At 38.1% G+C, this 72,089-nt stretch overlaps 2 protein-coding genes across 2 annotated transcripts; both read left to right on the top strand.

The window, feature by feature from the left end:
* The first annotated feature begins 13,204 nt into the window (after positions 1 to 13,204).
* On the top strand, positions 13,205 to 23,398 carry LOC123779412 (Golgi-associated RAB2 interactor protein 4-like). Its single transcript, XM_045777502.2, has 5 exons — positions 13,205 to 14,646; positions 16,752 to 16,954; positions 17,466 to 17,727; positions 18,485 to 19,071; positions 20,375 to 23,398. Exons 1-5 carry the CDS (start codon positions 14,491 to 14,493, stop codon positions 20,430 to 20,432), a joined length of 1,266 nt encoding a protein of 421 aa, XP_045633458.2. The 5' UTR covers positions 13,205 to 14,490; the 3' UTR covers positions 20,433 to 23,398.
* Positions 23,399 to 30,323: 6,925 nt separating this feature from the next.
* On the top strand, positions 30,324 to 33,427 carry LOC123779407 (olfactory receptor 6M1-like). Its single transcript, XM_087862420.1, is given in 2 exon segments — positions 30,324 to 31,946; positions 31,949 to 33,427. Coding segments are annotated over 2 exon segments (960 nt in total). The 5' UTR covers positions 30,324 to 31,387; the 3' UTR covers positions 32,350 to 33,427.
* The last annotated feature ends 38,662 nt before the right edge of the window (positions 33,428 to 72,089 follow it).

Below are 72,089 nucleotides of genomic sequence, written 5' to 3'. Positions count from 1 at the left end.
ATTTGGTTTAATGTTTAATTAATACAGGATGTAATTCATCACTTTAAAATGAAAGAAGAAAATAAAACCATTATCTCGAAAGAGGAAAAATCAATCAGTGTATTTCAATCACCATTTACTACAAAGTGTCTTTAAAATAATTTTTAAAAAGGACATTTACTAATTTGTACATTCGATAATTAAATGAGGAATACAAATATAAACCCACTATTGCCATTCATATCTCATTTTCTTCCTAACTTCCTGGCTTCTTTCTTCTGGCAGCTTGCTTGGGCTGCCTATGACAATGACAGAAATATAAAAGCAAGCAAACTCACTGGCACAAGTGCTTTTCAACACTGATTGTATCATGTTCACTGACTTCCAATTGGTCAAGTAAGCCTACCTGGCTTCCCGAAAAGGTGCTATTACAATACATGAAGAAAGGTAAGAGGATTAATAATTAATGCAATCTACCCCTGGTAAGTAAATCAATATTAGTCCCATCTGAATCGAAAGGAATCAACTTCCTGAGAATAGGAAAGATGACAAATAAAAAAGATAATTATGGTGACAGCAAAACTGCAGGGAGACAAGATACAGAAAAATCAAAATTGCCTTTTGCAATTCTTATTTACATTTTTTTCATTCAGATACTCAATGATAATCTTTCTTCCAGAGCGACTCAAACCAATAATTTATGGATTAAAATTATTCAGTACTCTTCAATTAGGTTGTTTTTAGCATAAATGATACATTCTAATCACAGTTAGGCCATTATGTTTTAGCTATTCAACAATCTGGAAATTGGTTAACACTCTCTTTATTCCAAATGCCATGTTCTTAATTATTCCAGTTATGACATATGGTGTATATTTCACTCTTTGAAAAGCATTAATGAAGCATTAAAAAATGTAAAACACAAATTACCAACACCAAACCTTTTTAAAAATGTGATATTACTAAAGATCCCACAGATATTAAAAAGATAATATGGACCATCATAAAGATATTTATGTCAATAAAACTATCAAGATGAAATGGATAATTCCCTTGAAAAATATAATTCATTAACAACTTTTTCAATAAAAATACTTAATTTATTTTATATCTTTAAAAGATTTCCAAGAGAAAAAGTCACATCTTTATGACTTCCCACATAAACTCTTATGAATATTTAGGAGAAATAATATTAAAATTACACAAGCTAGTTTCATAAGATAGAAAAAAGAACCTCTTCCAATTCATTTTATTTTTCCCACAGTTCAAATAATAATAATAATAAAAAGGACATTACAGATAAAAATCAAAAGCAAATATTATTCATGAAGATTTCATAAAAACAAAGTTAAAATTTGTCTTTGTAAAGACAAAATGTTATTAAAATATTAGCAAATGTTATCAACCTCTTTATTAAAAAGTTGATATATTATCCATTACTGGGTTTTATTACAGGAATGCAAGGTTGTTTACATCTTCAAAAATCAACAAATTAATGATGCAGGCATTATGGAAAACAGTAGAGATTCCTTAGAAAGTTAAAAATAGGACTAGCATGATCCAGCAATTCCACTTCTGGGTATTTATTTGAAGAAAACAAATAGGCTAATTCAAAAACATATGTTCACTCTAATGTTCATTGCAACATTATTTACAATACCAAAGATATGGAAACAACTTAAGTATCTATTGATGGATCAATGCATAAAGAAGATGTAATGTATATATACACATATGTGGTATGTATACACAATGATACATGTGATGTATGATATTGGCAGTTGCCAGAGGGGAGGAGGGTTGGGGTGGGCAAAATGTGTAAAGAGAATCAAGAGGAACAAACTTATCATTATAAAATAAATAAGTCAAGGATATGTAATGTACAACGTGTTGACTATAGTCAAAAATATTGTATTGTAAATTTGAAAGAAAATCTTAACTATTTCAGTCACAAGTAAAAAAATGTAACTGTATGGTGATAGTGACTAGGCTTAAGTGTGGTTACCACTTCACAATGTAAATGAATGTTGAATTATTATGCTGTACATTGAAAACAATATAGTGTTGTATGCCAGTATTTTCGATAATGAAAAACAATATGCATTAATCAATTAAATAAGTGCAGAAAAATATGTGGAAAAAATACCTGTTCATAATAAAAACCATAATAAAGAAGGAATAGAAATAATTTCTCTCAAACTTGTGAACATGTTAATGGCAAACTAAGCATTAACAGTATATAAAAGATTTCTGTTTCTGTTTTGATTGCACCTATTCATCAGATACTCATGTATCAAAATGAGCTGAAAACGGGCTGATGTGACAGGAAATGACCTCCAAAGCAACACTGGAGAGCTCAGACATCTCCTTACCTCACTAGTTACTCTTAATTGGATTTATGCTTGAAATTATACAGAAACATGATACTTGAGATCCCTGCTTTTTGCAAGAACAAATTGATAATTTAATACAGTTTTATATCATATTAAAGGTAAAATACTACAATTGAAGTTAAGAAAGGAGTACATGTAGGACTAAGATAGGAAAATATTAAGCTAGCTCTATAACTTAAATATTAAATAATGGCTAATTTTGGGGCATCTGGGTAGCTCAGTTGGTTAAGCGTCCAACTCATGGTTTCAGCTCAGGTTCTGATCTCAGGGTCCTGAGATTGAGCCTTGTGTTGGGCTCCCTGCTCAGTAGGGAGTCTTCTTGCCCTCTCTCTCTCTCTGGCCCTCCTCCCACTCATGCATACTCTCTCTCTAAAATAAACCTTTAAAAAAATGGCAAATTTGTATTTATGAAATGCTGCAGATATAATTCAACAACAGACCAAAACAATCCAATAAAATGTGATAAAAATAAGCAACACAAAAATTGAGGCAGGAAGTCTGAGGAAAGGTTAAATATGGATGATTATGAAAACAAAAATGATATGGATATATGAATATCATATAAGAAGAATAGAGTTTAGGAAAAACACATAAAATAGAGTTTAGGGAAAAATTAATGAAAATAATGAAGAGTGTGTTTCTAAATATTTCAATTCAATTAAAATGTATCAGTTTCTGAAGTTTATGCAGCATGCAACAGGAGTATATAATACATGATAGTATAATCATGATTGTATTTTTAAGATTATTTATTTGAAAGAGAGAGAGTAAGAGAGAGAATGAGTGGGGGGAGGGGCAAAGGGAAAGGGAGAAGCAGACACCCTGCTGAACAGGGAGCTTGATGCAGGGCTGGATCCCAGGACCGCAAATCACGACCTGAGGCCAAGGCAGACACTTAACAGACTGAGTCACCCAGGCACCCTGGATTCCATTTTTAAAATAAAAAAATTGGGCATAATCATAAATACAATACTAATAAATGTTTTTATGATGAAACTTGAACTAAGCAACTAATTTGGGAACTTACGGAGAAAACTTCAGGATAAATGATTTCAAAAAGAACTTTTATAAAAATAATAAATACTCAAACCTTCCATAATATTTATTTTCCTTTTTCTTCTCTAAATTGTTATTTAAATTCCAGTTAGTTTACATGTAGTGTAATGTTATTTTCAGGAGTAGAATTTAGTGGTTCATCACTTATGTACAACATTCATTGCTCATGACAAGTGCCGTCCTCAATACCCATCTACCTTTTAACCTATCCCCCTACCCACCTCCCCTCCAGTAACCCTCAATTTGTTCTCTACAGTTAAGAGCCTGTTTTCTGTTGCTTCTCTTTTTTTGTCTTTTCCCCCTATGTTCAACTGTTTTGCTTGTGAAATTCCACATATGAGTAAAACCATACGGCATTTGTCTTTCTCTGACTGACTTATTTCAGTTAGCGTAATACTCTCTAGCTCCATACACCTCATCGTAATTGGCAAGATTTCATTATTTTTTATGGCTGAGTAATATTCCACTGCATGTATACCACTTCTGTATCCAGTCATCAGTACATGGACAATTGGGTTCTTCCTGAAATTTGGCTGTTGTTGCTAATGCTGCTATAAACATCCAGGTGCATGTATCCCTTTGAATCAACATTTTTGGCACGCCTTTGATATATACTTATTAGTGTAATTGCTAGATCATAGCATGGTTCTACTGTCAATTTTAAGGAAATTCCATAGTGTTTCCCAGAATGGATGTGCCTGTTTGCATTCCTACCAACAATGTAAGAGGGTCCCCCTTTCTCTGCATCCTCACAAACACCTATTGTTTATTGTGTTGTTGATCGGGGAATAAGATTTACAACAGCCATGTTTTGGGTTTTGAAGGGGAAAACAAAACAAAACAAAACACTTTATTGATATTATAAAAAACAATTAATGACAAACATAAAGGAACTTATTAATAGTACAATAATAGTAGGGGTCTTGTTTTTTTTATACATTCTGAAACCCTATGTTTTTTTATTGAAACATTTAGTCCATTTACATTTAAGTATTATTGATAGATATGTATTTAGTGACACTTTATTATTTGTTTTGTCATTGTTTCTGGAGTTTTTCCCTTTTCCTTTCTAGTCTTTGTCACTTTTGGTCTTTCTTTCTAACTGAAAGGGACCCCTTTAATATTTCTTTTAGGTCTGGGTTGGTGATCATGAACTCCTTTAATTTTTGTTTGTCTGGGAAACCCCTTATCTCTCCTTCTATTCTGAATGATAACCTTGCTGGATTGAATATTCTTGGCTGCAGATTTTTCCCATTCAGCACACTGAATATATGGCATTCTCCACTGGCTTTCCAAGTTTCTGTGGAGAGATCTACAGCTAGCCTCAAGGATTTTCCCTTTTAAGTTAGGGACTTCTTTTGTGTTACTGCTTTTAGGATTCTTTTTTTTTTATATATATACATACATTTTACAAGTTTAAGTACATTGTGTCTTGGTGTTGGCCTTTTTTTTTTATGGGAGTTCTCTGCTCCTCCTGGATTTGAATGTCTCTTTCCTTCCCCAGATTATGGAATTCTCAGCCTTTATTTCCTTATTCCCTCAAATGAACCTTCTGCCCTCTTTGCTCTCTTTTCTTCTGGAATTTATATAATACAAATAGTATTATGTTTGATGGCGTCACTGAGTTCCTCAGTCTATTCTTGTGATCCATAGTTCTTTTTTTCTGTTGTTCAGCTTAATTATTTTTCATTAGTGTTCTATACCATTTATTCATTCATCTGCTTCTTCTAACATTCTGTTCATTACATCCAATCTGTTTAGTACAACAGTTGCATTTTAATTTCTGATTGATTTCCTTTTTAAAAATTTAATATTATATATATATGTATATATATATATATATATATATATATATATATATATATATATATATATATATATATATATATAATCTCTATTGTAAGGATCTCCGTGATGTCTTCCATGTTTTCTCTGAAGCCTGGTGAGTATCCTCATGACTGTCGCTTTAAATTCTCCATCAGGCATATTACTTATATCTCTTTCAATTAGAGATCTGGCCATGACCATTACTTGTTCATTCTTTCAGGGTGAATCCTTCCATCTTGACATTTTGTCTAAGTCTCTGCCTTCTTCTCTCTGTTAGAAAAGCCCTTTATGAAGAAAAAAGAAAAGAAAAGCCCTTTATGTTTCCTGCTTCAGAATGTAATGGCTATATGAAGAGGTCATATAGTGCCTAGGGCCTAGCATTACAGGGAGTGTCTCCAATGTGTGCTGTCAGCGCTCTGCTGCTGTGTTTCAGCTGCTCTATCCTTCAGGCCAGTCATCTGAAGGGACTCTCATTACCTGCAGTGGCCAGTGTTTGTTTGGACCTTGGCCAAAATGTGGTGAGTTTCAACTATGTTTGCTCTGGTCTGCTTGTTAAATAAGACCTGATGCCATTTCATTAGAAATGAAGCCTTTCACAACTCACTGATTGGGAGACATGGTATGTGCACAGCTTTCGCTGGTCTTCTGGGGGAGGGATGCACTGTTTGGGGACTTAGACCCACTTGACTGAGAAAAGCAGTAGCAACAAAAAGGAGAAGGGAGGGACTTGGTGTAAGCAAGTTAGGCAGCCAGTGTTAGCACTGTGCTGGTTTATGCTGATGGGTGGGGGGAGGAAATGACACCAGTCTGCTCCTTTGTTCCTGGAGAGGGGACTCTGTGCTTGCTAGTCTCAGGGAAGCACTTCCAAAAGAATGAATAATCCCCCTGTGCATCCCAGACATTTTTCAGATCACAGTTTCCATGCCTTCTGTCTCTGGGTTCCTGGTCTACCTGGAGCAACGTGGGGCACTTTGGGCTTTAAAATCCCAGAGAAGTCTGCTAACTTTTAAAAGTCAAAAGTCAAACCTTCCCAAAACTTAGGGAAATGTTGTGACTATGTGATGTGGCTTCTGTGAGAGGCTGTTGGTACACTGGGACTGAAAGAGGTTTGACCAAGAAGGACAGTCACACCAGAGCTCAGGGGCATGGTTGTTGGAGCATTCAGTTGAGGCAGCCAGTTTGGGGCCAAGAAGCCCTCAGCTGGTGTCTCTGAACCGACTCTGAAGGTTGAGGGAGGGAAATGGCACCAGCAGACTCTTTTATCCTTGGAGAGCTATCTTTGTGAATGCCACATATCACAGCTGCACTCCAAGAAGAGCAAACTATCTCTCCTCCATGGGCCTTACACATTCAGATCATGCTGTCTACCCTGGGTTGTTTGCCTGTCTTCTTTCCAGGAATAGGGAAGAACCCTCAGGGCTCTATTCCAGCCAAGCCCTCTGACCTTTAAAACTCCAGTCTTTGAGCCCACTGGTTACAAAAAAAAAAAAAAATCATAAAAATAACCCCCTCTCATTTTCCCAGCCAGTGGTTTTGATAAAGTGTTCTCCTTGTACATTCTGCTGTGTGCCTCTCTCTCCTGCCTTTCTCTGTGACAGGGATCCCTCCCCTCTGCAACACCTGTGATCAGTTTCTCCCCCAAAACATGTCTCCACACATCCTACCTTACTGGATGTGGCTTCTTCTCTCCCTCAATTTCCTGGGTATTCAGAATGATTTAACAGTTATCTAGTGTTCTAGAGACAAGACAAGCTTAAGATCCTCCTACTACCCTGCCTTTTTAGCTCTCCCCAAATCCTCCTAATTAAATGAAATTTAGGGAACACACTCCAACTAATTGAATGAGATTGGCATGAACATGGAATAAAAAGTATATATGAAGAGCATTAATAACAAAAAGCTTCTGAACAGCCAAGGGAACAGTAAAAAAAAACTAAGAGGCAGCCCACGGAATGGGAGAAGATATTTTCAAATGACACTACAGATAAAAGACTGGTATCCAAGATCTACAAAGAATCTCAGTCTCAATACACAAGAAACAAATAATCCAATTGAAAAATGGGCAGAAGATATGAACAGACACTTTTCCAATGAAGACATACAAATGGCTAACAGACACATGATAAAATGACTTTTAAAAATTAGCCATCAGGGAAATTCTAATCAAAACCACCTTGAGATACCACCTTAAGCCAGTTAGAATGGCAAAAATGGACAAGGCAGGAAACAACAAATGTTGGAGAGGATGTGGAGAAAGGGGATCTCTCTTACACTGTTGGTGGGAATGCAAGTTGGTACAGCCCCTTTGGAAAACAGTGTGGAGGTCCCTTAAAAAGTTAAAGATTGAGCTACCCTATGATGCTGTCACTGCACTGCTGGGTATATACCCCAAAGATACAGACGCAGTGCAGAGAAGGGCCATATGCACCCCAATGTTCATAGCAGCATTGTCCACAATAGCTAAATTGGGGAATGAGCCGAGATGCCCTTCAACAGATGACTGGATTAAGAAGATGTGGTCCATATATACCATGGAATATTACTCAGCCATAAAAAAGTACGATTTCACAACATTTGGAGCAATATGGATTGGACTGGAGGAGATAATGCTAAGTGAAATAAGTCAAGCAGAGAAAGACAATTATCATATGGTTTCACTCATTTATGGAACATATGAAATAGGAAGATTGGTAGGAGAAGAAAAGGAAGAATGAAGGGGGGGGTAACTCAAGGGGGAATGAAGCATGAGAGACTATGGACTCTGGGAAACCAACTGAGGGCTCCAGAGGGACAGGGGGTGGGGGATTGGAATAAGCTGGTGATGGGTATTAAGGAGAACACGTATTGCATGGTGCACTGGGTATTATACGCAAGTAATGAATCATGGAACATTATATCAAAAACTAGGAATGTACTGTATGTTGACTAACATAACATAATAGAAAATTATTATTAAAGAAATGAAAACATCTTTGAAGTTTCAAATTAGGGAAGTACAAACTAACCCATCCCTCATTGTGGCTATTCACTTAACGACTGGCTTCTCTCCCTTATAGATGACACCAGGATAATGATTTTTTTTCCTTCCAAATTTAAGTCTGCTATTTGGCCTCATCCATTTGGTAGTCCATCTAGACATCTAGTTCTCATTTCTTTGACTCTTTTCTGTATTGTCTTTTTTTAATCTCATTTTTTGTAGCCATATTTTGGACCCTGTTGTCATCCATAATGGAACCATGTTTCAAATTACTAAATTGGATAGCTAAATTACTAAATATCACATTTTATCAATCCCTATGGGTGAAATAACTATGACAATAGCAGTTTTAAATTTTAACCTATATCTCATTGTTTGCTCTTTATAATCTGAGACACTAACAACCGTCACTCCTTTGCCCTTATGTCCAACTATGCTGACAGAGCTAAGCCTCAATGCAAACTCAACCTGCCTTCCAACATACGCATCAGAGTCCAAACAACAGCTGAGTGATCTTAAACAAAAGTACACAAACAGGTAGGACAGGGTCATAATAAATTGATCATATCCTACTCTCTACACACTTTTGATGCCAAATCCACCTTTGTCTTTAGTTAGTTGTCAATTTCAATTTCCAAAAGGAGTATGAAATGCCTTTGCCATTTTGTTAAAACCCCATACTCACTTTTGTATAGTAAAAAGAGCTGAGGACATTATCTCACAATTGGAAGATGAAGTGTAATCCACATAAGTTCCCATGTTAGATCTGGCACGTTATCTTGCCTCCATTTCTTTAAATGCTCATCAGATTGCAATGATCCTCTTTCCCTCCTACAGTAAATACTTTTCCTATTGAATCTGGATATCTCCACATCTTCCCTAGTTCCCTTCCTTTTCAGTCTCAGGCTATCAGTAAACACTTTGTATCGTACATTCATATTTTTGTTCACAACTGGATACTTACCACAAGTGTTCAAACTCACCTAGACAATAAAATCTTCCATCTAACAAAAACACACATAGCCTTTGAACATCACACCTTTTCTCACCTCTTCACAAATGTGCTTCTGGGTAATTTTTGGCATGTACAATTGCTTCCAATTCTTTACAAAACCATTTTCCTCTCCCACTGTCACTTGTATGGTGTGTACCATCCCTAGAGCAAATAATCCACCCTTTTCAGGAAAACAGTAAATCTGTGTTGAGAACTTTTATGGAAAATTCTTAATTCTCACTTTCCACATTTAATGTGTCTTCCTTCTGAGACCCTTCATCCCTTATTAGAGTCTGCTTAACCACCTTATAAATGTTCTCCCAACTCTGTGACTGTTCTTTCTTATTTCCCCCTTTTTTGGGCTCCTCTTCCATCACTTAAAATTTATGTTTTGAATCCCTTCTGTGCTTGCTCATTTATCTATTTGTGTTTACACACTCTTGTTGAAAAATTTTATTTATCCCCATATTTTCAAATATCATCTATATGTTAAAATCTTGCAAAATTTTAACTACAGATCAGCCACAACTTTAAGCTCCAGAACCATATAGCCAATTCTCCACTTGATGCACAAATGATGATCATGGTGTTCTGAAGTCTCTTATATGTGTATAAATACTCTTTTTTTTCCTCTCAACATGCAGAGCCCAGGATGTTTATTACCACTAGACATGCACAACAAATGTTAAAGGGATTCCTTCTGGTTGAAATGAAAGGATGATAGATAGTTAGTTTCTCTAAGTCATATGAAGCTATAAAGATCTCTAATAAAGAGAAACATAGAACACAGTAGTATAATTTGGTATTTAACTCTACTTATTATTTATTTTGACTTGGAAGCACATTAAAATAATTTTAAATATATATTCAATGTAAGTCAGCATTGTGGTGGCATGAGATTTCCCTCCTTTGCACCCCTCTCTTTATTATTAATAATGAGATTAATACACAGACATACCCTGTGGAAGTGGTTGGACCCACTACTAAACTTCAAGGGATGTGGGAGAAGTCTCACCCACTTGTACATCTGCTTACAGGTAGACAGACCTAGGTATAGGTGTTAGTAAGAGCAAGATTCAACAAACCTGCCCCAAGCACTCTCAGATGTAGCTGGGAAAATACTAGAGACTGCTGACTTGGACAGACACCCATGGATAAGAAAGAATTTGTAGCCATACGAACTCACCAAAGGGAGATTCCAGAATGCTACTGGAGCAACATCACCTGATACCAAAGCCAAATAAGGACACTACAAGAAAAATAAAACTATAAGCCAATGTCCCTGATGAATGTAGATGTCAAAGGAACAAATGGAGACCCAAGAAATAAACTCCCACATATACAGTCAACTAAATATTTGACAAGGGAGCCAAGGAAACTAAATGGAGAAAGGATAGTCTCTTCAACAAATGGTGATGGGAAAACTGGATAGCCATATATACAGAAAAATGAATTTGTACCTCTATCTTCCATCACTCACAAAAATTATATGACACAGATTAAAGATGTAACCTAAGATCTGAAACCTTAAAACTTCTTCTTCAACAACAACAACAACATGAAAGACACTCTCTGACACTGGTTTTAACAAGGATTTTTTGGATATGACACCAAAGTACAAGTAACAAAAGTAAAAACAAGTGGGACTACATCCAACTAAAAAGCATTTGCACAGCAAAAGAAACAATCAGCAAAATAAAAAACACAACCTATGAAATATGTATGTATGGATGGATCTATCTATCTATCTATAATACAACTCAATAACAAGAGCAAACAATCTGATCAAAAAATTGGTACAGGAACTCAACAGAATTTTTTTTCTAAAGAAGGTATCCAAATAGTCAACAGATAAGTGAAAAGATGGTCAACATCACCAAGCATCAGGGAAATGCAAATCAAAATGACCATGAGATATCACCTCACACAACTGGAATGCTGGAAAGGCTATCATGAAGAAGACAAGAGATAATCAGCGTCGGGGAGAATGTGGGGAAAATGGAACCCTTGTGCACTGTTAGTAAAATGTAAATTGGTTCATTTAATATGGAAAGCAGTTTGGAAGTTCCTAAAACAATTTTAAAAAAAGGAAAAAGAAAAAGAACTCCCATATGATCCAGTAATCATACGTTGAGGAATATAGAGGAAGGAGATGGTGTCAGTATCTCAAAGAAAATACTTCACTCTTACATTCACTGAAGCATTATTCACAACAGTTAGGATATGGACACAACATAAGTGTTTCTCAATGAATGGATGGATAAAGAATATGTGGTGTTTACATGTGATGGAATATTATTGGGGTATGAAAAGGAAAGCATTTGGAGTATCACTGATGTACTTTAAGGGCATTATGCTAAGTGAGATAAGTGAGAGAAAAACAAACACTGTGTGACATCACTTATATATGACATCTAAAAAAGCCAAATTTGTAAAACCAGAGAGTAGAATGATGATTAACATGGGTGGGATGGGGGCGCCTGGGTGGTTCAGTCCTTAAGCCTCTGCCTTCCGCCCAGGGTGTGATCCCAGAGTCCTGGGATCGAGCCCCACATCGGGCTCCCTACTCCTCTGGGAGCCTGCTTCTTCCTCTCCCACTCCTCCTGCTTGTGTTCCCTCTCTCGCTGGCTGTCTTTCTCTGTCAAAATAAATAAAATCTTAAAAGAAAAAAAAAATGGGTGGGATGGGGTGGTAAGGAGATGGTAAGGGCTACAAACTCCTAACGGGTAGTAAATAAATTCTGGCAAACTAATGCACAAGCAGAAGGAAGGGAATAATAAAATATTATAACCAAGATGAATAAAATAGAGAATGCAGAATAAAGAAAATCAAGGAAGGCCCAGCTCTGAAGTTGTCATCTTGTCCTGCCCTCCACCCCAGCTAGGTGTGCCTGGGAGGAAGATCCAGGGAGGGCTAGGACATGGCACAGTGGGGACAACTTCACTCCTCACCAATAGGTCCCAGCCCTAAAGAGACTGAAGAGTCCTTACGGGGTAAGGCTCTTTGACAGAGGTAGCCTGAGCCTGGACTACTTCTATCTTTATATTTGTCATTCCTTGGTGAGAGGAGAAGCCATGCTCCTTGGATTTACTCTGCACAGTCCCCTAGGAGTCACTGTTTTTCTGTAGGGCGGATTTGCACTGGGACTCCACCATCGGTCTGTCGTCCTCTAGACTAGACTGTGTGTTGGTAGATTAGACCCTGCTGTCCACTGAAATAAAGTCAACCTCAAAGTAGGTCAGTGGATGGTTTATTCCTTCATTTGCTGAGGACTATAGCCACAGAGACACACTTTCAGAACGTTGTGAAGAGCTGCTGAAACTTGTTAGCTAGAGGGGATTATGAATTCAAATGGACAAGACCTAATGAGTTCTTGCCAGCAGTTCTCCAAATACTTGCTCTTCACAAGGTAATATTTGTTCAGTCTAAAAAATAAGGGTTTTTGATTTCCACATAGACACTCGAAAGACCCTTAAGTCATCTTAACACACTATGTTTCTATCCTATCTGTTCAAAAAGCACTGTTTGCATGCTTTCACTTAACTGGTTTTCTGGTTCTCCCTGATTTCCAGATTTCCTTTACCTGACCTGAGACAGTCACAGAAGGCTGAAGTCAGTTACCTGCTGCAGTTTTTGTGCACAATGCAAGGAGATGGAAATTAGCAGAAGACAAAGACGGGCGGGGACACCTTTCTGCCACCTTTTCTGTAAAGCCAAGAAGGCTCACTTTCCCATTCGTGCTCCCTCCAGCACCAAACATCCGACCCGTTTCTTGTGCAGTCTACTTATGTGCATGCGTCACCGACCTAGCGCTCTCTGGCTGCCAGGCTCCAGGCAGGCAGTGACTGCGCTTGCGCTCCTGCTGCCCGCCCTTAAAGGGGCGCGCACTGTGCTGGCCGCATTTGCGCAAGCGCTCCAGTTTCCTTTAGTCCACAGACCCTGCGCAGGTGGTGTCCGCGCATGCGCTCTCCCTGCCTGTCCGCCGAGGGCTGCCCTTTCCCTGCGGAGGCAGGGACTGGGTTTGCGCGTCTTTTGCTGTGGTTTCCGTCTTGGGTTGGAGGTGTTTGTGCGGAATGATGTCCCTTTATGAGGGGGCGGCTGTGGGAATGAGGACACAGTGTTGTATGATGGCTCCAGGTCACAATGGACGGTTGAAAGGCAGCCCGTGCGGCGGCGGAGAGGCGGGAGTTCCAGGGGACACGCTGGTGGGGAGTGTGTTCAGGGGAAAGGTGGGAGCGCCTGGGCAGCTGGGGCGGCCGCTCCACCTCGGATATCAGAGGTCGGGTCTGGTGCTGCCTGGCCGTGCCTATCCAGAGGCCAAGTGGTCAGTCCGCAGTCTTCTCCACGGGGCTGCGGGGCCCAGGGAGGGGGGTACCCTGCGTGGGGTAGTGACAATGGGGTGGCAACGCCAAGACTGTGACTTAGACCAGGGTTAGGTGAGCCTGACCCTGGGTTAGGTGTCCCCCTTCGTGGGAGAGCCCAGGAGGAGACACGTGGAAAGGGGTGGGGGAGAACCTCATCAGGACTGGGATTCTAGGTGGAAAGCCCCAGAAGGCGAGCGCAGGAAGGCTGTTGGAGAGAACCTTACAGGACGGACTCTGACCAGGACATGGGACACTCTGGACCAGAGTAGGGACCTCGACTGGGGTCAGGGTGGGGTTGATCCTGACCCTGACCAAGGAGGGAGGGAACAGGGGTCTAAATGGAAAGCCTTCCAGAAGGCAGAAAAAGTGAAAAGCTCAGATCCAGTGGTTTGTCTTTGCTTGGATAGACGTGATGGCCATTTTTCTTGGATGCAGTGAATCCGCGGTGAAAGTAGTCAACTGTTGTCAGCCTGGGTGGGGTGTGTGTGAAAGTTTGGGGTCTCTGAGAGTCAGGAGTCAGCAAGGCCTCTCCACAAAGTTGTAGAGGTTGTTCACTGCGCAAGGCAGCTGGCTGAGGAGTGAGGATGAGGGTCCACACTCTGGCCTGCACTGTTTACTGAGTTGTGCAGTTATCTTGGTTCTGGTCCGCCTCAGCTAAGAGGAAAGGGTGCCTTCCTCCCATTCCCAGATGGGCATTGTCTGCTAACTGCTAGCAAACCCTGGGCAGGCGGGGTGGAGGGCATATCTGCCCAGAGGACCCCTGTGTCTTAATCACTCCATGGCAGGATGCGTATGTTAACTGTGCCAGGGGTTGTGCGGCAGTGCTGGGGAAACATTCTAAGTAACAGGGACAAGAAATAACCTGCCTCCTCTTTTCAGGTGTCTTAGTGCAAGGGAGCCATGGACAGCAGCATGGAGTCACCAGATCCCAGCAGCCAAAGCTGCCATATTCTTCCCATGTTCAACAGCTCGGTGGGGAAGCTGCAGCAGCTTCTGGGCAATGGAGAGTATGTGCTACTGAAGAACATACCCATATTTGAGAGTGACTTTATCCAGGTGAATTAGCCCATCCTCCCCTTTCTCCCCGAGTTATGTATCTGGTCCCCCCTTCTCCCCCTTCTCCCTGATTCATGTGTGTGTCCCCCTTCTCCCTCCTCCTCCCTGATTCATGTGTGTGTCCCCCTTCTCCCCTTCTCCCTGATTCATGTATGTGTCTCCCTTCTCCCCCTTCTTCCTGATTCATGTGTGTGTCCCCCTTCTCCCCCTTCTCCCTGATTCATGTGTGTGTCCCCTTCTCCCTCCTCCTCCCTGATTCATGTGTGTGCCCCCTTCTCCCTCCTTCTCCCTGATTCATGTGTGTAGCCCCCCCCCCCCCCCGCTTCTTTCATCCCTTTCATTCTTTCCTTCCCACAACAACTTATCAAAGACCTGTTATGTGCTGATTGTGCCAAGATGTCTTCGGTGACATTGCAACCCAGTAGAGGAAAGCAAAAGTTTTGTTTTGTTTTGTTTTTGCACTTCCTGATTTATCCACCAAGTTTTATCAGGTGGTTGCCCTTTGCCATACTTGTGGTCATTATTCTCATGCAGGTTTTGTTTCTTCGTGTGTACTTATTAAACATTTTATGACTCTTGGAGATGCACTATGGTCTTGAATTGGATGTGTGGACTTGGAACATGATGTCCTGCTGGTTGGGGCATATGCGGCTTCCTTTTTCTCCCTCATTGTGTTTTGTAGGAACATGAGGCTCCAGATATCCTGAAACCGTATTTATATGGTTCTCTCCAGTATCCATAGAAATTTGGTGTCCATTTCCTGTGAGCCTCACAATAACCTACTTATGTAGGCAGAACAGAGATCCCCATTTTACTCAGGAGCAAACTGAGTTCCAGAGAGTGAGGTGACTTTCCCAGACTGTCAAGTGGCTGAGGGCCCAGGTTTCTGGCTTTCAGCTAAGGGAGTTTCTACTCTACACGGCTTTCAGGATGATGGTGTGGGTTGTGGCATAGCAGTACGAACCAGACTTTAGTGTGAGCAACCACACACCTTGTGAGTGTGACAGAAGAGTAGATGAGAGCAGACACATGAGAATCAACCCGGGAGCTCCACAACTGTACATGTCACTGATTCTCAACCTTGGCCGTTCCTTGGAATTAACCTGGAAAGTGTAGAAAACACTGATGCCTAGCGTTTTCTGGAGACCCACTCTCAAGATTCTGGTGTAATGACCTGGGCAGTCTGGGCAGCAGGATGCTGCAGAGCTCCCAGTTTATTGAAATGTGTAGGCAGGATTCAGAGCCAGAAAACTCACATAGACACAAGACGTAGATTATTGTTCTCGCTCAACTATTCTCGCTCAAGAGTTAGGTGTAAGTGACGGGGGTTACGCCCCTTTATCTTTAAATTTTTCGTGAATCTTTTAGGAACTTGGACATTTGCTTGTGTAACCATGGCACAATTTCATGAAATTTGCTGTTGATAGAATGCTATCATAGTAGTGAGTGTTTACATTTTCTCAGTTCTCCCAATAATGTAGCTGTATTTCCCGATCCGGGATCATGTATTACACTTGATTGTAACAACTTTTTACTCCTTGAGGCCAGAATGATCCCTTTGCATTTCATGGTTTTTTGCATTGGTATTTTTGAGGTGAAAAGCTGTTTTTTGTTTTAATAAAATGTCTATTTTGCAAAAAAAAAAAAAAAAGAAAAAAGAAAAACAAACTACATTTGTTTACTCCAAGACACTGGGAGGTACTTGCGTTGTGCAGTCTGTTGCAACTGAAATTGTGGTGAGCAACTTTGTCCATCACATGTGGGCGTGTGCATGTCAATGCAGAACACATTTGCAGAGGTTGGATTGCTGGGTCTTAGGCTGTGCCTGCACTTACTGTTTTAATGGTGGACATGAGTGCTTCTAAGTACAAAAGCACGTGATCGCAGGCACATTGAGGAAAGGGAGTTTGGCTCCTGTGAGAGGTCAGATTGGAGAGGGAGGTAGAATCCGTTCTGTTGGTATGGCACGTGGCTTGAACTACATCCCGCTGGTCTTTGCCACACACCGAGAACTGTGGTAGCCACTTTATTTAGGAGTGGAGCAGAGGAGGACAGATAGAAGAGCGTGTGAGACAATGCTGCTTTCCTCTTTCTTCCAACAACAGATCAACAGAAGAGGAGAAGTGATTGATGTGCACAACACTGTGCAGGTGGTGACGGTGGGCATTGCCTGTACCAGCCACCACCTCACAATGCCTGACGTCATGCTGCTGGCACAGCCGGCTGTGAGCTGCATGGTCAATGCCAGAAATGACCAAGATACCCAGAGAAAGGACCTCAGGTCGACAAAGAGCTTGGAGCTGACCAGGCGAGTCCGGGAATATAGGACATATGCAGAAGGGGCAAGACCAGCAAGCACCTGATTCACCATAACACAGAGCCCAGAGCGAGAGAGCTTCCCCTGCACGGCCAGCAACTGTGGTGTGGATTCAGAGGAGGAGAAATCAGACACATCTCTAGGAGCCGAGAAGGCTTTGTGGGGAAACTGGCTATCACTTATAGGAGAAGGGTTGTGGCACTAAGAGCAGGAAGAAAGACAGGAACACATAACCGCAGGCCTTCTGTGGCAGAGTGAGGGGCGGTCTTGGGAGGTGGTCAGCAGCCATAGTGGTGTTGTTTGAGGTCCAGCGAGCTAAGTGCTGTACTCCAAATTAAGGCTGCACCTATCAGTAATGAGGAGGTGGACATAAGAGATGAACTCTAGTGGACAGGATTTCGCAAATCCTTTATGAGAGAAATAGATTCTGACTGGCCCAAAAGACTCCCTCCCTCTTCCCATTTGTCTCAACCTAATCCCCCACTTCTTTGCTCCCCAACAGGCTGCTTCCTTTGAAGTTTGTAAAGTTATCCATCTATAATCATGAAAAAAAACAATTCCACTTGAAGCTTGCCACTGGCCGCTCTTTTTACCTCCAGCTGTGCCTTCCTTCAGATGCAAAAGAAGATCTGTTTGCATGCTGGGAAGACTTAGTATACCTGCTGAGACCTCCAGTGGAGGCTTACAGTGGGACCCAGGCCCAACCTGCTGGTGACATGATCTCCATACCTGGGTTGGAGGCAGAGGACAGGAAGAGCCCAGCAGTAAGCCTTTGCATAGAGTCTTGGAGATGGGGCCAGGGTGATTTGGAAGAGCAGCTAAGGCTTTTTCAGGCTGTTCTCTGAGGCTCAGGAGGAGAAAGCATTGCCATTGGAAGAACTCAGGCCAAGTAAAGCACCATGTCTAGACCTTGCCACACTGGAAAGGTCCCAAGTGCTCCTGAATATCCAGGCCCCTTAGATGTCAGCTCCTCTGATCTCACAGCCAATGTTGTAATGCCCTCAACAGCACCCCCCCTGCCCAGGCCACTCTGGAGCAATTGCTCCTACAACCCAGGCAGTCCCATCTGTTGTGGGACACTTTCAAGTGTGAGAAAGTCCTTCCTTAACTGGAGCTGGGCACTGATTTTTTCTATCATCTGTAGCATGGCAGCATGCTTTGTGCACATGTGCACAATTTGTTACTAAATATGAGAATGTAAAATGAGCATAGCTCTTGGCCAGCAGTCTCACTCCTAGGAATCTATTTTGCAGAAAAGCTTACAAGTGTATAAAATATAAGTATGAGGATGCTCACTGAATGGCAATAGTGCTCTTCTGGCACTGGGACCATCTGCACAAAACTTGAGTGACCATTATGGGGGTGCCGTAGAGGGGATTCCTGCATCCACTGGACTTGATGACCTCAAAGTGTCTCCCAATTATAAGCTCTGGAGTGGTTCAGCTTCAAGAAGGCAAGTGACAGCCCCTTCTAGTCTCACTTACTTTCTTCTCTACTTCCCTGTTTCTCCTCTCGGCACAGGCCGCGGAGCTCCATGGACAAGGGGACCAAGATCAGGTCAGCACCAGGAGCCTTTCCACGGTCACTGATGTGTCTGGGGCCATGTCTCCAGCTTATACTGGTGGGGAAGGAAACCGACAACAAACTTCATACTGTCTGCGTAGGAACACACCGTCTGTCCTAATCCCAGCGTCTGCAGGGCCCGACCAAGGGGCAGCACCAGGAGCAGCAGTAACTCCCCAGGACAGCCTGAGTGTGGTTACAGGAGGGGAGACAATCCGCAGACCTGTTACGGACACCACTGAATGTCCAGAAGTGGGACCCTCCGTCTCAGCCTTTCAGAGTAAAGGCAACATGAGCAAACGGGATGGAAGCCAGAGAATCTCCCCAGTCCAGGCTGAAGCCCCAAGGAAGAGTAAGGAAAAGGCGAGAACTCCCACTAAAAGGGTTTACCATCTCAATAGGATGTGGGAAGGCAAATCATTCCTGAAATCACATGGAACCCCTCAGAGAGAGAAAAGAGAGAAACAGAGCAGTGTAAAGGAGCGAGGATATGGATCCCTACTCCAGGAATACATAAACCTCAGCTTCGCCCAAAAGAAGTCCAGGTGGGTGGCCAGATTTCTCTCCCTCCCTGCTTTCTGTTGGCCTTAATTCTATTTTCCATTTTCAGATGCCCAGTACTCAGGTGTGTGTGGTGAATCAGGATGAGTGAAACACTAGTTCTCTCCCTAAGGAGCTTGCAGTCCAGTAGAAGGGGTTGCACACTCCTTTACTCATCCTCTTCACTTGCTGCAAAGAATTGCACGTGCTAAATACTGGATGGTACAGGCAAACAAGCAGGACAATCAGAAAGGGATAGTATGAGTTTGATATGGTCTGGTCGTTTCCCTCTCTGAACTGTGAGCTCTGAGAGGACAGGGACATGCATGGCACCTGAGGAAGGAAACTGAAAGTCTTATTTCTTACCTCCTCTGTGCTGGCCCTGTGTGCACACATCTGATTCTCACAACCAGAAACAGTAAAGTCCTACTGATCTTAGTTTTACAGAGGAAGGAAATGGGGGTTCAAGAGGACATGGAGGGGGTTCATGGAGGACATGAGTAACTTGGACAAAGATGCACACACTGATGAGTGTACAGTGTGGATTTCAGTCTGTCTTTCTTGCATCTAACCTGTGTTCTTCCTCAGCACTTGGGAATTATTCTAATCATTAATTTGAAAGACAAAAATTAGTACTCTTAAAAAAATTCAGACTTGTGGAAAAATTGCCAAACAATCGTACAGTTTCCGTATATTTCTCCTCCAGCCCCCTCTCATAGTAACACTCTATCAGAGCCAGGGGATTAACATTACTATGTAATCATGACTCAGATAAACATTTGAATTGCATTGGCATTTCGGTTCCAGGATCCCACACTGCATTTACTGGTTATTTCTTTGCACAAACCTATTTTCCCTTAATTGTTCGCACCCTGCTTTTAGCATCCATCAGTGGATTTTGTCTGAAGTAGTTATTCTTGTGGTGTTTGCCTAATCCACTGTTAGAAAGAAGTATTCTTTCTCCCTCACTTATGCTTTTATTCAATTATTTATTTATGACATGGATATTTATTCTATGGGTTATAATCAACTTTTTTTTTTTTTTGCTTTGATTATTCTAACTAAGGTCAGTACAAACTCCTTTATGTTTTTTCCTGTGTTCCTTCAACAGGCCCCCTCTTTTCTTTTAGCATTTCTGGCACTTCTAGATATTCCAAGGTCATATTTTCCCTGTCCCAGCTTTGTTTGTAATCAACTGCTTCTCCAGGGAGTTCCAGCTCTTTTTATGGGAAAATAGTGTTAATATGACAAAATATTGTCACTACATGGTACTTGTTTTGACTAGGGTTGTTCTATTATATTTTTCAGGTTATCTCAAAAATTGAGGAGGAGCTTGTCTAGAACTAGGTCAGGTAGGGTATCATAATCCAGAGATTGGTTTCCTTGTCCCAACCACTCTCGTGCAGCTTCTCCTAGTCTCCGAGGCAACATACTTTACCCATTCATGGAACTCAAGGATATCAACTAGAATGAATCTCAAATGTCAACACAGTTCACCCACCCATTTCAAAGATAGGGAAACATAATTTTCTTAAAGTGGGTCAATTTATTCATTTCTTGAAACAATTAAATACTTACTATGTACCCTGTGATAATAACTGGTATATATAAACAATTAGGTAGTGGGGAGTACATGCTGAGACACAGGGTATAGCTTATACAGTCTCATAGCGTGGAGATAGCTGGGTGAGTTTAGGAAGCTCACAGCTCAGTGTAATTGGAGCAGGAGATGCAAGGGTAAGATGTGGTCAGGTAGTCATGGGACTGGACCTGTAGAGATCTGGGGGACAGAGGAGTGATTTGACCACACCTGTGCTTAGAATGGTCACTGCGTAAGTGAGTATAGGACAATTGGAATCAGAGAAGCCAGTTAGGACTGTGGCCATGCAGGGGAAAGATGATAAAAGGCCTGAACAACATGTAGAGGGACGTGGGCATAGACACCATAGAACGCGGTGAAAGATTAGACAAATGAGTGAGGGATGATAGATAATATGAAATGACACACAGGTTTTCTACTTGACGGATAGATGGTAGTGCTGTTCACAGAGGTAGGGAGATACAAAAGGATGAGCAAATACAGTATTAATTAACTGAGTTTGGACAGATCGGACTTGGTCTTTGTATTTCAGGGTGTTCCAGTTTGATTGGACAATATCTGATGATTCATTTTTTTAAGATTTATTTATTAATTTTAGAGAGAGAGAGCAAGCGGGGGAGGGGCAGAGAGAGAGGGAGAGAGAATCCCAAGCAGACTTCCCGAGGAACACGGAGCCTGACAGGTCTCTGATCTCATGGCCCTGAGATTAGGACCTGAGCCAAAACCAAGAATTGGATGTTCAATCTACTGAGCCACCCAGATGCCCCTGACTCATTATTTTTTAAGTAAACATTGACTTCGTGCCTACTGTGTGTCACATTCTTTGCTCTGGACAGGGCAGGGTGAGGTCTGCAGCCTGGTGAACAAAGCCCATAGGGAGCTCACAGTTTCTGTAGTGAGATGGGTTGTATTAAGGGTATAAAAACTACAACATGGAGCAGAATTTGAGCAGTGCTTTTCCAGTACCACATCCTAGAGGAAAAGAAGAAACATATTCAAGAGACAGTCACTAGTCAAGTTTGGCTGAAGTACAGTGTGCCCATGAAGGAGACGATAAGATGGTTAAAATGGGTGGGTCCATATTGCCACATGCTTCAAATACCTTGGTTAGAAGTTTGTATTTGATTGTAGGCCTTTTCTTCTCTTTCTTTCTTTCTTTCTTTCTTTCTTTCTTTCTTTCTTTCTTTCTTTCTTTCTTTTTTTAAGGCAAGGAATGGTATGTTCAGTAGGTTTTTGGATCAGAATCCATCGGTGTATTAAGTGAGGGTAAAAATTAAGAATCTCTTCCTTTCCTCATTGTCTGTGGGATACCTTCATTGTGTATCATCCTGACTCATTTTCAGGAACTTAAAATTGAGCCCTCCAAATGGTTTTGTGTTCAGACCTTCAAGGCTCTCCATAATGCACATACAGCCTTACAAGGTTCTGAAAGTAAAAGTTTCAGTGAGATAGGCTCTTTACTAAGAAATAAAGCCCACTGTAGGTAAGGTAGGAGCAGTGTGGAGGAGAGTAGCATGGAGACTGTCATGCAGTCAGCAGAGCATGCTGAGGGCCTTGTCATCACTGGTACCATAACATCTGTGACCAAGGAGGCCACATCTATAACTGTGGGAGTCCATTATAAGACATACTGGGTCATGGAAAGAAAGCTATTTCGAGATAGCTTCCTTTTTGCATTGAATAAATAAGACTTGCCTTTTCACAATAAAACACTATTGTCTTTTTTCATTTACATGTTCCACAGTAATGACCTCAAAATATTTTGTGACTTCAACTAAGCTGTAGCCCAAGACCCTAGTTTCCTGCACAGCTCTACTCACACCTTTGCTCAATGGAGCCAACAGGAGTGCTGCTCCTTGCCTTAAGCACTGTCTGCCTTTGGTTCCTTGGGCTATACTGAAAGTCACATGTTGTTGGCTGGGAAGCACCTCCATTTCTCCTTCCTCATTCTCATCCCTCTGAAGGTCAGCTATCAGAGATGTTACATCTGTTAGACTAAGGAAGAATGGGACTTGTGTCCACTCAGGATATTCATGGGTGGGGGAGGAAGAGTACAGCCACATCTTTCAGTAATAAGAATAAATACAATCATCTAGAGGTAGCAATTTCACATCTAGGTCAATACCCTGAGGAAACTCCAACATATATTCCAGAAGGAAACTATGAGAATTCTGAAGCAAAGCACAAGAAATATCTCCCATGTTCATCAAATAAAGAATTAATAAATTATGGTATATACATAGTGGGATACTACACCACATTGGCAGCTGTGCACATTGCAATGGATGAATCACACTGCTGAATAAAAGAAGCAAGTTAAAAATTAGAATTTCATTTATAGAATGGTTTAAAAATGAGACCAAACAAGAGATGAATGCATATTTGGTAGTTTCCCTTGAGAAAGTTATCTCTGTGGTGGAAAAGAGGTGTCCTCTGGGAAATATACACAAGACGTTCAACAATGTTGGAAATTGTCCTATTTCATAAATAAGGTTTTGGATATACAGGTATTTAATTTTTATATTTTAACATTTCTGAAAGCAGGATGATCCCTAAGTGATATGGTTATCATCGCCTTAGAAATAACCAATTTATTTTAGTAGCTTTAGTTTTCATGTAGTTACAAGAGTAATATGTGTCAAAAATTAGTCTGAAGGATAACTTTTAATGAGTATGAAATAAAATTTGCAATAACAATAAATCATTATATTAGTTGGCAACTCTTTTATTTGTTATGCATAAAATAATATCTTTTGAACTGATAGCATTATAGTTCAAGTGAAATACTGATTTTTGCTTTAATCCATACATTCATGTTACATATATATACTTTTTTGCATATATGATATATTTTATGGTAAAGAATCTATTGTCTGTCTTCAATACCTTCATCTGTGTAGAGATACAAATATCTTTTTTTTTAAGATTTTATTTATTCATTGGATAGAGAGAGACACAAAGAGAGAGGGAACACCAGCAGGGGGAGTGGGAGAGGGAGAAGCAGGCTTCCTGCTGAGCAGGGAGCTGGATGCCAGACTCAATCCCAGGGTCCTGGGATCATGACCTGTGCTGAAGGCAGATGCTTGAAGACTGAGCCACCCAAGCACCCCGAGATACAAATATCTTTAATTTAGGACCACTCAACTGGGGAATATGAGGGATTGGGGCAGAGACTACTAGTTGACTACTCATTGTCCATTCTTGCTTTCCTTACTAATGACCTTAATTTAACTGGGAACAAGCCCCCACATAGCATTGGCTTCTTACTGCCTGAGGACAATTAGAGAAGCATGGTTTATTAATATTACTGGTAGGTGTTCCACTTTGTTGAGATGGACCTCTTCATTTTTCACCACGTTTTGAAAACATATTTTAATGACATATATTAACTGTCTTTTTTTTTTTTTTTTGAGTTCTTAAGATTTTCCATTTTCTTTTATTTGTCGGACAGTGTGGCATTATATTCTGGTCAGCTGAATAATATGGGACTCTAGTGTTTGAATACATCCTATGGATAAAGATGATCTTTGAGTTTGTATCTGACTTTATTAGGTTCAGCTGTAGGTCCTACCTGACACCTGTGGGTTTTGCTTTGTACATCAATTCAGTTTTAAAATATTTCCAGTGTGGTTGGTGTCTGTCCCACCCATGCATCAGTGTGGGTGGTTTGGAATCTCTGTGGCAGTTTACTGTATACTTTTGTTCTCAAAGATTTGGATATGCTCCTTACTTTTAGATTCAGGCATCTGAAGCCTGGATATGAGCCTAGTTTATACACAAATTCATGAGATTGCTTACTTACCTCAGCTACCTCTGCACCATTTTTATGTTTCTAGGGGGTCTTTTCCTGGTCTTCTTACTAATAATTGAGACTTTAGTTACCGTGCTCTGATGTGCACTTCCCATGACTGTGTCTGTCACCCTTCCAAGCAATGAAAGGAAGTGGAACAAAAGACCAACAGGAATGCTTGCTTGCCATACTGTTGAGATCAGAGATCCTGTAGTCTAAGAGAAGTGTTCTGCTTGTATCCCATTTTATATGTGCTGTTGGCACTGGTGTGGCAGGATTACTAAGGCACTGGGACAGAAAAAAAAAAAGAGAATTTTCCCCACTCACTCTGACTTGAAGGGTACTGTATTTCTTTTGTTTCTCTTGCCTTTGGAGATGTGTCATGAAAAATTTGCTGTGGCCGATGTCAATGAGGTTGCAGCCTATGTTCTCTAGGATTTTGATGGATTCCTGTCTCACATTGAGGTCTTTCATCCATTTGGAGTTTATCATTGTTTGGTGTGAGAGAATGGTCAAGCTTCATTCTTTTGCATGTAGCTGTCCAATTTCCCCACTACCATTTATTGAAGAAAATGTCTTTTTTCCACTAGATGTTTTTTCCTGTTTTGCCAAAGATCAGTTGCCCAAAGAGCCGAGGGCCCAATTCTGGGATCTCTATTCTGTTCCATTGGTCTGTGTGTCTGTTTTTGTGCCAGTACTATGCTGTCTTTGTGGTCACAGCTTTGTAGTACAGCTTGAAATCTGGCAACATGATGACCCCAGCTTTATATTTCCTTTTCAACAATTCCTTGGCTATTCAGGGCCTTTTCTGGTTCCACACAAATTTAAGGGCTGTTTGTTCCATTTCTTTGAAAAACATCTTTGGTATTTTGATTGGGAAGGCATTGAAAGTGTATATTGCTCTGGGTAGCACAGATATTTTAACTATGTTTATTCTTCCAATCCATGAGCATGGAATATTTTTCCATCTTTTTTTGTCTTCTTCAATGTCTTTCAAGAGTGATTTGTAGTTTCTAGAATATAGATCCTTTACATCTCTGGTTAAGTTAATTCCGAGATAACGTAGTATTTTGGTGCTATTGTAAATGGAATGGATTCTCTAATTCTCTTTCTTCAGTCTCATTGTTCGTGTATAGAAATGCAACTGATTTCTGAGCACTGATTTTGTATCCCAGCACATGACTGAATTGTTCTATACCTTCTAGTAATTTGGGGTAGAGTCTTTTTGGTTTTCCATATAGAGTATCATGTCATCTGCGAAGAGAGACAATTTGACCTGTTCTTTGCCTATTTGAATACCTTTTATCCTTTTTTGTTGTGTGATTGCTGTTGCAAGGACTTCTAGTAATATGTTGAATAATGGTGTGAGTGGGTATCCTTGTTGTGTTCCTGATCTTAAGGGAAAGGCTTCCAGCTTTTCCCCATTGAGAATATTTGCTGTAGTCTTTTCACAGATGGTTTTTATGAAGTTGAGGAATGTGCCCTCTATCCCTACACTCTGAAGGGTTTTAATCAGGAAAGGATGCTGTATTCTGTCAAATGCCTATTCTGCATCAATTGAGATGATCATACGGTTCTTGACTCTTCTCTTGTTGATATGAAATATCACATGGTGTTTGATTTGTGAATGTTGAACCATCCTTGCATCCCAGGGATGAATCCCACTTGGTCGTGATGGATAATCCTTTTAACGTACTGTTCGATCCTATTAGCTCTGATCTTGTTGAGAATTTTGGTGTCCATATTCTTCAGGGATATCGGTCTATAATTCTACTTTTTGATGGGGTCTTTGCCTGGTTTGGGAATCAAGGTAATACTGGCCTCATAGAATGAGTTTGGTAGTTTTCCTTCTATTTCTGTGTTTTGAAGCAGCTTCAGCAGAATAGGTATTATTTTTTTTTCCTTGAATGTTTGGGAGAATTCCCCAGGGAATCCATCAGGCCCTGGAATCTTGTTTTTCAGGAGGTTATTGATTACCGCTTCAATCTCTTCATAATTAATTGGTCTGTTTAAATAATCAATTTCTTCCTGTTTCAGTCTTGGTAGTTATAGGTCTCCAGGAAGGCATCCAATTCTTCTAGGTTTTTTAATTTATTGGCATAAACCTGTTGATAAAAGTTTCTAATGATCCTTCCTATTTCATTGGTGTTGGTTGTGACCTCTCCCCTTTCATTCATAATTTTATTGATTTGGGTCCTTTCTCTATTCTTTTTAATAAGTCTTGCCAGTGGCTTATCAATCTTATTTATTCTTTCAAAGAACCAGCTTCTAGTTCTGTTGATCTGCTCTACTGTGCTCCTGGTTTCTAATTCATTGATCTCTGCTCTAATCTTGATCAACTGCCTTCTCATGCACGGGTTAGGCCCTTTCCTCTCTTCCGGCTCTAGCTTCTTGAGGTGAAAATATCAAAACTGCGTTTTAGATTTTTCTATTCTTTTGAGTGAGTCTTGGATGGCTATGTATATTCCCTTTAGGACTGCCTTTGCAGTGTCCCATAGGTTTTGGACCAGTGTGTTTTCATTCTCTTTGGTCTCCATAAATTGTTTAAAATGGTTTTAGATTTCCTGGTTTATTGAATCATTCTTGAGCAGGATGGTTCTTAGTTTCCATGTGTTTGAGTTTCTTCCAAAATTTTCCTTGCGATTGAGTCCAATTTCAAAGCATTGTGGTCTGAGAATATGCAGGGAATAATGTCAGTCTTTTGGTATCGGTTGAGACCTGTTTTGTGACCCAGTATATGGTCTGTTCTGGATAACGTTCCATGTGCATTTGAAAAGAATGAGTATTCTGTTGTTCTGGGGTGTAGTGTTCTATATATATCTATGAGGGCCATCTGGTCTAGTATGTCATTCAAAGCTTTTGTTTCTTTGTTGATTTTCTGCTTAGTTGCTCTGTCTATTGCTGATAGTGGAGTCTTGAGGTTCCCTACTATTAACGTATTTTTATCTATATGTCTCTTTATTCTGTGTAAGAGTTGGCTTGTGTATCTTGCTGCTCCCTTGTTGGGGGCATAGATATTTATAATTGTCATATCCACTTGTTGGATGCATCATTTAAGAATAATAAAATTTCTGTTTTAATAAGCAATTTGCTCCTGATTTGTAAGCCAAACATTTTGTTTCCTGGAATTTTCTCTTGAATGCACCATTCTTTTGTTTTTGTTTCCTAATTATATTTTTGTTTACTATATAAAACTATGCAACTTCATTTTTCATTCGTGACTACCTTATATGCCTCTGATGGCATGGATTAGATGTGTTTTCTCAGTGAATCAAGTACATTTCAGTCATAAAGTGGTGGTAATATCTTTTTTGAAAAAACAATATATATTAGATAAATTCATCTATTATAGTTTTCTTACATTTTTATATTTTTGATTATTAACTATGAAGTAATTACAGTTCATTTTGATAATCAATAATTAGTTTGATATCAATAATCTATATCAGATGGGTTTTGTAAAGTTAAAAAACTGCACTTTTTAGAAAATACATAAGACAAAGTGAGTATTAAATAAATGTAGATGGTGTTGATGATGAAGATGAAAACACATGACATTATAATGCAATTAAAGGATTGATTCATGACAAAAGCATCAACAATGATTTTGCTGATTTGTTTTTGTTTTTAGACTCAATCTGTTTCTTATAGAAGTTGTGTTTACACGTACTTTTCTAATTTGGAGAACTTTTATTTTAATTAGAATTGTCATAAATTATTCTCTGGAGTGTTAAGTAGAAGCCCTGCCCCTAGAGAAGCAGCAATAATGAAGGCAGGCTTCCCTCCTGTTTCTAAGTTCCAATAATCTGCACATGTGATCATTGAAACTTCATAGTTTTGAATCATTCATTCTTACAGAGTCCTTATAAGATCTCCTATAACCATGGTTGTATATCCCTCTGCATTGTTTCTTAACATTCTGAGAGTTTCAGGAGAACATAATCCATAGAAATGATTACAATCAGGGTGCCTGGGTGGCACAGCGGTTAAGCGTCTGCCTTCGGCTCAGGCATGATCCCGGCATTGTGGGATCGAGCCCCACATCAGGCTCCTCCGCTATGAGCCTGCTTCTTCCTCTCCCACTCCCCCTGCTTGTGTTCACTCTCTTGCTGACTGTCTCTATCTCTGTAGAATAAATAAATAAAATCTTTAAAAAAAATGATTACAATCATGGGTGGCACCCAAACCATGCAGTTATAAATGAGGAATACTCTGAAGCCATGCACTTGCACATTCATAAAGATTCTGAGGTATACCTCAGCAGGTAAGTAGAGAATTTACAACATTCTCCTCTTTCAATTGATGGTCTTTCCTTGCATACACACACATACACACACACACACACACACAGACAAACACACACATATATACATACTCACCATTTATATATATGCCTTTATTTATTTATTTATTTATTTATTTATTTATTTATTTATTTATTATTTTCCCCATCACTGATTTTCTTCTTTCATCTCCATTTTTCACTTACTGACAACCTTATGCAAAATTTTGGAATTGACTGAACGATTGTTATTGTCCCAACTCGGGAGTTTAGTGTTTGCTTTACATTGCTAGTGCCCTCAAGGCATCCACTGTCTATGGTCAAACCAAATATTTAGCAGATCCAGGAAAGACTCTTTCACATAATACACCTTACTCCACAATTACTTTTTTTTTCTTTTCCACAAATCCACCAATATTTCATTTTTCCTTTCTGTTATTATAGGAAGGTAAACTGTAGCCCTTCATACCATGTGACCACATCAAGAAATTTAGTTCCTATTAACTAAAATGCTGCATTTGTGTTATTATATTAGGAATAGTCATAAAGAGGGGCGCCTGGGTGGCACAGCGGTTAAGGGTCTGCCTTCGGCTCAGGGCGTGATCCCGGCATTATGGGATCGAGCCCCACATCAGGCTCCTCCACTAGGAGCCTGCTTCTTCCTCTCCCACTCCCCCTGCTTGTGTTCCCTCTCTCGCTGGCTGTCTCTATCTCTGTCAAATAAATAAATAAAATCTTTAAAAAAAAAAAAGGAATAGTCATAAAGAATCACAGTGCAAACCCCCAATGTTGATCCATTTTCTTCTTCTATCATAAAATGAATAAACACATAATTCAGAAATTTATCTGTGTCTCATTTGCTTCCTCATTGTGAAGTAAATATATAAGAATAACGTTAGCTAAGGAATAAATAAATATTTTGGGTCAGAAAAAAGTAAGCAAAACATAAATTAAAAGACACAAGATCTTGTCTTATTTCCAACATTGACCTTTCCATAATGTAAATTTTAGCTAATCTCTATCACATTCACCCATTACATCTATTGAAGAGTAGCAGTAGAAATTCCCAGTTAAATTAGCCTTTCCAACACCTATCAATAACAAATTTGTGTTTCTTATATTCTGAAATTTGAAATCACTCCCTAATTCAAACTTTTATTTAACAACAACAACAACAAAACTCCTCTCTAAGAATGGTCCTGTTTCTCTGTACTTTTTATTTTTGATTTGTATTATGAAATGTACAAAATTAGTCTTTGCTGCTTCTCTTAGTCAAATTCAAAAATTCAGTTCTTTCATCCTGTTTCCCTATTGTTTGCTGTGTTTGAATTCAAGATAAATATAGTCAACAGTAATAAAGTAATATGTTTGATTCTTTTTCTTACTCATAAAGACCTATGAACATCTTCACTATGAAATGTGATCCTATATAGCGATTACATGAGACTGACTTTACTTTCTTTGGTGATCAGGTTAACTGTAACAGAGGTTGGAACCTGTAACTCAGGAGTCATGTACCTATGTCTTTTTTTTTTTTAAGGTTTTACTTATTTATTTGACAGAGATAGAGACAGCCATTGAGAGAGGGAACACAAGCAGAGGGGAATGGGAGAGGGAGAAGCAGGCTTCCAGCGGAGGAGCCTGGTGTGGGGCTCAGTCCATGAATGCTGGGATCACGCCCTGAGCCGAAGGCAGACGCTTAACGACTGAGCCACCCAGGTGCCCCCATGTACCTATTTCTGATCATTTATAGTTTTTGTTGTTGTTGTTCTTGTTGTTGTTCTTGTTTTTGATACATTTTCTTCTTATGATAATAAAATAGCTTTTAAATGCTATTATTGTACATATATATTAATATAGAATTATATTGATTGCAAATCTCCCATTATTCTGAATGAATGCCTTTATATTGGAATGGATTAAGGTCACTGTGATGTGTCTATACCAAAGGGCACTACTTATCTGATCATGTGACTGGTGAACAGCTAACTTCAGTCTTAGAGTCTCTATGCAGAGGGGAGTCTCACTGGTCTTTCAAAAGAACAGTTGTCACAATCTTACTGTAGAACTGTCTTCCACAGTTCATCTTAAGACTTGTTTATACACTGGGGAAAAAATAATTTATTTTTAGTTTCTTTTTCTTTTAATAATAATTTTTTTATTTTGTTATGTTAGTCATCATATAGTACATCCTTAATTTTTGATGTAGTGTTACACGATTCATTATTTGCATATAACACCCAGTGCACCATGCAACATGTGCCCTCCTTAATACCCATCACTGGCCTATCCCAATCATCCACCCCCTCCCCTCTGAAGCCCTTAGTTTGTTTCCCAGAGTCCATAGTTTCTCATGGTTCATTCCCCCTTCTGTTTACCCCCCTTCATTCTTCCCTTCCTTCTCCTACTGATCTCCCTATTTCTTACGTTCCATAAATGAGTGAAACCATATGATAAATGTGTTTCCCTGCTTGACTTATTTCACATAGCATAATCTCCTCCAAGACTTCTTTATACACTAGAAAAAAGTAATTTATTTATTTTTTTCCATTATCATCCCTCCACAAAGAGAAAGATGATTAATTGCTATAGGTAGGGTAGTTCCAAAGTTGAGATGCAACGACCGACCATGAACTTATCTTTTTTATTATGTCAGGTGGAAGTGGCAACATTATGGATCACAGAAACAAAACCAGAATCATTGAGTTTATTCTTCTAGGGTTTCAGAATGAGAAAGAAGTAGAAATTCTTCTTTTTTCTGCATTCCTGCTCATGTACATGACATCTCTGATTGGCAACACCATGATCATCCTTTTGGTGTGTGGTGACTACCGTCTGCATTCACCCATGTATTTCTTTGTAGCCAATCTTTCTTTCCTTGAAGTTGCCATCACCTCCACAGTGGTGCCTAAGATGTTAGCTAACACATTTTCCGTCACCAAAGCAATATCCTTTGTGGGATGTCTTACTCAGTCTTTCTTCTACTTCCTTCTGGGATCCACAGAGTCCTTCATTCTTGCTGTCATGTCATTTAATCAATATATTGCCATCTGCAACCCACTGAGGTATGCCATCATCATGAATAAACAAACATGCATATTGTTGCTTCTGGGATCTTATATGGGTGCATTTTTGTCCATTTTAGCACCATCAATCTTAACTGGGTCTCTGCCCTTTTGTGGGCCAAATATAATCAATCACTTTTTTTGCTAAAGCTGGTCTGTGCAGACATCTCTCTGGCTGAACTGGCTGATTTTATCTCTTCTGCTGTGTTGCTCTTGGGCTCTTTGCTCCTGACAGGAGTGTCTTACATGTACATTATCATTACTATCCTTAGAATTCCCTCTGTCCAGGGACGACAGAAGGCTTTCTCCACTTGTGTTTCACACATTACTGTAGTGACACTTTATTATGGAAGCTCCATCTTTATCTATGTCCGCCCAAAAAAGGGCAATGTGCTGGATGTTAACAAATTTGCCACAGTGCTCAACACCATTGTAACACCAATGTTGAACCCTTTCATCTATAGTCTTCGAAATGAGAAAGTCAAAGAATCCCTGAGAGATGCCTTCAATAAATATATAGGCAAATTCAAGATCTTTAAGATCTGAAAATTAGTATCTTTACAACAAAGATATCTGCATATCTGGTGATAAAGTGATTTTACCATGTAACTAAAAGTTAATATTCTGGCATAAGGAAGAAATTTAGGAGAACATATATTACTTCCTAATCCTTATCCAGGTTTACTTAAGAGTAATGCAAATAGATCTAAAAATATGTACATGCATTCCTAATACATACACTCATACTGATAGGTAGACAGATATATATGTGTAAGTAATTATCATTGTCCCCTGTTTTTTTTTTTTTTTTCTGTGCATCCAGTGTTTTAAAAATAAAATTGTCGAGATGCCTGGGTGGCTCAGACAGTTAAGCATCTGCCTTCAGCTCAGGTCATGATCCCGGGGTCCTGGGATCAAGTCCCATAATGGGCTCCCTGCTCAGTGGGGACCCTGCTTCTCCCTCTGCCTGTCACACCCCCTGCTTGTGCTCTTTCTCACTTGTGCTCTTTCTCACTTGTTCTCTTTCTCACTTGTTCTCTCTCTCTCTGACAAATACATAAATCAATAATTAAAATATTTTAAGAAAATAAATAAAATTTTTGTACAATCTAGTGATTTGAATTCACACAGCTAGTATTAGGTGTTTCCGCCTTTGGTATGTTCTTAGTTTTGCGTAATTTTCTCCATTTTTAAATATTAATTTACATTTTGCATTGATGCATGTGATTAATTTTAGAATAAAATAATATTAAACATGATCTGACTTCCACATTGAAATATTGCATATAAATTATCTGCTGTTATTTAAATTTTGATTTTGTAGACCGATCTATTCATGGCTCCATGTCTGTTACAGTCCTTAGCAATTATGTTCCCAATTCTCTGCTATAGAGTATGAGGTTGTATCTATCTGTGGCAAATAAATTTATCAGAACTTATAGGCCTCCGTTAATTATCCAGATAACTGATAGGCAAGTAGCAAAAATATATCATACTGGCCTAGTTACAATATATACAGTTTTTCAGAATAGTAGGAAATTACTTTAGCTACTAAACTTTGAACATAAAAAGAAATTATAGTAAGAGGGTGTTTTTTTTAAAAAACTAATACTAATAATGACCTTGGAATAATTAGATTGCATTACTTTTTCACTATTTGAAAGGGCAGTCAAAATACCTTAATTAGATATAAGTGAAGAAATCACTCCAAATTTAGTATTTAGACTAACATAAACTATCATCTATCATTGTTACTATGAATTATATATTTCACAGAAACTAAATTCTTTCATAAGGAACAAGTAATTTCAACAATATTCTGTGCCATAGGAAGGTTTTTTAAATACACAAATCATAAAGATACTCTTTTCATGTACAATAGCATTTTCTGACCATTAAATACTCCGTGAAAGTTCCAAGCATGGCTTTAGTCTGTGCTTTGTCACAGATATAAAAAGCTACAGTTTGATTTGTTAATTATTCCCAGCTTTTCTCCAATCTGTTTCTTCTGATTCCTTTAAAATTTTGACTTTTAGAAAAAAAAACAATAACAACAACAACAAACAATACTTGTGCTCATCTATTTATTCTCAATTAGTACCCCCTCATGTCCTAACAAGTCTTCTAGGGCATACATGGAGCTCATTCACAGTGTACAGGCTCCTAGAAACCTATCACTCCTTTTCCATCATAAGCCTCAGAAAAGGCAGACTTCTTCACATTCCCTGTGTATTGCAACTCCTGGGCCCTCCTACCCTAAATGACCCCTTCTCTTTCTTTTGAGTATGTATTTCCCTCCCTGTTGCAATTGGCTGGTGATTTTTATTTCATAGAAGATAGAGTTTTCAGAAGAGGATATTAATGGTGACTGTGTTATTCATTTGTGTTCCACTCCTGGCTAAATAAGTTTCAATTATGTATGTTTCAGTTAGTTACAACTGAAACATTATACTTTTAAAATCTGTAATATTCATTTGAATTGTACATATCTTTAATAATATTTTTTTATTATATTATGTTAGTCACATACAGTACATCCCTAGTTTTTAATGTAAGGTTCCATGATTCATTAATTGCACAATCTGTAAATATCTTTTTTAATTATAAACTTTTGCATCACTCATGGTTGTATGTAACAATACTCTGGGAGGAATTTACAATGTTCAGAAATGTGTGAAGATGGGGCACCTGGGTGGCACAGCGGTTAAGCTCTGCCTTTGGCTCAGGGCGTGATCCCGGCGTTCCGGGATCGAGTCCCACATCGGGCTCCTCTGCTGGGAGCCTGCTTCTTCCTCTCCCACTCCCCCTGCTTGTGTTCCCTCTCTCGCTTGCTGTCTCTCTCTCTGTCAAATAAATAAATAAAATCTTTAAAAAAAATGTGTGAAGAGAATCAAGAGGAAGAAACTTATCATTATAAAATAAATAAGTCAAGGCTATGTCATGTACAACATGTTGACTATAGTAAAAAATATCGTATTGTAAATTTGAAAGAAAATCTTAACTATTTCCATCACAAGAAAAAGAAACGTAACTGTATGGTGATAGATACCAGATAAGTCTAGATAGATACCACTTAAGTCTAGATACTAGACTTAAGTGTGGTTACCATTTCACAATTATGATGAATGTTAAGTTATTATGCTGTACAGTTTAAAAAAATATATTGTTGCATACCATTATTTTTGATAAAGAAAAGCAACATGCATTAATCAATTAAATAAATGCAGAAAATATTTGGAAAAAAAATAATACCTGTTCATAATAAAAGCCATAATAAAGAAGGAATAGAAATAATTTCTCTCAGACTTGTGAACATGCTAATGGCAAACAAACTAAGCATTAACAGTATATAAAAGATTTCTTTTTCTGTTTTGATTGCACCTATTCATCAGATACTCACGTATCAAAATGAGCTGAAAACCTGCTGATGTGACAGGAAATGACCTCGAAAGCAGCACTGGAGAGCTCAGACATCTCCTTACTTCACTAGTTACTCTTAATTGGATTTATGCTTGAAATTATACAGAAACATTATACTTGAGACCCCTGCTTTTTGCAAGAACAAATTGATAATTTAATACAGTTTTATATCATATTAAAGGTAAAATACTACAATTGAAGTTAAGAAAGGAGTACATGTAGGACTAAGATAGGAAAATATTAAGCTAGGTTTATAACTTAAACATTAAATAATGGCAAATTTGGGGGTACCTGGGTAGCTCAGTTGGTTAAGTGTCCAACTCTTGGTTTCAGCTCAGGTCCTGATCTCAGGGTCCTGAGATTGAGCCTTGTGTTTGGCTCCCTGCTCAGTGGGGAGTCTCCTTGCCTCCCCCCCCCATGGCCCTCGTCCTAGTCATGCACTTTTTCTCTAAAATAAATAAATCTTTAAAAAAATAATGGCAAATTTACATTTATGAAATGCTGCAGATATAACTCAACAACAGACCAAAAGAATCCAATAAAATGTGATAAAAATAAGCAACACAAAAATTGAGGGAGGAAGTCCGAGGAAAGGTTAAATATGCATGATTAATTACGAAAACAAAAATGCTATGGATATATGAATATTATATAAGAAGAATAGAGTTTAGGAAAAAGATATAAAATAGAGTTAAGGGAAAAATTAATGAAAATAATGAAAAGTGTGTTTCTAATTATTGCAATTCAATTAATATGTATCAGTTTCTGAAGATTATGCTGCATGCAACACGAGTATAAAATACATGATAGTATAACTATGACTGTATATTTTAAAGATTATTTATTTATTCAAAAGAGAGAGAGGGGGTGAGAAAGAGAGAGAGAATGAATGGGGGGAGGGTCAAAGGGAAAGGGAGAAGCAGACTCACTGCTGAGCAGGGAACTTGTTAAAGGACTGGATCCCAGGACCCCAAATCATGACCTGAGCCCAAGGCAGACACTTAAGAGACTGAGCCACCCAGGCACCCTGATGGTATTTTTAAAATAAAAAATTGGGCAATAATTGTAAATATAGTACTAATAATTATTTTTATGATGAAACTTGAAATAGAGCAGGAGGGAAAAGATGGTGGAGAAGTAGGGGTCCCCTTATTCAGCTGTGCCCCTGAGCAGAGCTGGCTATGTATCAGACCATCCTGAAAACCCACAGAATCAGCCTGGGATGCAGGAAGATACATCTGGATCTCTACAAATGAACACCTCCAGTGCTGAGTATTGAGGTACGAAGTGGGGAGCCGTGAATCCGCACACAGATATCAGAAGAAAAATGGAAGGGGGAGGGAGCCGTTGCACTCGGGCACCAGGAAGCAGTAGCCACCTGCACTGGGGAGCATGCTGGACTCATGGACCAGCACCCACAAGAGAGGAGCCTGAGACCGTGAGCCCAGGAACACGCATGACCAGACTGAAAACCGGAGTTCCAGAGCGCTCACTGGAACTGGACTAAATCTGGGAGCTTGGGAGCAAGCGCGCATCCAGACTGACAACCGGAGCTCTGGAGCACACACTTGAACTAGCCTGAAACCGGGACTCGGAAGTGTGCGTGCGACCTGACTGAAAACCGGAGCTCCGGAGGGCTCATTGGAACCAGACTGATACTGGGAGCTCGGAAGCACATGTGCGCGACCAGACTGAAAGCCTGCACTCTGGAGTGTGTGCAAACCACTCTGAAACAGAGAGCTCAGGAGCGTGCGTGGTAACCAGGGTGGCTGGCGGTGTTAGAAACACAAAGGACAGAGACCTGTGGGCCCTGCAAGTGAGGGCTGAGACACTGGCTGTTGGGTGCACAACCCTGGATGCTGCAGGGTTTTTGGTAGCACCTAAAGAAACAGAGTTAAAGAGGCCAAAAGAGCTTAGTGGAGAGCAGACTGCGATCTCTCTGTTCTGAGACAGAGCCAAGGATTCAGTCACTGCTGCTCTGACTTTCAGAAGAGACACAGAAAACCGCCAGGGAAAGCCGCCAGAGAACAAAAGCCCAGAAATACCAGCTCACATTGTGCCAAACCCCATCCCCGCTCACAGGGGATAGGTAGACTCTACCCAAACAGGGTTGCCTGAATATCAGCATGGCAGGCTCCTCCCCCAGAAGGTAGGCTGAAAAATCAAGAAGCCCACATCCCTAAGGTGCCTATAAAACAAGTAATCACTGCCTGGGTCCTGGTCAATAATTTGGGCTCTGGGCAACCTGGAAACCTCTCCTCATCAGAATGATGGGAAGGAGAAATCCCCCCCCCCCAGCAAAGAAAAGATAATGAGACTGTGGCCTCTGCCACAAACTGATGGATATGGATATAACCAAGTTATCAGAATTGGAGTTCAGAATAACAATGGTCAGGATGATGGGTAGACATAAAAAAAATATTAACAAAAATATTAATGAGAATATAGAATCTCTAAGGGTGGAAATGAGAGCGAATCTGGCAGAAATTAAAAATGCTATGAATCAAATAGAGTCAAGCTAGGTGCTCTGACGGCCAGGGTAAATGAGGTAGAAGAACAAATTAGTGAATTGGAGGATGGGATGGTAGAAGAGAAAGTTAAAACAGAAACTTGGCTCAAAAAAAATCCAATCTCAGGAATGTAGGTTACGGGAGATTACTGACTCAGTGAAATGTTCCAATGGCAGAATCATCGGAATCCCGAGGGGGTGGAGAAAGAGATACGTTTAGAAGAGATATTTGAACAAATTGTAACAGAAAACATCCCTAATCTAGCAAAGGAAACAAACATTCATGTTCAGGAGGGAGAGAAATCTCCTCCCAAGGTCAACCTCGACTATCCTATGCCACGTCACGTCATAGTGCAATTCACAAATACTATATCCAAGGATACAGTATTAAAAGTGGCCTGGGAAAAGAAATTTCTCATGTACAGAGGCAAAAATATCAGAATAATGTCAGACCTGTCTACACCGACCTAGAATGAGAGGAAGGGCTGGCAGTATATTTTTAAAGCACTATCCGAGAAAAACATACAGCCACATATCCTTTATGAAGTAAGGCTGTCATTCAAAATTGATGCAGAGGTAAGGATCTTCTAGAATCAGCAGAAACTGCTCAGGAGTTAAGATGGCAGAGGAGTAGGGGACCCCTTTTTCAGTCGGTCCCCTGAGTCGAGTTGGATAGGTACCAGAACAGCCTGAACATCCACGGAATCAGCCTGAGATGCAGGAAGATACATCTGGATCTCTACAAATGAACATCTCCAGCGCTGAGTATTAAGGTACGAAGTGGGGAGCTGTGAAACCGCGCACAGATATTGGAAGATAAATGGAAGGGGGAGGGAGCCACCATGTTCGGGCGCCAGGAAGTGGTAGCCACCTGCATGGGGGGACTGGGCGGACTCCCAGACCAGCACCCGTGAGAGAGGAGACTGAGACCGTGAACCGGGGAACGCGCACGAACAGACTGAAACGGAGCTCCGGTGCACTCAAGGAACCAGACTGAGACCAGGAGCTCTGGGAGCACGCGGGGGTGGTTGGTGGCTGGTGGCTGGCGGTGTTAGAAACACAAAGGACAGAGACGTGCCAGGCCTGGAAGCGAGGGTTGGGACGCCGGGTGTGGGGCGCACATCCAGGGATGCTGCAGGGTTGAGCAGCACCAACAGAAACAGAGTTAAAGTGGCCAGAACATCAGTGGAGAAGGTTCCGCGATCCCTCTGTTCTGAGACAGAGGCTGAGATTCGGCCACTGCTGCTCTGACTCTCAGAAGAGGCACAGCAAACTGCCAGGGAAAGCCACCAGAGAACAAAAGCCTGGAAATACTGGCTCACAGTGTGCCTATCCCTATCCCCCCTCGTAGGGGACACAGAAACTCTACAAAAACAGGGTTGCCTGAGTATCAGTGCGGCAGGCCTCTCCCCCAGAAGGCAGGCTGAAAAATCATGAAGCCCACATCCCTAAGATTCCTATAAAACAAAGGCGCACGGCCTGGGTCCCAGCAATAATTTGGGCTCTGGACAACCCCACAACCTCTCCTCATCAGAATGACGAGAAGGAGAAATCCCCCACAGCAAAGAAAAGACAATGAGTCTGTGCCCTCTGCCACAGAACTGATGGATATGGATATAACCAAATTATCAGAAATGGAATTCAGGGTAACAATGGCCAAGATGATGTGTAGACTTGAAAAAAGTATTAACGAAAATATTAATGAGAATGTAGAGTCTCTAAGGGCAGAAAAGAGAGCGAATCTGGCAGAAATTAAAAATTCTATGAGCCAAATGCAGTCAAAACTAGAGGCTCTGATGGCCAGGGTGAAGGAGGCAGAAGAACGTATCAGCAAATTGGAAAATGGGTTAGTAGAAGAGAAAACTAATATAGAATCTGGACTCAAAAAATTCCACGCTCAGGAGTGTATGTTACGGGAGATTACTGACTAACACTTTCCAATGTCGGAATCATTGGCATCCCTGAGGGGGTGGAGAAAAACAGAGGTCTTGAAAGGTATTTGAACAAATTATAGCTGAAAACTTCCCTAATCTAGCAAGGGAAACAAACATCGTGTCCAAGAGGCAGAGAGGACCCCTCCCAAGCTCAACCACACAAACCTACACCATGTCACATCATAGCGCAATTCGCAAATATTAGATCCAAGGATACAGTATTGAAAGCGGCCAGGGCAAAGAAATTTCTCACGTACCAAGGCAAAGATATCAGAATTATGTCAGACCTGTCTACACAGACCTGGAATGAGAGAAAGTGTTGGGGGAGCATTTTTAAAGTTCTTTCAGAGAAAAATATGCAGCCAAGGATCCTTTATCCAGCAAGGCTGTCATTCAGAATTGATGGATAAATAAGGACCTTCCAGAATCGCCAGTCATTGACCAATTTTGTAACCGCGAAACCAGCCCTACAGGAGATATTAAGGGGGGTTCTATAAGAGTAAATAGGCCCCAAGAGTAATACAGAACAGAAAGTCACAATCTATAGAAACAAAGACTTTCCTGGCAACATGTCATCATTAAAATCACATCTCTCAATAATCAGTCTCAATGTAAATGGCCTAAATACACCCATAATGCCACAGGGTTGCAGATTGGATAAAAAGACATGACCCATCCATTTACTGTCTACAAGAGACTCATTTTGAACCTAAACATACATTCAGACTGAAAGTAAAGGGATGGAAAACCATCTTTCACGCCAATGAACCTCAAAAGAAAACTGGGGTAGGACTTCTCATATCAGACAGATTGGATTTTTTTTTATAATGATTTTTTATTATATTATGTTAGTCACCATACAGTACATCCCCGGTTTTCGATGTAAGGCTCGATGATTCATTAGTTGTGTATAACACCCAGTGCACCATACAATATGTGCCCTCCTTACTACCCATCACCGGCCTATCCCATTCCCCCAACCCCCTCCCCTCTGTAGCCCTCAGTTTGTTTCTCATAGTCCATAGTCTCTCATGTTTCATTCCCCCTTCTGATTACCCCCCCTTCTTTATCCCTTTCTTCCCCTACTGATCATTCTAGTTCTTATGTTCCATAGATGAGAGAAATCATATGATAGTTGTCTTTCTCTGCTTGACTTATTTCAATTAGCATTATCTCCTCCAGTGCCGTCCATGCTGTAGCAAATGTTGAGAACTCATTCTTTCTGATTGCTGAGTAATATTCCATTGTATATATGGACCACAACTTCTTAATCCAGTCATCTGTTGAAGGGCATCTCGGCTCCTTCCACAATTTAGCTATTGTGGACATTGCTGCTATGAACATTGGGGTGCATATGGCCCTTCTCTTCACTACGTCTGTATCTTTGGGGTAAACACCCAGTAGTGCAATGGCTGGATCATAGGGTAGCTCTATTTTTAACTTTTTAAGGGACCTCCACACTGTTTTCCACAGTGGCTGTACCAACTTGCATCCCCACCAACAATGTAGGAGGGATCCCCTTTCTCCACATCCTCTCCAACATTTGTTGTTTCTCGCCTTGTCTATTTTTGCCATTCTAACTGGCGTAAGGTGGTATCTCAGTGTGGTTTTGATTTGAATTTCCTTGATGGCTAATGATTTTGAACATTTTTTCATGTGTCTGTTAGCCATTTGTATGTCTTCATTGGAAAAGTGTCTGTTCATATCTTCTGCCCATTTTTTGATTTGTTTATTTGTTTCTCGTGTATTGAGTTTGAGAAGTTCTTTGTAGATCTTGGATACCAGTCCTTTATCTGTAGTGTCATTTGCAAATATCTTCTCCCATTCCGTGGGCTGCCTCTTAGTTTTTCTGACTGTTTCCTTGGCTGTGCAGAAACTTTTAATCTGGATGAAGTCCCATAAATTCATTTTATCTTTTGTTTCTCTTGCCTTTGGGGATGTATCATGAAAAAGGTTGCTTTGGCCGATGTCGTAGAGGTTGCTGCCTATGTTCTCCTCTAGAATTTTGATGGATTCCTGTCTCACATCAAGGTCTTTCATCCATTTGGAGTTTATTTTTGTGTATGGTGTGAGATAGTGGTCAAGTTTCATTCTTTTGCATGTAGCTGTCCAATTTTCCCAGCACCATTTATTGAAGAGACTGTCTTTTTCCCACCGGATGTTTTTTCCTGCTTTATCAAATATTAGTTGCCCAAAGACCTGAGGGTCCATTTCTGGGCTCTCTATTCTGTTCCATTGGTATTGAGGTATGAAGAGGGTAGCTGTAAACCGTGCACAGATATCGGAAGATAGACATATTGGATTTTAAACTAAAGACTATAGTTAGAGACACAGAAGGACACTATATTATTCTTAATGGATGTATCCAAAAGGGGATATGACAATTATAAATATATATGCCCCCAACATGGGAGCAGCAAAATACAAAAGACAACTCTTAACCACAATAAAGAGACATATAGATAAAAATACACTAATAGTAGGAGACCTCAACACTCCATTATCAGCAATAGACAGATCACCTAAGCAAGAAATCAGCAAAGAAACAAGAGCTTTGAATGTCATACTCGATGAGATGGACCTCATAGATATATATAGAACACTACACCCCAAAACCAAAGAATACTCATTCTATTCTCATGCCCATGGAACATTCTCAAGAACAGACCATGTTCTGGGTCACAAAACAGGTGTCAACTGATACCAAAAGACTGAAATTATTCCCTGCATATTCTCAGACCACAACGCTCTGAAATTGGAACCCAACCACAAGGAAAAATTTGGAAGACACTCAAACACTTGGAGACTAAGAATCATCTAGCTCAGGAATGATGTGATAAACCAGAAAATCAAAAATCAATGTAAACAATTTATGGGGACCCACGAGAATGAAAACACACTGGTCCAAAACCTATGGGATATTGCAAAGGCAGTCCTAAGGGGGAAATACATAGCTATCCAAGCCTTACTCAAAAGAATAGAAAAATCTAAAATGCAGTTTTTATATTCTCACCTCAAGAAGCTGGAACAGCAACAGAGGGAGAGGCCTAATCCACACACGAGGAAGCAGTTGACCAGGATTAGAGCAGAAATCAATGAATTAGAAACCAGGTGTATGGTAGAGCAGACCACAGAACTAGAAGCTGGTTTTGTGAGAGAATCAATAAAATTGGCAGACTACTGGCAAGACTTATCCAAAAGAATAGAGAAAGCACCGAAATTAATGAAATTATGAATGAGAAAGTAGAGGTCACTACTAACACCAATGAAATTGGAAGGATTATTAGAAACTGTTATCAACAGCTTTATGCCAAAAGAATTAAGCAATCTGGAAGAGATGGAGTCCTTCCTGGAAATCTATAAACTACCAAGACTGAAACAGGAAGAAATTGATTTTTTTAAACTGGCCAATTAATTATGACGAGATTGAGTCAGTGATAAAAAACCTTCCAAATAACAAAACTCCAGGCCCGGATGGTTTTCCTGGGGAATTCTACCAAACATTCAAAGAAGAAATAATACCAATTATCCTAAAGCTATTTCAAAAAATAGAAACAGAAGGAAAGCTACCAAACTCATTCTATGAGGCCATTATTACCTTGATCCCCAAACCAGGCAAAGATCCCATCAAAAAGGAGAATTACAGGCCCATTTTGCTAATGAATATGGACACCAAAATCCTCAACAAGATCCTGGCTAATAGAATCCAACAGTACATTAAAAGGATTATCCATCATTACCAAGTGGGATTCATCCTGGGATGCAAGCATCATTCAACATTTGGAAATTGATCTGTGTGATACATCATATCAACAAGAAAAGACTCAGGAATCATATGATTCTCTCAGTAGATGCAGAAGAAGCATTTGGCAAAATACAGCATCCTTTCCTGATTAAAACCCTTCAGAGTGTAGGAATAGAGGGTACCTTCCTCAATCTCATAAAAACCATCTATTAAAAGCCTACAGTAAATATCATGCTCAATGGGGAAAAGCTGGAAGCCTTTCCCTTAAGATCAGGAACACGACAAGGATGTCCACTCTCGCCATTATTATTCAACATAGTACTAGAAGTCCTTGCAAAAGCAATCAGACAACAAAAAGGGATAAAAGGTATCCAAATCGGCAAAGAAGAACTCAAAATGTCTCTCTTCGCAGATGCCATGATACTCTATATGGAAAACCCAAAAGACACCAACCCCAAACTACTAGAAGTTATAGAGCAATTCAGTAATGTGGTGGGATACAAAATCAATGCTCAGAAATCAGTTGCATTTGTATATACGAATAAAGAGACTGAAGAAAGAGAAATTAAGGAATCCATTCCATTTACAATAGCACCAAAAACCATAACTTACTTGGAATTAACTTAACAAGAGACATAAAGGATCTATATTCTAGAAACTATAAATCACTCTTGAAAGACATTGAGGAAGACACAAAAAGATGGAAAAATATTCCATGCTCAAGATCAGAAGAATTAACATAGTTAAAATGTCCATGTTACCCAGAGCAATCTACACTTTCAATGCTATCCCGATCAAAATACCAATGACATTTTTCAAGGAACTAGAACAAATAGTCCTTAAATTTGTATGGAACCAGAAAAGGCCCTGAATCGCCAAGGAAGTGTTGAAGAGGAAAAACAAAGCGGGGGCATCACGTTGCCAGATTTTGAGCTGTACTACAAAGCTGTGATCACAAAGACAGCATGGTACTGGCAGAAAAACGGACACATAGACCAATGAAACAGAATAGAGAACCCAGAAATGGGCCCTTGGCTCTTTGGGCAACTAATCTTTGACAAAGCAAGAAAAAACATTCAGTGGATAAAAGACAGTCTCTTCAATAAATGGTGCTGGGAAAACTGGACAGCTACATGCAAAAGAATGAAACTTGACCACTCTCTCACACCATACACAATGATAAACTGAAAATGGATGAAAGACCTCAATGTGAAACAGGAATCCATCAAAATCCTAGAGGAGAACATAGGCAGCAACCTCTACAACATCGGCCACAGTAAACTTTTTCATGACACATCTCCAAAGGCAAGAGAAACAAAAGATGAAATGAACTTGTGGGCCTTCATCAAGAGAAAAAGCTTCTGCACAGCCAAGGAAACAGTCAAAAAAAATTAAGAGGCAGCCCACGGAATGGGAGACGATATTTGCAAATTACACTGCAGATAAAAGACTGGTATCCAAGATCTACAAAGAAATTCTCAAACTGAATACACGAGAAACAAATAAAGAAATCATAAAATGGGCAGAAGATATGAACAGACACTTTTCCAATGTTGACATACAAATGGTCAACAACACATGAAAAAATGTCCAAAATCATTAGCCATCAGGGAAATTCAAATCAAAACAACACTGAGATACCACCTTACGCCAGTTAGAATGACAAAAATTGACAAGGCAAGAAACATAATTGCTGGAGAGAATGTGGAGAAAGGGGATCCCTCCTACACTGTTGGTGGGAATGCAGGTTGGTGCAGCCACTCTGGAAAACAGTGTGGAGGTCCCTTAAAAAGTTAAAAATTGAGCTACCCTATGACCCAGCCATTGCACTACTGGGTATTTACCCCAAAGATACAGACGTAGTGAGAGAAGGGCCATATGCACCCCAACGTTCATAGCAGCATTATCCACAATAGCTAAAACGTGGAAGGAACCGAGATGCCCTTCAACAGATGACTGGATTAAGAAGTTGTGGTCCATATATACAATGGAATATTACTCAGCTATCAGAAAGAACGAGTTCTCAACATTTGCTGCAACATGGAAGGCACTGGAGGAGATAATGCTAATTGAAATAAGTCAAGCAGAGAAAGACAATTATCATATAATTTCTCTCATCTATGGAACATAAGAACTAGATAGATCTGTAGGGAACGAAAGAGATAAAGAAAGTGGGGGTAATCATAGGGGGGAATGAAGCATGAGAGACTATGGCCTCTGAGAAACAAACTCAGGTCTTCAGAGGGGAGGGGTGTGTTGGAATGGGATAGACTGGTGATGGGTAGTAAGGAGGGCACTTATTGCATGGTGCACTTGGTGTTATACGCAACTAATGAATCATCGAACTTTACATCAGAAACCAGGGATGTACTGTATAGTGACTAACATAATATAATAAAAAATATTTAAAAAATCATATCTCTCAATAATCACTCTCAATGTGAATGGCCGAATGCTCCCAAAATTACCACAGGGATGCAGATTGGATAGAAAGACATGACCCATCCATTTTCTGTCTACAAGAGACTCATCTTGAACCTAAAGATACAAACAGACTGAAAGTGAAGGGATGGAAAACCATTTTTCATGCCAATGGTTCTCAAAAGAAAGCTGGGGTAGCAATTCTCATATCAGACAGATGAGATTTTAAACTAAAGCCTGTAGTTAAAGATACAGAAGGACACTATATTATTCTTAAAGGATGTATCCAATAAGTGGATATGACAATTATAAATATCTATGTCCCCAACAGGGTAGCAACTAGATACACAACACAACTCTTAACCAGAATAAAGAGACATAAAGATAAAAATATGTTAATAGTAGGGAAGCTCAACACTCCACACTCAGCAATAGACAGATCACCTGAGCAGAAAATCAACAAAGAAACAAGAGCTTTGAATAACATTTAGGCCACATGGACCTCATAGATATATATACAACACTACACTCCAGAACAACAGAATACTCATTCTCTTCGAATGCACATGGAACTTCTCCAGAATACACCGTATTCTGGGTCACAAAACAGGTCTCAACTGATACCAAAAGACTGACATTATTCCCTGCATATTATCAGTCCACAATGCTTTGAAATTGTAACTCAATCACAAGGAAAAATTTGGAAGAAACTCAAACACTTGGAAACTAAGAACAATCTTGTTCATGAATAATTGGGTAAACTAGGAAATTACAAATCAATTTAAACAATTTATGGAGACCAAAGAGAATGAAAACACACCAGTCCAAAACCTATGGGACACTGCAAAGGCAGTCCTAAGGGGAAAATACATAGCCATCCAAGCCTCATTCAAAAGAATAGAAAAATCTAAAATGCTGTTTTTATATTCTCACCTCAAGAAGCTGGAGCTATAACAGAGGAACAGGCCTAACCCATGCACAAGAAAACAGTTGATGAAAATTAGAACAGAGATCAATGAATTAGAAACCAGGAGCACAGTAGAGAAGATCATAGAACTAGAAGCTTGTTCTTTGAAAGAATAAATAAGATCGACAAGCCACTGGCCAGACTTATTCAAAAGAATAAAGAAAGGACCCAAATCAATAAAATTATGAATGAAAGGGGAGAGATCACAACCAACACCAATGAAATAGAAAGGAACTTTACAAGCTTTTATCCACAGCTTTATGCCAATAAATAAAACAAGCTGGAAGAAATGGATGCCTTCCTGGAAACCTATAACTACCAAGACTGAAACAGGAAGAAATTGATTATTTAAACATACCAAATAATTATGAAAAAATTGAAGCAGTAATCAAACCCCTGAAAAACAAGAGTCCAGGGCCTGATGAATTCACCAGGGAATTCTACCAAACATTCAAAAAGGTATACTACCTATTCTCCTGAAGCTGTTTCAAAAAATAGAAACAGAAGGAAAACTAACAAAATCATTTATGAGGCCAGTATTACCTTGATCCCCAAACCAGGCAAAGACCCCATCAAAAGGGAGAATTACAGACCGATATCCATGACGAATATAGATGCCAAAATCATCAACAAGATCCTAGCTTATAGGATCCAATAGTACATTAAAAGGATTATCCATCATGACCAAGTGGGATTCATCCCTGGGATGCAATGGTGTATCAACATTCACACGTCGATCAGTGTGATAGATCATATCAATATAAAAGTGTCAAGAACCATATGAGCTTCTCAATTGATGCAGAAAAAGCATTTGACAAAACACTTCATTCTTTCTTGATTAAAACACTTAGGAGTGTAGAGATAGAGGGTACATTCCTCAATTTCATAGAAACCATCTATTAAAAGCCTACAGCAAATATAATTCTCAATGGGGAAAAGCTGGAAGACTTTCCCTTAAGATCAGGAACACGACAAGGATGACCACTCTCACCATTATTATTCAACATAGTACTAGAAGTCCGTGTAACAGCAATCAGACAACAACAAGGGATAAAAGTTATCCAAATTGGCAAAGAAAAGTCAAACTGTCTCTCTTCACAGATGACATGACAGTCTATATGGAAAACCCAAAAGACTCCACCCCCAAATAGTAGAAGTTATAGAGCACTCCAATACTGTGGCAGGATACAAAATCAATGCTTAGAAATCAGTTGCATTTCTATACACGAACAATGAGACTGAAGAAAGAGTAATTAGGGAATCCATTCCATTTACAATAGCACCAAAAATCAAACGTTATCTCTGAATTAACTTAACCAGAGATGTAAAGTATCTATATTCTAGAAACTACAAATCACTCTAGAAAGACTTTGAAGAATACACAAAAAGATGGAAAAATATTCCATGCTCATGGATCGGAAGAATTAATTTAGTTAAAATATCTATCTTACCCAGAGCAATCTACACTTTCAATGCCATCCTGATCAAAATACCAATCACATTTTTCAAAGAACTGGAACAAAGAGCCCTTAAATTTGTGTGGAACCAGAAAGGCCCCAAATTGCCAAGGAATTGTTGAAAAGGAAAAACAAAGCTGGAGGCATCACATTGCCAGATTCTGAGCTGTACTACAAAGGTGTGATCACAAAGACAGCATGGTACTGGCACAAAACCAGACAAGTAGACCAATGGAACAGAATAGAGAACCCAGAAATGGGCCCTCGGGTCTTTGGGCAACTAATCTTTGACAAAGCAAGAAAAAAACATCCACTGGATAAAAGACAGTCTCTTCAATAAATGGTGCTGGGAAAATGGGACAGCTAAATGCAAAAGAATGAAACCTGACCACTCTCTCACACCATACACAAAGATAAACTCCAAATGGATGAAAGACCTCGATATAAAACAGGAATCCATCAAAATCCTAGAGAAGAACATAGGCAGCAACCTCCTTGACATTGGCCACAGCAACTTTTTTGTTGACACATCTCCAAAGGGAAGAGAAACAAAAGAAAAAAATGAACTTGTGGGACTTCATCAAGATAAAAAGTGTCTGTACAGCCAAGGAAACAGTCAGAAAAACTAAGAGGCAGCACTCGGAATGGGAGAAGATATTTGCTAATGACACTACAGATAAAAGATTAGTATCCAACATACACAAAGAAATTCTCAAACTCAATAAACGCGTAACATATAATCAAATCAAAAATGGGCAGACAATATGAAGAGACACTTTTCCAATGAAGATATACGAATGGCTAACAGACTCATGAAAAAATGTTTGAAATTATTAGCCATCAGGGAAATTCAAATCAAAACCACATTGAGATACCACCTTAAGTCCGTTAGAATGGCAAAAATGGACAAGGCAGGAAACAACAAATGTTGCAGAGGATGTGGAGAAAGGGATCCCTCTTACACTGTTGGTGGGAATGCAAGTTGGTACAGCCACTTTAGAAAACAGTGTGGATGTCCCTTAAAAAGTTGAAAATTGAGCTACCCTATGATCTGGCAATTGCACTACTGGGTATTTACCCCATAGATACAGACGTAGTGAAGAGAAGGGCCATTGCACCCCAATGTTCATAGCAGCATTGTCCACAATAGCTAAATTGTGGATGAAGCAGAGATGCCCTTCAACAGATGACTGGATAAAGAAGATGTGGTCCATATATACAATGGGATATTACTCAGCTGTCAAAAAGAACGATTTCTCAACATTTGATGCAACATTCATGGGACTGGAGGAGATAATGCTAAGTGAAATAAGTCAAGCAGAGAAAGACAATTATCATATGGTTTCACTCATTTATGTAACATCAACAAGTAGGAAGATCGGTAGGAGAAGAAAGGGAAGAAGGGGGGGGAGGTCAACAGAAGAAGGAATGAACCATGAGAGACTATGGACTCTGGGAAACAAACTGAGGGCTTCAGAGGGGAGAAGGGTGGGTTATTGGGATAGGTTGGTGATGGGTATTAAGGAGGGCCTGTATTGCATGTTGCACTGGGTGTTATACGCAAGTAATGAATCATGGAATTTTACATCAAAAACTAGAGAGATATTGTATGGTTACTAACATAATCTAGTAAAAATTATTATATAAAAATAAATAAATAAAATAAACAAGTAAAACAAAAAAAAAAGAAAGAAAGAAAGTTGAAATAAGCAACAAATATGGAAACTTATGGAGAAAATTTCAGGTTAAATGATTTCAATAAGAACTGTAATACAAAATGAATATTCAAATCTTCCATAATATTTTTTTCCTTTTTCTTCTCTAAATTGTTATTTAAATTCCAGTCAGTTTACATAAAGTGTAATTTTTTTTTTCAGGAGTAGAATTTAGTGATTCCTCTCTTACATACAACATTCATTGCTCATCACATGTGCTGTCCTCAGTACCCACCTATCTTTCAACCCACAGCCCTGCCCACCTCCCCTCCAGTAACCCTCAATTTGTTCTCTACAGTTATGAGCCTGTTTTCTGTTGCTTCTCTTTTTTTGTCTTTTTCCTCTGTGTTCAACTGTTTTGCTTGTGAAATTCCACATATGAGTAAAACCATATAGCATTTGTCTTTCTTTGACTGGCTTATTTCACTTAGCATAATACTCTCTAGCTTCATACACCTCATCGCAAATGGCAAGATTTTATTATTTTTTATGGCTGAGTAATATTCCACTGCATGTATACCACTTCTGTATCTAATCATCAGTACTTGGACAATTGGGTTCTTCTTGAAATTTGGCTGTTGTTGATAATGCTGCTATAAACATCCAGGTGCATGTATTCCTTTGAATCATTTTTGGCATTCCTTTGATATATACTTATTAGTGTAATTGCTAGATCATAGCATGGTTCTACAGTCACCTTTTAAGGAAATTCCATACTGTTTCCCAGAATGGTTGTACCTTTTTGCATTCCTACCAACAATGTAAGAGGGTCCGCCTTTCTCTGCATCCTCACCAACACCTGTGGTTTATTGTGTTGTTGATCAGGGAAAAAGATTTATACAACAGCCATGTTTTTGGTTTTGAAGGAGAAAACAAAACAAAACAAAACACTTTATTGATATTATAAAAAACAAAAAGAAACTGCTAGAAACAGAATAAAAGGGAAATCTACACATAGGTCAGGGCAATAGCAAGGAGTAAATGAGAATGAGATAAAGTTACATCAAATCAGGTACTTACAACATCCAACCTCAGTATCTGGGGAAGCCCCGTTGATACAGCTTGGCTAGATTCCCGATTGAGAGGCCTGGTGAACCATCCCCACTTACAGGACAAATAACAGGGTTTGAAGTTAAACATTTGTTCACCTATATGCAGTTTGGAGTGAGCAGCATTTCTGTGATATCATGTTTTTATATTGTCACGGAGCCTAGCTACGTGTGTCTGCCTCCCCTCCTGGATTTCATTCTGGGGGGGCAGCCCAGCCTGGAGCAGGATGGATGTGAATCAAATTTATAGCTCTTGGTGTCCAGAAAAAAAAAAAAAAGGCCCGTTCTGACCTGGAGGCCAGATACCAATTTCAAATAATCAGGCTCCCAAGGTCATTCTTGCAGCACAAGTGTCAGGAACTACATTCATTACCTTACCTGTGTACATGCCGGTCCTTGTAGTTTGTTATGCAAGACACATTAGAGACATCCACCTATATAAAACATTTGTCAATTTCAGCCATTCTGACAGGTGAGACGATATCTCATTATAATTTTGATTTGTAATTCCCTGATGGTAGGCATGTCTTCATGTGACTGTTGGCTATCTGTATGTCTTTGGAAAAATGTCTATTCATACCTTCTCCCATTTTTTAACTGGGTTATTTGGTTTTTGGATGTTTTGTTCTATAAGTTCTTTGTATATTTTGGATATTTACCCATTACCAGATATTCAGTTTGCAAATATCATCTCCCATTCCATAGTTTGCCCTTTGGTTTTGTTGATTGTTTCCTTTGCTAAACAGAGGTTTTTATTTTGATGAAGTCCCAATAGTTTATTTTTGCTTTTGTCTCCCTTGACACTGAGGCATATCTAGTAAGAAGTTGTTACAGCAAGTGTTGAAGAGGGTACTGCCTACGTTCTCCTCTAGAATTTTGTTTCCTGTCTCACATTTATGTCTTTCATCCATTTTGAATTTATTTTTTGTGTGTGGTGTAAAAATCGGTCCATTTTCATTTTTTATATATTGCTGTCCATTTTTCCCAACACCAGTTGTTGAAACAATCATCTTTTTCCATTAGATATTCTTTCATTGACAAAGATTTATTGGCCATATAGTTATGGGTTCATTTCTGCGTTTTCTATTGTGTTCCATTGATATATGTGTCTATTTTCTGCAAATAGTTGAAGTTTGACTTATTCCTTGCCAATTTGGGTGGCTTTTTCTTGTCTGATTACTGAAGTTAGGACTTCCAGTACTCTGTTAAATAACAATAGTGAGAATGGACATCCCTGCCATGTTCCTGACCACAGAAGAAATGCTCTCAGTGTTTGCCCATTGAGGATATTAGCTGTGGGTTTTTCACATATGGCCTTTATTATGTCGAAGCATGTTCCCTTTATCCCTACTTTGTGGAGGGGTTGTATCATGAATGGGTGTTGTACTTTGTCAAATGCTTTTTCTGCATCTGTTGAGAGGATCATATAGTTCTTTTTTTTTTAATTTAAATTCAATTATCCAACACATGTAGTTCTTATCCTTTCTTTTACTAATCTGGTTTATCACAGTTGATTTTTGAATATGGAACCACAGAAATTCCTTGCAGTCCAGGAATAAATCCCACTTGATCATGGTGAATAATTATTTTAATGTACTGTTGGATTCAATTTGTAAGCAATTTTGTTGAGAATTTTTGCATCCATATTAATCAGGGATTAATAGTTCTCTTTTTGGTGGCATCTATCTGAATTGGCATGAGGGTAATCCTGGCAACAGAGAATGAATGAAAGTTTTCTGTCCTTCTCTATTTTTTGGAATATTTTGAGAATAGGTTTGAACTCTTCTTTAAATGTTTGGAAGAATTACCCTGTGAAGCCATCTGTCCCTGGACTTTTGTTTCTTGGGTGATTTTTGATCACTGATTGAACTTCTTTTCTGCTTATCAGTCTGATCAAGATTTCTATTTCTTTCTGTTTCTGTTTTGGTAAATCATATGTTTCTAGGAATTAATCCACTTCTTCCAGACTGTCCAATTTGTTGGCATATAGTTTTTCATAATATTACCTTAAAATTTCTTCTATTTCTGTGATATTATTATATCTTCTCTCTTATTTGCTATTTTATTTATCCAGGTCATTTCTCTTTTATTTTTGATATATATGACTAGGGGTTTATCAGTTTCATTATTTTTTCAAAAAAACATATCCTAGTTCTATTGATCTGTTCTATTATATTTTTTAATTTCTATATAATTTATTTTGCTCTGCAATTTATTATTTCTCTTCTTCTGCTTCCTTTAGGCTTCATTTGTTGTTCTTCTAACTCCTTTAGGTGTAAGGTTAGGTTGGTTATTTGAGGTTTTTCTTGTTTCTTGAGGTTTGCCTGTATTGCTATACACTTCCCTCTTAGGACTGCTTTTGCTGCATCCCAAACACTTTGGGCCATCTTGTTTCCATTTTCATTTGTTTCCATGTATTTTTTTTAATTTCTTTTTTGATAAGATAGTTGACCCATTCATTCTTTAGTAGCATGTTCTATACCTTCCATGTATTTGTGATTGACTTCAAGTTTCATAGCATTTTAGTCAGGAAATATGCATGCTATGATCCCAATGTTTTGTACTTGTTGTGCCCTGATTGTGACCTCATCTGTGATCTATTCTGGAGAATGTTCCATGTGCACAAAAAGAAGGTGTATTCTGCTTTTTAAAAAAAGTTGTCTCCTCCTGGAAGTGTTCTGAATATATCTATTAAGTTCATCTGGTCCACCATGTCATTCAAAATCATTGTTTCCTTGTTGATTTTCTGCTTAGATAATCTGTCCATTGATGTAAGCTGGATATTAAAGTCCCCTACTATTATTGTACTATTATTAATAAGTTCCTTTATGTTTGTTATTAATTGTTTTATAATTTTGGGTACTCCCATGTTAGGGGCATAAATATTTACAATTGTTAGATACTCTTGGTGGATTATCCCCTTTATTATGATATAATGCCTTTCTCTCGCTTTGATCTTTGATTTAAAATCTAGTTTGTCTGATATAAAGATTGCTACTTGTCTTCTTTTGACTTCCATTTGCATGATAAATGCTTCTCCATCCCCTCTCTTTAAATCTGCAGTTGTCTTTAGATCGAAAATTAGTCTGTTATAGGTAGCATATAGATGGGGTTTTTTTCTTATTGATTCTGAAACCCTATGATTTTTGATTGGAACATTTAGTCCATTTACATTTAAGTAATTATTGATAGATATGTATTTAGTGACATTTTATTATTTGCTTTGTCATTGTTTCTGGAGTTTTTCTTTTTTCCTTTCTAGTCTTTGTCACTTTTGGTCATTCTTTCTAACTCAAAGGGACCCCTTTAATATTCCTTTCAGGTCTGGGTTAGTTATCATGAACTCCTTTAATTTTTGTTTCTCTGGGAAACTCTTTATCTCTCCTTCTATTCTGAATGATAACCTTGCTGGATAGAATATTCTTGGCTGCAGATTTTTCCATTCAGCTCATTGAATATATCATGCCACTCTACGGGCTTTCCAAGTTTCTGCGGAGAGATCTGCAGCTAGCCTTATGGATTTTCCCTTTTCAGTTATGGACTTCTTTTGTGTTGCTGCTTTTTGGATTTTTTTTTCTTTATACACATATTTTGCAAGTTTAAGTACATTGTGTCTCTGTGTTGGCCTGCTTTTTTTTTTTTTTTTTTTTTCTTAAACGGGAGCTCTCTGCTACTCCTGGATTCAAATGCCTCTTTCATTCCCCAGATTATGGAATTTTCAGCTTTTATTTCCTCAAATGAACCTTCTGTCCTTTTTGCTCTCTCTTCTTCTGGAATTTATATGATACAAATATTATTATGTTTGATGGAGTCATTGAGTTCCTAAGTCTATTCTTGTGATCCATAGTTCTTTTTTACCCTCTTTTGTTCAGCCTCATTATTTTTCATTACTTTGTGTTCTATATCATTTATTCATTCATCTGATTCTTCTAACCTTCTGGTCATTACATCCAATCTGTTTAGTACGTCAGTTGCTTTTTAATTTCTAATTGATTTCCTTTTATAAATTTTATTTAAAAAACTCTGAGAAACAGACTGAGGGCTTCAGAGGGGAGGGAGGTGGGGGAATGGGATAGGCTGGTGATGGGTAGTAAGGAGGACATGTATTGCATGGTGCACTGGGTGTTATACGCAACTAATGAATCATCAAACCTTACATCAAAAACCAGGGATGTACTGTATGGTGACTAACATAATATAATAAAAACATTATTATAATTAGAAATTATTTTGTCTCTATTGTAAGGATCTCCCTGATGTCTTCCTTTTTTCTCTGAAGCCTGGTGAGTATCCTTATGACTGTCGCTTTAAATTCTCCATCAGGCATATTACTTATATCCCTTTCAATTAGATATCTGGGTATGACCATTTCTTGTTCTTTTTTTCAGGGTGAATCCTTCCATCTTGGTATTTTGTCTAAGTCTCTGCTTTCTTCTCTCTTTTTAGAAAAGCCCTTTATATTTCCTGCTTCTGAACGTAATGGCTATATGAAGAGGTCATATAGTGTCTAGGGCCTAGCATTACAGGGAGTGTCTCCAGTTTGTGCTGTCAGCACTCTGCTGCTGTGTTTTAGCTGCTCTATCCTTCAGGCCAGTCATCTGCAGGGACTCTCGTTACCTGCAGTGGCCAGTGTTTGTTTGGACCTTGGCCAAAATGTGGTGAGTTTCAACTATGTTTGCTCTGGTCTGCTTGTTAAATGAGACCTGATACCATTTCAGTAGAAATGAAGCCTTTCAGAACTCACTGATTGGGAGACATGGTGTGTGCACAGCTTTCTGCTGGTCTTCTGGGGAAGGGATGCACTGCTTGGGGACTTAGGCCCACTTGCCTGAGAAAAGCAGTAGCAACAAAAAGCAGAAGGGTGGGACTTGGTGTAAGCAAGTTAGGCAGCCAGTGTTATCACAGTGCTGTTTAATGAAGCTGGTTTTTGCTGATGGGTGGGGGGAGGAAATGACACCAGTCTGCTCCTTTGTTCCTGGAGAGGGGCCTCTGTGCTTGATAGTCTAAGGGAAGTACTTCCAAAAGAATGAATAATCCCCTTGTGCCTCCTCAACATTTTTCAAATCATAGTTTCCATGCCTTCTGTCTCTGGGTTCCTTGTCTGCCTGGGGCAATGCAGTGCACTTTGGGCTTTATCCCAGCAAAGCCTGCTGACTTTTAAAAGTCAAAATTCAAAACTTCCCAAAACGTAGGGAAATGTTGTGACTATGTGATGTGACTTCTGTGAGAGGCTGTTGGCACACTGGGACTGAAAGAGGTTTGACCAAGAAGGACAGTCACACCAGAGCTCAGGGGCGTGGTTGTTGGAGCATTCAGTTGAGGCAGCCAGTTTTGGGGCAAGAAGCCCTCAGCTGGTGTCTCTGTACCTACTCTGAAGGTTGAGGGAGGGAAATGGCACCAGAAGGCTCTATTGTCCTTGGAGAGCTATCTTTGTGAATGCCACGTATCACAGCTGCACTCCAAAAAGAGCAAACTCTCTCTCCCCCATGGGCCTCAGGCATTCAGATCATGCTGTCTACCTTGGGTTGTTTGCCTGCCTTTTTTACAGGAATGGGGCGGAACTCTCAGGGCTCTATTCCATCCAAACCTTCTGACCTTTAAAACTCCAGTCTTTGAGCCCACTGGTTGAAAAAAAAATCGTAAAAATCATCCCTTCTCATTTTCCCAGCCAGTGGTTTTGGGAAAATGTTATCCTGTACATTCCACTGTGTGCCTCTCTCTCTCCTGCCTTTCTTTGTGACAGGGATCCCTCCCCTCTGCAATACCTGTGATCAGTTTCTTCCTAAAACCATGTCTTCACACATCCTACCTTACTGGATGTGGCTTCTTCTCTCCCTCAATTTCCTGGGTATTCAGAATTATTTGACAGTTATCTCTTTGTGTTCTAGAGACAAGACAAGCTTAAGATCCTCCCACTACCCCACCTTTTTAGCTCTCCCAAAATCTTCCTAATTGAATGAAATTTAGGGAACACACTCCAACTAATTGAATGAGATTGGCGTGAACATGGAATAAAAATCGTATATGAAGAGCATAAATAACAAAAATAAATATGAGTGAATACATAAATAAACATATTCATAAGCAAATCTAGAAATATTTGAAATGGAAAATATGTGATGATGCTCTGTCGGTTTCAATTTAGTAATACAGTTCACCGTTGGATTCTTTTAAAATTTACATTCAGCTGGCCAAATTATAGTACATCATTAGTTTCAGATGTAGTGTTCAGTAATTTATCAGTTGTATATAACACCCAGTGCTCATCACATGACATGCCCTCCTTAATGCCCATCACCAAATTACCCCATCCCCCCACACACCTCCCTTCCAGCAACCCTCAGTTTGCTTCTTATAGTTAAGAGTCTCTCATGGTTTTTCTCCCTCTCTGATGACTTCCCATTTCATTTTCCCTCACTTCCCCTATGATCCTCTGAGCTGTTTCTTATATTCCACATATGAGTGAAACCATATGATAATTGTCTTTCTCCAATTGACTCTTATCGCTCAATATGACATCCTCCAGTTCCATCCACATCAATGTAAATGGTAAGTATTCATCCTTTCTGTTGGCTGAGTAAAATTCCATTGTATATATGAACCACATCTTCTTATTCCATTCATCTGTTAATGGACAGCTCAGCTCTTTCCAGTTTGTCATTGCATTATAACTCAACCAGTATAATTTCCAACATTAATAGAACAAATTAAAGCAGTTTGAGTGGTCTCAAAAATGAATTAAAATATTTGATAAAACTCAACTTTCTTGAACAGTAAAATTTTTTAATTTGATAAAGTTAAAATTAAACAAACCCTTCAGAAAACTCCATGCTTGATTTTGAAACTTGAAAAGTTTTTGTGGGATTAGGAAATAAAGAAAAAAAAAATAGCTACTCATTATCATCAGTTCTACTCAACATATAGTGGACAATCTAGCCAGTGCAGAAGGAAGAATATAAAATAATAAAAAAATAAAATAAAATAAAATAAAATAATATAAAATAATAAAATGAAATAAAACTGACAAACAGAAAACCTATAAACAAATGTGTTAACAGAGTAATTCTGAATTCCAGATTAAACTGTTATAATAACTCACTACTCATGGCATTAATGAAAGCCACAGAGGTTCCCTTTTTGTTATTGGCTCTGATTCTTCACTCAGTATATTTGCCTATATCACATTTTATCATAAATGAGAAAGATAAATAATCATAATTTATTTCATGGGAAAGCTTTCTTTACTCTGAAGATTAGAAAAAATATTGAAAATATTTAAAAAGCTTACATGGTCCAGGGCCTTTTTTTCTCCACTACTTCGTCACCAATTGTTCTTTTGTCTTTTCGACAATAGCCATCCTAACAGGAATGAGATGATATCTTACCCTGGTTTTGATTTGCATTAATTTGATTTGCATTAATATGATTTGCACTGATCCTGATGATTAGTGATGTTGAACACATTTCCATATATCTGTATGTATTCTGAGAAAGGTTTATTATGGTCATTTGCCCATGTTTAAATTGGGTTAATTAGGATTTGTTTGTTTGTTTCTGTTTTTGAGTTGTAAGACGTCCTTATATAGGGTGCCTGGATGGCTCAGTTGGTTAAGCATCTGCCTTTAGCTCAGATCACGATCCCAGCATCCTGCGATCCAGTCCCACATTGGCCTCGCTGCTCAGCGGGGAGCCTGCTTTTCCCTCTCCATCTGCCTGCCTCTCCCCCTGCTTGTGCTCGCTCCTTCTGTCTCTCTCTCTCTGATAAATAAATAAATAAATGAATAAATGAATAAATAAATAAATAATAAAACCTTTAACAAAAAGACTTCCTTATATATACTGAATATTAACTCTCTTCATATATGGTTTGCAAATATTTTTTCATGGACTTCTTTTTCATGCCTTATATATACACAGAATACTAACTCTTTTCATATATGGTTTGCAAGTACTTTTCCCACCATAGGTTGCTTTTTCATGCTGTTGACATGCTATTGCTGTAAAGAAGCTTTTTAGTTTGATGCTACCCTACTTGTCTATTTTTGCTCTTATTGTCTTTGTTTTTGGTGTCATATCCAAAAATCTCTGCCAAACCAATATCAAGAACATTGTGGGAAACAATTTGGAGTTACCTCAATAGATTAAATACATAATGACCTTATGATCCAGCAATCCCACTTTTAAGTATACCTCAAAAGTAAATAAAATCAATATCTTAAAGAGATATCTCCACTCCCATGTTTCCTACAGCATTATTCACAATAGCCAAGATATGGAAACAACCTAATTATCTATGGAGAGTTGGATAAATTAAAGACATTCTGATAGATTAGGTAAAGAAACAGATACAGATATAGATATATAGATATAGATAGGTTAGCCTTTAAAATCAAGGAGATCATGATATTTATGACAAAATGGGTGAATCTGGAGGACATTTTTCTAAATGAAATAAGCCAGACCCATAAAGACAAATAATGTTATAATCTCATTTATATGTGAAATCTAAAGTGGTCAAATTCATCAAAGCATCACATAAAAATGGTGGTTGCCAGGTTCTGGGAAAATGAGAAGATGAGGAGGAGATGACAAATATTGGTTAATGGATACAAAATTTCTGGTAAGCAAGATGATGTTTTGAGGATGTAATGTACAGCATGGTAAATAGTTAATAACAATCTATTGTATACTTGAAATTAGCTAAGAAAACATATCTCAAGTGTTGTCATCACAAAAGAAAGGACAAAAAAAAGTAATTCTGTGAGGTGATGGCTATGTTAATTACATTGATTTCCATGGTTATTTATACAGACCATAAATATAAATAATTTATTTTGTTAATTATACCTTAATAAAACTAGAGGAAAAAAACTCAAAATGTAAGTATAGGAAAGGAGGAACCAAAATTACCTGTCCTATATATGATATGCATGAGGATACAGACAATTCAAAATAACTCACATATAAAGGATAGATTATAAAAATAAATTATGAAGTTATAACTTATAAAATAAACCAAGTACAAATGTCTTATCAGATAAAGGGCAGTATCCAACATCTATAAAGAACCTATCAAACTCAACACGCAAAAAAATAACAACAACAAAAAAATCTAGTTAAGAAATGGGCAGAAGAGACATTTCTCCAAAGAAGACATACAAATGGCCAAGAAACATGAGAAAATGCTCAAAATCACTCAGCATCATGTAAATACAAATCAAAACCACAATGAGATACCACGTCACATAAGTCAGAATGACTATAATACAGATCCTTTACGTATCTGGTTAAGTTAATTCCGAGATAACGTATGATTTCTGGTGCTATTGTAAATGGAATGGATTCCTTAATTTCTCTTTCTTCAGTCTCATTGTTCATGTATAGAAATGCAACTGAATTGATTTTGTATCCCACCACATTACTGAATTGCTCTATAACCTCTAGTAGTTTGGGGGCAGATTCTTTTGGGTTTTCCATATAGAGTATCATGTCATCTGCGAAGAGAGATATTTTGACTTCTTCTTTGCTGATTTTGACACCTTTTATCCCTTTTTGTTGTCTGATTGCTGTTGCAAGGACTTCTAGTACTATGTTGAATAATAATGGCGAGAGTGGGCATCCTTGTCTTGTTCCTGATCTTAAGGGAAAGGCTTCCAGCTTTTCCCCATTGAGAATAATATTTGCTGTAGGCTTTTCTGGATGGTTTTTATGAAATTGAGGAATGTGCCCTCTATCCCTACTCTCCGAAGTGTTTTAATCAGGAAAGGATGCTGTATTTTGTCAAATGCTTATTCTGCATCTATTGAGAGGATCATATGGTTCTTGACTCTTTTCTTGTTGATATGATGTATCACATTGATAGATTTGCAAATTTGAACCACCCTTGCATTCCAGGATGAATCCCACTTGGTCATGATGGATAATCCTTTTAATGTACTGCTGAATCCTATTAGCTAGGATGTTGTTGAGAATTTTGGTGTCCATATTCATCAGGGATATCGGTCTGTAATTCTCCTTTTTGATGGGGTCTTTGCCTGGTTTGGGGATCAAGGTAACACTGGCCTCATAGAATGAGTTTGGTAGTTTTCCTTCTATTTCTATTTTTTGAAACAGCTTCAGGAGAAAGAAATAGAAGAAGACACAAAAAGATGAAAAAATATTCCATGCATGTGGATCAGAAGAATTAACATAGTTAAAATGTCAGTGCTGCCCAGAGCAATCTACACTTTCAATGCCATCCCAATCAAAATACCAATGACATTTTTCAAAGAACTGGAACAAATAGTGCTTCAATTTGTGTGGAACAAGAAAAGGCCCTGAATCGCCATGGAATTGTTGAAAAGGAAAAACAAAGCTGGGGGCATCACGTTGCCAAATTTCAAGCTATACTACAAAGCTGTGATCACAAAGAAAGCATGGCACTGGCACAAAAGCAGACAAATAGACCAATGAAACAGAATAGAGAACCAAGAAATGGGCCCTTGGCTCTTTGGGCAACTAATCTTTGACAAAGCAAGAAAAAACATCCAGTGGATAAAAGACAGTCTCTTCAATAAATGGTGCTGGGAAAATTGGACAGCTACATGCAAAAGAATGAAACTTGACCACTCTCTCACACCATACACAAAGATAAACTCCAAATGGATGAAAGACCTCAATATGAAACAGGAATCCATCAAAATCCTAGAGGAAAGCATAGGCAGCAACCTCTATGACATCGCCCACAGCAACTTTTTTCATGACACATCTCCAAAAGCAAGAGAAACAAAGGAAAAAATGAACCTGTGGGACTCCATCAAGATAAAAACTTCTGCACAGCCAAGGGAACAGTCAAAAAAACTAAGAGGCAGCCCACAGAATGGGAGAATATATTTGCAAATGACACTACAGATAAAAGACTGGTATCCAAGATCGCCAAAACCTTCCAAAACTCAATACACATGAAACAAGATTTCAAATCAAAAAATGGGAAGAAGATATGAACAGACACACTTCTAATGAAGACAAACAAATGGCTAACAGACACATGAAAAAATGTTCAAAATCATTAATTATCAGGGAAATTCAAATCAAAACCACACTGAGATACCACCTTATGCCAGTTAGGATGGCAAAAATTGAGAAGGCAGTAAATAACAATTGTTGGAGAGGATGTGGAGATAGGGGATCCATGTTACATTGTTGGTGGGAATGCAAGTTGGTACAGCCACTCTGGAAAACAGTTTGGAGGTCCCTTAAAAAAGTTAAAAATGACCCAGCCATTGCACTACTGGGTATTTACCCCATAAATACAGACGTAGTGAAGAGAAGGGCCATATGCACCCCAATGTTCATAGCAGCATTGTCCACAATAGCTAAATCGTGGAAGGAGCCGAGATGCCCTTCAACAGATGACTGGATTACGAAGATGTGGTCCATATATACAATGGAATATTACTCAGCTATCAGAAAGAACAAGTTCTCAACATTTGCTTCAACATGGACGGCACTGGAGGAGATTAATGCTAAGTGAAATATGTCATGCAGAGAAAGACAATTATCATATGGTTTCACTCATTTATGGAACATAAGAAGTAAGAAGATTGGTAGGAGAAGAAAAGGAAGAAGAAACGGGGGTAAACAAAAGGGGAAATGAACCCTGAGATACTATGGACTCTGGGAAACAAACTGAGGGCTTCGGCAGGGGGAATGGGATAGGCTGGTAATGGGTAGTAAGGAGGGCACGTATTGCATGGTGCAGTGGGTGTTATATGCAGGTAATGAATCATGGAACTTTACATCAAAAACTAGGGATGTAATGTATGGTGACTAATGTAATATAATAAAAAAATATTATTATTAAAAAATATAAATGTACCTAATGCCACTGAATAATGGTACAATTAAAAATGGTATAAATGTTAAGAAAATAGATTTCAGAATAAAAAAATATCAGATTGACTGAAATTAATAACTCAGGAAACAACAGATAGTGGCGAGGAACACTCTTACACTGTTGGTGGGAATGCAAACTGGTGCAGCCACTCTCGAACACAGTATGGAGGTTCCTCAAAGAGTTAAAAATAGAGCTACCCTGTGATCCAGCAATTGCACTACTAAGTATTTAACCCAAAGATACAGATGTAGTGAAGAGAAGGGCTATATGCACCCCAATGTTCATAGTTAACGTGTTTTTAAAATATGTGTTTATTTATTTTAGAGAGAGAGAGCATGAACAAGAGGGAGAGGCAGAGGCAGAGGGAGAGGGAGAGAATCCTTAAACAGACACTCCCCTGAACATGAAGCCTGAAGCAGGGCTCAATCCTAGGACCCTGAGATCATGACCTGAGACAAAATCAAGACTCAGACACTTAACTGACTAAAGCACCGAGGTGCCCCAAGTTGTCATGTGAAAGGGAGTTTAGTAAAAGAATTCTGTACCATGAAATTATACAGTGACCCCGGATTCTACGTTCTTGTGTATAAGGTCACAATTAATTTTGATTAAACAAGTGAGAAATAGAAAACATGTTCTCCAGAAAATTCATTAAAGTAATATAAATATTAGTATCATAGTCCATAGTTTACCGAGACAGCTTATGATTTATATTTCAACTTTGTTATGTTGCTTACCAAATCAAAATTTTCAATTTTAATGACACACCTAGGTATAAATATACAAGCTTGATACAAACTTTGAAGTATTAAAATATTAGTAATAATATATGTAGTCATTGTTTTATCATACTTAATCTTTTAAAAATTCAACAATTAAAAAAAACAGCCATTCCTTCTTTTAATGTTTTCCTCACATATTTTATTTCTGTACTTCTTCAAAGTAATGAAGCATTTTTTTTATTAATTAAGATGTATTCACTGGACTTTTTCATTGCTAGAGAGATTATTTCTTCTCATATCACATAATTTTCTACCTACCAGTAGAAACTCCTGATGCATTTCTGATGTTTTGGGAAAACACAAGATTATTCACTTTTAAATTATCCAGTCTTAGATGTATTAGGGGGATTATTCTGTCCCTTTCTGTGCTCCCAACTACATCTTATACACAGCAGGATGATTGCCACCTCATTGTAATTTTGACAAAAATTACAGCTTGGGTCAGGCCAAAGATTTTCTTGAGGATAGATGGCAGCACAAGACCAGTCTCTTTCCAGGAAACTGTCTATAGGATACAGGGATACAATGGAGGTGGAAGTGGCTGTCTATAGGATACAGGGATACAATGGAGGTGGAAGTGGCTGTCTATAGGATACAGGGATACAATGGAGGTGGAAGTGGCTGAAAAGTCTCATTTATTATTTGTATACAGCATGTGTATAAAATAGATAGATTAATTATTTTATCTATCATTAGCAAAATATGTGTTTTAATGGATACTGGGATAGTTTCCATTTACCAAAGGATATAAAGCCAGGAGGAGGTAAAAGATTGCCAACTTCAAACCTGATGTTTTTAATATAAATCTTGCAAAGAGATATGTTCATAGTTTGGAAGGATTTTAATTTAATAATTTTTAAATGACAAAAACATGTACCTCTGAAACTAATAATGCACTACGTGTTAATTAATTGAATTTAAATAAAAAAAATATTTTCTCATGTAAAAATGGCAAAAAAAAATGATTTTGTATTGCCTAGATGTTTTATAACAATAGTGAACTGTTGGTAGTATTTATCAAGAAGAATTTATGGAAATTATTTGGTTAAAATATTCTTTTTTTTATTATGATATGTTAGTCACCATAGAGTACATCATTAGTTTTTGATGTAGTGTTCCATGATTCATTGTTTGCCTATAACACCCAGTGCTCCATGCAATATGTGCCCTCCTTAGTACCCATCACTGGGCTAGCTCATCGCCCCACCCTCTCCCCTCTAAAACCCTCAGTTTGTTTCCCAGAGTCCATAGTCTCTCATGGTTCATTTCCCTCTCTGTTTACCACCTCTTCATTTTCCCCTTCCTTCTCCTAATGATCTCCCTGCTATTCCTTATATTCCACAAATGAGTGAAACCATATGATAATTGTCTTTCTCTGCTTGACTTATTTCACTTAGCATAATCTCCTCCAGTCCCATCCACGTTGCTGCAAATATTGGGTAATCGTTCTTTCTGATGGCTAATATTCCATTAAAATATTCTGAGTGAAAAATCCGTTAGTTAAGCTTGTATTATGACTTTGATTTCTATAGAAATATGGAGACATATTTGTCAAGAAATAAATCCATACAGGAACAAAAATATTAGTTTCATTGCTGTGGAAAAATAAAAAGTTACCCAAAGTTTAATTAAACTTTTCCCCCCCTAGCTAATTATTTTGATCCTATTAAGGTGGAATAGGTATAGCCAGGATTCTGGTGTTATTAGCCCTAGCTAATTCCCTGAGGATTCTCTACATTTTACAGGAGTTCTCCCCAAGAGCTCCTTAAATAAATTCAGACTTCTTACTTCTCCTAATGATAATATTTTCTTAAAAGAAAATAAATAAGAAGGATGTCTTCTAGTTCAGCATTCTCTTCACCATGGATCACCAAGATGGTAAGATTATAATTTATCAACTTATTCTATTAGCCTTACCAGAAGTGTCCATATATCTAAAAAGAATGACCACACTATGAACATATATGAAAATACATTTTATATTTAAGAATTTGAAAGAATCACCAAGGGAATGATGGTGTACTCTAAATGAAGTGTTAGTTCTGTGCTTAGGAAGCACACGTGTGCACACAAACACATACACATTCACACACAAAACCCACATGACATATCTTTACAGAATGTTTTATAAGTTTGATCATATTTAATAAACCTATTATCGGCTATGTTTCTGAAAAGTAAATGTCTATTAATGAAAAATCAAACTCAATTTTGAAATGTGTATCATTATTGCTTTTTCTACTAAGGTAAGAGCTTTTTTGCAATCTCTACTTAGTTCCTCTTATGTTGTAATGGATTTAATGATATTTTCTAGGTTTCTTAGCAAAGATGCATACATGTCTCAGGTCTGTATCAATATTCATTGTTTTTCATATTTACTTTGATTTTCTTGAAATACTTTGATCCTGGCCAAGTAATCCTAATTTGTATTTCTGTAGATGTAAAGCAGATAAATGTTTTGGTAGATGGGAAGCAGACATAGGGAAGGTCTATGAGAGTTTGTGCCTTCATGAGAGGAGTTAGCCTTCAATTCTGTTAAAAAAAAAGTTAGAGTTTCACTGAGTTATTTTTCTTTAGAGTTTCTTGATAAGCCAAATGGAACTAATTAAGAAATATCAAAGAATATCTATCTTCAAAAAATGGGTATAAACAATTTCCAGAAGACTTATTCACCTTACAATAAGATATATTAGTAATGGAAAACACAAGCAAATTCAACCATCTGTATCCATGTATGTTCTTCACTCAGATGTGTGGATCTTCTGAAAATAAAGGGTAAGTGTAAACTGTATACATAGGTTTAAATCTGGGCCTACTGTAAAAAAATTTAAAAAATAATTGTATATTAAAACTTAAGCTGATCTGGACAAATAAAGCTTAGCTAACTAAATTATTATTTTATTATATGGCTTGACAATGTTTTGAATATTAATTTTAGTAAGTTTTTCATTCTGCCTCAGAGTTAGATAACCATCGTTTCCAAACTTATAGGAGAAATATAATAATTATTTAGAAATCATACATCATAAACTCTGAGGAATACAGCATGATATTTCCTGAATGAAACATATAATGTAGGTTGATTACATAAATCAACACCATAACTTTATGAATGAGATTTTTGAAAATCATTTGCTATTGAATTTGTAAAGTATTGAAATTGTTGGATTTATGAAAAGCATCTTTTGTGTATTTCTCTTAATGATTCCTAAACTCTGAAATATCTATTGGGCATTTTTTGCAAGAAATGTTATATTTAAAAGGAAGATACAATTTTAGATACATATTTAGATAACATTTACCTTGTGTCTCTATTTATATCCTGGTTCTGTTCATCCATTTATTAAAAAACATTTTAAAATTTAATTATTTCTCCCTACTGTTAAGAAAATAAGAGGATGTGAAGGAGTTTGTAATACAAATCCATGAGCAGTGTTTGAAATAAAATGATTAACTCTATAGGCTCCATTTGCATTCCAATTACTAATGATACTGGAGAAATTCAGGAATCCATTAAACAAGAAAGACTTAACCTCAAACTTTATACTACACAAAGATAATATTTGGAACAATATTAATTTGGAATTGTCATATTCTTTCAAAATACTACATTCAGTGATACTATAATTTAATTTTCAAATTTGATCTGAATACTCTCCAAGAGAAGCTTTGTCACTTTGAGTAACTTTGTAGTTTATTTTTATTTATTTTTTTAAAGATTTTATTTTTATTATTTATTCAACAGAGATAGAGACAGCCAGCGAGAGAGGGAACACAAGCAGGGGGAGTGGGAGAGGAAGAAGCAGGCTCCTAGTGGAGGAGCCTGATGTGGGGCTCGATCCCAGAACGCCAGAATCACGCCCTGAGCTGAAGGCAGACGCTTAACCGCTGTGCCACCCAGGCGCCCCATGTAGTTTATTTTTTTCTATCAGTAATACTTCCCAGTCAAAAAATATTGAGAAAATATTTTTATTCTTGGAAATGTCAAGATGACATGAATGTTGAGTTTAACCATAACATAAATTGTATGAGTACTACTAATATCAATGTTTCTTATTCCACCAGATGCAGGAATGTAGCAGATACAGTAATGTATAAATTGAAGACATTATAGTAAAAAAAAATATGAAGCCATGTGGTCATTCCAATAGTACAGATATATAAGAATATTTGGAATCCACAAGAGATTCAATAACTTTGAGTGGGGTTGTGAGAAAAATACCCAAACATGCAGAAGTAATTAACCTCAGATTTTAAGGATTGTGTGGTCTTGTTTGATAGAGATAAATTAAAACAGGAGATAAAGCATATATAGAAGATTGGCTTCTGGGAGACCCTACAGTCTTTGAAAAATAGTGTGTGATGATTTGCTTGAGACAGAATTTTTACATGTACCAAAAAATTTAAAAAAAAAAAGAAAAATCAGAACCAGATGTTGAGAACAATTTTCTGATAGCCCCTGGAGTGTGTAGTCAATGGCAGGAAGTTTTTCTTATATTTAGAGATTAGAGTAATGTACAATGTACAATGGTAAAATGGCTAATTTAATTAATAAAATAATAATAAACATAATAGTCTGGATATTGCTCCCTGAATAGTCAAAAGAAAGGCTGCACTGCTAGCAAGACCAGGATGTTATGGGAACCTCAGTAGTAGAAGACAGATGTGGTTACTCTTGGCCAGGATGACTGAAGTCGGGTTCATTTCTTGGGTTTACTGACTCAATGAATCTGATCCTTCATTGGGTCAGATCTTCCTATTCCTGCATCAAACTGCTATTACTGAGGTTTGCTTGTGGGCATAGAGAGAAGCAGAATCATCTACCACAAATAAGCCAAGAGAGTCATTTCTATCTAAGAAGGATTCCTTACTTGTGCCTCCTAAAGAATAACTTTGGCGATTATATTTCAGTCAATGATTTGTGGAGAATCTGGTTTTTGAAGATAATTTTTAAGACATTAAGATTTTTAAAGATAATTGTGGTGCTTTCTAAATATCCTTCAATAAATATGGACAGAATATACTAAGGTTGGTAACCATTTTTGGAGTAGATTTATCAAGAATTGATTATTGCTTGAGGGGTACCTGGATGGCTCAGTTGATTAAGCATCCTACTTTTGATTCCAGCTCAGGTCATGATCTACACATCATAAGATCAAGCCCTTCATCGGGCTTTTCACTGATCATGGAGCCTGTTTAAAATTCTCTCTCCCTCTGTTTCCTTTTGCCTCTCCCCTCTCACACACATACTCTCTCTCTCAAAAAAAAAAAATATATTGCTTGAATGTAAAAGTTAAGATGTGACCTAAAAGAAAGGAAAAAAAAAAGATTAACAATGTCTATTAGAAGAAATTCAGGTTATGATAAGATATACATTAGGAGAGGAAGATAAATAAATATGGAAAAAGCAGGCAGGCTAGCCAAAATGCACTGTTCATTTAAATATACTAAATCACATTATTGAAAGAGAGATTGGGGCATAGGTTTAGGCTTACAGAGATGAACATAGAAGAGTTCAGTGAAGATAGTTAGCTGGAACTTGAAGCCTTGACAGGAGATGAAGTCACTTACAGATCCTAAAACCAGACCTCAATGACAACTATCAGAACAAAATGTATAATTTGCTGTTTTGAAAAGTGGTTTAAACCACGTATGTGATGTATATAAAAAGAAATATAATTATCACAGTTTTCTTATGTATGATAAACTTGTGTTAATGCAAATTTTTGATGCTAAAAATAACTCTAAATCTGGAATGATAAGGCCAGGAGGCAATTTGGGTTTCCTTTTCTGCAGATAATGCTTTTTTTGAGAGATGGCCTTTAACAATGAAACTACAATCGTGACAGAATTCATCCTTCTTGGTTTTCACACTACCTGGGACATGAAGATCTTGCTCTTTTTCACATTCCTGATTACGTATGTGCTGACAGTTTTAAGTAATGCTACAATCATCCTACTTGTGTGGAATTGTAACTACCTTCATGCACCCATGTATTTGTTCCTTGCAAACCTCTCCTTTCTGGAAATTATGCTCACTTCCTCTGTGACACCTAAGATGTTGGCCATTACAATTTCACAAATGAATACCATATCCTTTGAAGGCTGTATCACCCAATCTTTCTTTTATTTTCTCTTTGGGACTATAGAATTCTTCAACCTGGCAATTATGTCATTTGACCGCTACGTGGCCATCTGTATTCCTCTGAGATATTCCACCATCATGAGAACCCAGGTCTGTCTGAAGATGATCATGGCCTCTTGGGTGGGAGGGTTGATGTATATTCTACTGCCTTCCATTGCAACCCTAAAATTGCCATTCTGTGGTCCCAATGTTATAGACCACTTTTTCTGTGACACTGCTCCCATGTTGAAACTGGTGTGTGGTGATCTCTACATTGTGGAGATGACTCATTTTATCTGCTCTGCAGTTCTTCTTCTGACCTCTCTTTTCTTTACCCTGACTCCTTATATCTTCATTGTGTTTACCATTGTCACGATGCCTTCTACCCAGGGACAGTGGAAGGCTTTCTCCACTTGTGCTTCTCACATGATTGTTGTCACTATATTTTATGGTGTTTCCATTTCCCTCTATGCCAGACCTTCTAAGAAAAATGTCTTATCTTTCAACAAATTGGGCACTATTTTGAATTCAATAGTGACACCCTTGTTAAATCCATTTATCTATACTTTAAGAAATAAGATAGTCATACAGTCCCTAAGGCAGGCATTTGTCAAGCTGAGGGGTTTCCTAAGAGTATAAATAAATGTTTATTTGATATGTTATGTTAGCAATACATTGTACTTGCTTTTGGAACTGTTTGCTTTTTTTTTTTTCATATGACACAAATAGGAAATATTTACAAAAGACATACTGGTAGAGAACTGTTAACTAAAACATACAATGATCTTATAAAATTCAGTAAAAAATGAACAACTCTATTAAAAATGTGCAAAAAATGAACAGATACCTCCCACAAAAAGGTATGCAGATGTCAAATAAGCATATAAAATGATGCTCAACATCATATATCATTGGGGGAATGCAAATTAAAACAACAATGAGATACCATAACACACATATTTGAATTGCCAAAACCCAAAACACTGACAATACTTAATGATGGTGAGATTGTGGATCAATAGGAACTCTTATTCATTTTTGCTAGAAATGCAAAATGTCACAGCTACTTTGGAAGACATTTTGTTGCTTTTGTACAAAGCTAAACATAAGTTTACCATACAATCCAGCTATTGTCCTCAATATTTACTCAGATGAGTTGAGACTTATGTCCACATAGGAACCTAAACAAAGATGTTTATAACAGCTTTATTCATTATTACCAAAACTTGGTAGCGACTAGGATGTCCTTCAGTAGGTAAATGGGTAAATAAACTTGTAGTGCACCAGACAATAGAGTGTTAATCAGTGTTAAAAGAAATGAGCTACCAAATAATGAAAATATATAGAGGAATCTGAAGTGTGTTTTCCTCAATACTGAGTAATACATATTACACATTTTACAAACCATAGAGTGTACAACACCAAGAATAAACCTTAATGTAAACTATAGACTTCAGGTGATAATAATGTGTCATTGTAGGTACATAAATTATAAAAAATGTACCACTCTGGTGGGACATGTTGATAGTGGGAAAACTGCATGTATAAGGCAAGGGATGAATGAGAAAACTCCGTACTTTCCTCTTAATATTGCTGTGAATGTAAAACAGTTACAAAATATAAAGTCTATTTAAAAGGAAAAAAAATAAAGCTGGTGAAATTCTTCCTGGCAAATTTGAAATAGAACGCTGTAGAACAACAACCACAACAACACACTAAAACTATAATTATTGGTATTAAAAAAATATCTGTGAACATGAAGAAAAAGTGAAATTAAAAAAAAAATATTTGAACAACAGCAGAAAGAAAGAGTGAAAGAAAGAAAGAGAAAGAAAGAAAAGGAGGAAAATTGACCAACCATAAGAAATAATTTGAAAAAAAAGACAAAACATAATCTCATAAATGTAGACTAAACTACAACATTCCCTGCAGAGTTGATTTGACTGAAACGAATTTCAATATATGTAATTAAGTCAGTATGTGTAATAAAAGCAAAATAATCAAACTGATAAAGAAATAAAGATGTGAAAAAAATTAACATGTAAATGATTAGATCAGAGCAGAGAAAATTCAACTAAAGTATAATTTGAGTTTCCTAAGTAAGAAATAATTGTACAAATGATATAATAAAATTATAACCTGATAATTTTTTAAGAAGTTAATGAAGATCTCTGCATACACAATGGAAAGTGTGTACTCATGACATTAACATGGATGAGTTGATATTAATCCATGTTCTGAAAAAAACAAGTTACATTTTAAAGATAAATTTGTTGTCACCATGCATG

Source organism: Ursus americanus, chromosome 5, assembly GCF_024610735.1.
Source record: "Ursus americanus isolate L20-20 chromosome 5, mUrsAme1.1.p, whole genome shotgun sequence".
NCBI lineage: Eukaryota > Metazoa > Chordata > Mammalia > Carnivora > Ursidae > Ursus > Ursus americanus.
The sequence above is the reverse complement of the archived record's forward strand: the minus strand, read 5'-3'. Positions and strand labels throughout refer to the sequence as shown.

Coding starts and splice junctions, on each gene's coding strand:
- LOC123779412 (XM_045777502.2), top strand. CDS start 14,491: ATGGACAGCAGCATGGAGTCACCAGATCCCAGCAGCCAAAGCTGCCAT. Junction 16,955..17,465: donor AAGAGCTTGGAGCTGACCAG/GCGAGTCCGGGA, acceptor GCTCCCCAACAG/GCTGCTTCCTTTGAAGTTTG. Junction 19,072..20,374: donor TTCGCCCAAAAGAAGTCCAG/GTGGGTGGCCAG, acceptor TATATTTTTCAG/GTTATCTCAAAAATTGAGGA.